Source organism: Cupressus sempervirens, chromosome 5 (genome assembly GCF_028749045.1).
Source record: "Cupressus sempervirens isolate cs-2001-9-10 chromosome 5, ASM2874904v1, whole genome shotgun sequence".
Taxonomy (NCBI): Eukaryota; Viridiplantae; Streptophyta; class Pinopsida; order Cupressales; family Cupressaceae; genus Cupressus; species Cupressus sempervirens.
This window is the reverse complement of record NC_143122.1, coordinates 840,418,586-840,490,674: the sequence shown is the minus strand read 5'-3', so window position 1 is coordinate 840,490,674 and position 72,089 is coordinate 840,418,586.

The following is a 72,089-nucleotide window of genomic DNA, read 5'->3' as shown; positions in this document are numbered from 1 at the left end:
TCAAATTCTAACAAATTTTCTTCTTTTGATGGCTCAAACAAGGGCCAAATAAGTTTAAACTCTAAAACTAAGTTTAGAAATGTGTTCTCCTTTTAATAAGCTTTCCAATGAATATATTTATAGCATATATTGTGTTTATTGTGATATTTTATTTTTTATTTTATTAAATATATATTTTTTATTTTATTAAATATAGGTTTTTTTAAATCATTTTAAAAATCTCCATTTGAAGCCTTGGGAAAAATATAAAAGTAAAGAATAATTTTTTTTAAAAATATGATCATCAAAACTATGTGTATTAGCTTTCTAGTAAGTCAAGAAAAATTACATTTCGATATACACAAATCAAGTTATATTGAACAAAAGCAACCTATGTCTAAATTATCATTAACGTCACTTTGACACTAAATAAAACCTATAACTTTTGATGAAATGGAACAAAACCAAAAAAATTGCTAGTTATTGATGTTACTATTCTATCCCAATAGGAATTTTATAATCATCCTATTTGTAAAAAAGTGTTATGTTGATCAAAACACCCATCACTTTTTGGAAATATCAATTTTCCTATAAAGCACTTCTTAGAGGAGATAAAAAAGGACTACAAATGAAATTATTAAAAACTAAAAAATATTGTTATAAACTAGATAGAAAATGTAAAAATCACTAGTTTACATCATCATCAAATTCTTTACGATTTTTTTGTAATATGCAATTGAAAATCAATTATTTGTTAAAAATATCTACTTTAGTGTCAAATTTGGCCAACAAGTGGGAACCATTACCATGGCCTCCTTCAGGGCTCATGACATGGCTTAACCCCCTCTCATGGATTTGGATAAGTTTAATGTTTGTGACATTTATTAATAGCTTGAGGTATTGGTGCAATGACAAACATACCAATAGAAACATATGTCATCTTTATACTTCTCTACAAGTGAGAGAGAAATTTTGAATCTCCTTTTCATATTTGACTAGAAACTATTCATCATCTTTATTATATCCTCAGTAATCCTTTCCTCTAGCTGTCTTTAGTAATGGTAAGTAATTGGGTTCATTGTGCACTTGTTTCCATTCCATTCATAGTCTGACGTACCTGGAAACTTTTTGATAACTTGAAAGAATAGGTGAGTTATTAGTGATTCAAATTTGAAAACTACATTTTTTTCCCTCTTTAACTTCTCAATATTGTCAAGCAATTGTTGCTTCACAATTTCACCCATATTGATTTTCTCCTTCTTTACTATCATCAAGTATTCTGCATCAATGAATCCAGAAGGTACAAAGTTTACTCTTGAACTATGGCTCACCTTGTAACCTATAATTTTGTTTATTATTCTTACATCATCCTCCTTTATCAAATCAATTATCGTGTTTCTCCCATATGACTTATTCTTCGAATTGGTTTCAACCATGTTTTTAATATTATTTTCATTCACTGGATTGCTCCCTTCATTACTTAATCCAATAAGCCTATGGATCATGTCATTTTCAATCATAATAGGAATGTCTCCTATCCAAAACACACCCTCATGGATTCTTCTCAAGATGATTCTGGTCCACTCATGGTTATCAAACTTTGTATAAAATATGTGTTTGATAATGTTCAATCCTTCTAGGTGCTAAAAGCCTTACTTCAAAGACAAATAATTATTACACCACACTACATCCAAGTCCTTATGAATTTTGTTCTCACCAATAGTCTCAAATTTGTAGCAAATGTAAATGCCCTTACATCCTCTACATGCAATATGTTCGATGGAACTTGTGAAAATTCTTCGAAAGGATCATCTTCCAAGGATACCAATGGGTGTTTCTTGAATTTGTATCATAGCCTCTCATTAAATTCACTCATAGTAGGGTTCACCATCACTTTAATTCAATAAGATTTCAAAAATTTCAACTGTAAATTTGAAGAATGCATGATTTGTGTGCTACTAGGGCTTTCTTTACTTTGCACTTGTAAATGCTTCAATTCACCTTCAACTCGCTTGTCAAATCGCTCTCAATTGATCATTAATTCTTCACACGATCGAATGGTAAATAGAATCTTATTTACATCCTTTAAATCTTTTCAAGGTGAACTTCATATTGATTGTACAACAACTCAGTCCACAAAATCTTGTTCTTGAATATCATTAAACTTAGTTTTATTTGTACATCTTCATGTGATCTCCAATTGACTTTCACTCTTAATTGAAGCTTCCTTATAGTATTTCCTTCCTTTTTCCAACTTCACAACTTCTAACTTGATCTCTAACCTACATTCTATCTATTTGGTACTCTGTCTCCAATAGGAAAGTGCTTGATTCAAATAAGATGAATCCCACACAATAGCTAACTTTAATCTCTGATCAAGTGCATCAAAATATTGTTCTTCTAATACCACATGTGAACTTTAGGGATCATTTTCCTTGAAAAATAGCTCATTGAATTCTTCCACATGTTCTTTGAGTGCTTCTTTTTCACTCCTATTGCTACTATCATTCCTTTTTTCATTTCTATTGTTGTTCCTTCTAAACTTTGGGTTCTAATTGATGTTCCTTGTTTCTATTCTACCAAATCTTGCAATGTGACCAAATTTATTGCATAAATGACATAAAAGTGTATTCCTTCTCTGATTAGGTCCATTTTGATTGACTAGTGCTCTACAATTTTAGCCATTTAAGAACCTTCCCACCATATCAAGTTTCACCATTTTCATCATTTACATTATAAGATATAATCCCTCCTTCTTCCAAATTTTGCCACACTTATTTCTCCTTCATCTATTTGTCATAGTTGTTAGGCTCCCTATTCCTCATTTTACTACCCATTTAACAATTTTTAAAGCTGGGATCTCTATGAATCTCACAAAAAATGAAGCTTAACATAGAATTAATTACACTAAAACTACCCATAAAATGTGTGAAGCAATAATTACTGCACCACTCAATGTCAAAAATTTCCCAAGATTATTATAATTCATTCCCCAAGAAACTTCCATCTTGAGAAAAAAGTAAATATAATGACTCCTCTTTTGCTAGATGTCTTGTCATAGTTAATAAGAACCTTAATTTTATAATTAACACTATCCTCCTAAATCCAAAATGAGGTGATACCTTAGTTACTGCCATGTTATAAAATGAGTTAAAGTGGAAAATATAAACTTCCATGAAATTAATTAGAAGACCTTTGGATTCCTTAATAATATCCTCCATTTATGATATTAAGATAATCCCATATTCCCTTAGTTTTAATATTGATCACTATTTTAATCCTGTGGGGAAGACTCGTGGGGAAGATCTATCACTTTTACCACATGATTCGATTGGGAACTTATCAAAATAGACATAGCTTTGAGAATATACCCTCCTCATCCCTAATAATGACACCACACCTAACACAGCCTAGAATTGGCTTTATTGCATTATCAAAGTTCATTTTGATCCAGCCCAAAGGAGGCTAGTCCCATCTTGTATTTTCACTTTTTTGTTTAACCTCATCTTCATTATCCTTCTTTCAATTTAAACCACCTTCTCCTTGTAAGTAACATTGCAATTTTCTATAATACTATTATTTAGGTGGTTATCTAGAAGGGGGAAGGGTTGGGTTTTATCCTCGAAGACCCTATTGTTCAGGTTTCCTTCTAGAGATACTATATGATGTGATGGAATACAAGCATCCAAAAAAAAAATTCAATGATTCCTTTGAAATCCTTCTACATCCTTGAAAGATCCAATATATTCCCTAGCATTATTTAGCTCAAGATGTAGGACTTGAAAATTTTCATCCAAGTATTCCATGCAAAAGGGAAAGTAATAAAAATGTGGTTTATAGATCAGCCCAGGCTGCACAAAATAACAACTAGATTAGGAAAATACATACCTCTTTTACTGAGGTTGTCTAAAGTCTAGATTTCATCTGGCAAGGCTATTTTCTGTAAAATTTTAAGTTTTGGTATAATTTTGTTATTCCATATTGAGGTCGAGATAAGAAGCATACTAACATCATTTGAACTGTCAATGAAACAATGGAGACCCTTTAGGGAACTCCATCCCAAATGAAAGAGTCAACAATTTTTGGTTGTAGAATAAAGGAAATATTATTGGCTTGAATAAAATTTAGATCAAGATATATATCTAAAACTCTCACCCACTGCCCACTTCTTTAGTAATTAGGCTCCCTCTAAATCACTATGATAAAAAACTCACCTACTAAATCTTCTAGCAAATCTATCTAATATAAAGGGATACCTTGATTCATCATAGCATGAGTGAAATGTTAGGCTCCCTCTTCATATAGATGGATAATCATAATCTCAATCTTATAAGATAGCTTGATCCAATAGTCCCTAGCATAGACAATAGATGACTAATGAAAACTTCTCTAGAGAGCTACTATCCTACACATTGTTTGGTAGCATGACTAGCATATCAATATTCTTTTCCTACAAGAACATCCTCAAAGAGTAAGGAAATTATCAAGGTAAAATAGTTCTTATACTATATATAAAAATAAAAATAAGAGAGAGAAAATAACAAGTAGATAAATAGTCAAGGATAATAAATACTTATCTGCACATCAACATCCTTGATACGAGTTTCTCTAATGAGATTCCATATGCAAAAAATCAAAAAACATCTCTATGTAAGAGTTTGTCAAACAATCAGAATGGAATATTAGTTATTATTGTCCCTCGCAATGTAAAATTCCAACTCTTGTATTGTGGAACAATTTTGCATCACATTAAATGTGAAAACTTTAATTTTCTTTAATAGATCTTAGAACCTTAGTCTACTTGACAATAAAAATTCTATCCAAAATAGACATCTAATAAAGTACAACTTCTCCTTGCAATAGTAATTACTCATGTGTTGAACATAATCCAGTCATTTTACTTATCAATTTTATTTGTGAGTTGCAAAAGATACTATCAACAAACCACATTCACCAAGTAAATTTACTCTCCTTGTGACTATATGATCATTTAGGTGCCCAAGTTGTCATAGATAAAAAAAATTTTTGCACAAACAAGAGTCCCACTAGAACCAAAACCACCTCACTCATCTTCTCCTTTACTTTAATTTGATGGTATTCCCCCATATAAAATTGTAGATTCAACTAATATTATTTTCTCTTAACATCAATACATAGATTATCCAACTTTATCAAGAGTTTGTTCAACTCTATCATCAATGTGTACTTATCACTGATGTGTACTTGTCAAAGAGTAAGGTGATGAGTTGTATTGGCTTGTATCTATTGATTCTAGCTGAAATGAGCCAATTTTATTTACTATAAACATTCCTCAAAATTATATGGATGAAGCAATTTCTAGCCTATTTGCCTCAATAAAAAATTCACAAGTTTCTAATAGTCTATTCATTTCTCAACAAAAATCCTTGTCCTTTCCACATGATTTGCAACCAAAAGTGGCATTGACTTGGCTTCAATTTGAATTTCTTATCCTTTTCATAAATGCATTAATATATTTAGAAGATTCATTTCCCATAGTTATAATTGGATCATGAGTTGTTCCCTACATCCTTCAAGAGATTTTGATGACACTGGGGTATAATATTTTTTTTTCAAGCATATTAAACATACTCATGCTCTTTGTTTGATCTTTGTTGAGATTGAGTACATGTATGAACTTTATGATATCATGCTTCATAACATCTAATCTCAATGATGACCAAAAATTTAATGTCCCTTGGAAGGACCCAAGGAAGAAATACAACTTCCTTTCATTAGTGTAGGAACTAATGCTCGAGTCATAGTTCCATCATCTTTAGTACAATTCATCATTGGTTTACATACACCAATTTTTCTTGACATTTAGTACTTAGACTATCATTTTGTACATGTAGAGAAATCAATGTGGAACTATTCCTCCACTCATAGTTCTACCATCAAGTTAATATGCCAATAAAATTTTGTATTTAAACTAAATTTATCTTCATGCATAGGAAGTTGCACATATAATGTCATGCATAGTTTTAGTACAATTCTTTGGAAAGTTAATAGTTATTAATCCATAGGCATTTTTTTAATCCTATACATAACTTGGAAGTGCTAATTAGAGTTTTCATGATTATGAGATGCATGTTGAATGCATGAGATGTAAACAAATAGAGTATTCTATTTTTATTAGATATGATCCCCATATAGTGACTCAATTTATTGAGTTTATTAAGTTATAGAATAGAAGTGTAATAAATTGCATTGTGTAAGGTCTCATAGTAGAGACAATCTACATTGAATGAAAAGAATAAAATATTAAATTTTTATTGTGTAAAATTTTGTGCTCTCTTTGTGTTATGTCCTACTCTATTTTTATCCCATGTTTTAGGTTGTTCTTGTTGGTGTTTCAGATTCTACAATATGTATCAGAGATGTATGAAATGATCTTTGGAAGGATATTATTAGAGGAGATGAAATTTTTTTGGGATTGGTTGAAGTCAAAAATAAGGTTGTATAAAAAGGATATTAGAATTTTTCATTTATCAATGGAAGATTGAAGATTTGTTGAGATGAAAGAAGATACATTTAGTGCGATCTAGCAATAGTGCCTATTATCAAGGTAATTAGTTTCCATATATATAGTTTTTTCAATGGGAAAAATAGGAAGAAAATGATAAAGAAAGAAAATGAAATTACGATTTGTGAAAAAGATATCTTGAATGGTGAATTGAAAAAATTAGAAAAGTGTAACTTAGAATTGGCAAAGAATTTGAAAAATTGTTGAAAGGAAAGAGATGAATATTTATGCGAAATTAAAAATCTTGAAAAAGAATTGAAAAAGGGGTAAAAAGGAAAATGAATAATTGAAAGAAAAATTAATATTGTTTGAGGAAATCAAGAAGGAAAATGAAGATTTGGATAAGAAGGTAAAGGTTTTGGAAACTGATAATGATATATTGAAATCAAAGCAATCATTTTGTGATGTTGCATGTGATACATGTGATTTTTTTTCATTTAATACAGATGATATAGACAAAGATTCTCTAAGTAAGGAAGTTCAAAATGAAGGTAAGAACCCTTTCCCAGGAATAGATGGAAATTGCTAAGATGATAACAATGGATGTTTTAAAAATAATATTAGCTTAAAGATTATGCAGAAAATAGGATTAAAAGGAAATGGATTATGAAAACATTCACAAGGCATTAAGAAGCTCATTTAGCCCATTTGGAGGCCAAAATTAGAAATCGTTGAATTTGGTAATCAAGATAGATTTGATGTTGCTAGTATGAAAAGTTCAAAGAAATTAGCTAAAAGAGTGCATTATTCTCATTGTCATAGGGAAGGACATCTAGCAAATAAATGTTGGGATCTTCACTCTTGTCAAATTTGAGGTGTGAAGAGTCACAATGAAAAGAAATGTTGGAATAGAGATTATGATGGCCAATCTACTAAAAATTGTATGCAAATTGACTATGGATGGATCGATGGATCCTCTTGGCAGAAAGCGACAAGGATGTTGAGAAGGTTCTAAAAACCTCAAAGTTTGCATATAAAAAGTAACGTTGGTGGATCAAGGTTCTAAAGTTTAAGTGAAGTAGTTGATGACTAATTGTTCTGATTGGCACATGGAAGTGTCATGTGTCTTCTCCATATTAGAGAAAGGAGGAGAAGATTGAGCTTTGTCATCTCTTATGAAAGAGATAAATTGATAAAGGGATGGTTGGCTTCTATTAGAAGTACCATGTGAGACTATAAGACTCCAGTGATGATAAGTTGCATGAATCATGTTTGAGTGCCTAGAGATCAAACCAAGTCTTGGTATCAAGGGGGGTATGTAGGAATTGATGCTTGAGTCACAATTCTACCACCTTTACTAGTTCACCATCGGTTTACATGGACTGATTTTGCTTATCATTCAACACTTAGACTATTAATTTGTAAATGTGGAGTAGTCAATGTTGAACTATTGCTCCACTCCTAGTTCTTCCATCAAGTTAATCTACTAGTTAACTATTGCATTTAAACTAAATTTATCTTCATGCATAGGAAGTTTCACATATAGTTCCATGCATAGTTTTAGTTCAATTCTTGGGAGAGTTAATAGTTATTAATCCTTAGGATTTTTCTTTTATTCTATGCATAATTTAGAAGATCTAATTATAGTTTGTGTGATTATGAGATGCATGTTGAATGCATTAGATGTAAACAAATAGATTCATCTATTTTTAGGTGATATAATCTCTATATAGTTATCTTAGTTTATTGAGTTTTTTAAGCTACAAAATAGAAGTGTAAAAGATTGCATTGTGTAAGACCTCATAGAAGAGGCAATCTATATTAAAGGAAATGAATAAAATATTCAAGTTTTAGTGTGTAAAATCATGTACTATGTTTGTGTTATTTGTTGGTCCATTTTTATCCCCTATTTTAGATTGTTGTTTGAGGTGTTTCAAATCCTACAATTGGTATCAGAGATGTATGAAATCATCTCAGGGAGGATATTATTATAGTAGTGAAAAAAATCTTGGGATTAGTTGAAGATAAAAATAAGGCTATAATGAAAAGGATATCAGAAATTTTTACTTGTTAATTTGGAAGATTGAAGATTTCTAGAGATGAAAGAAGATCCATTTAGTGAAGTCCAATAATAGTTCCCATCATCGAGGCAATTTAAATGCATAGAACTATTTATTTTTTCAATGAGAAAAATAGGGAAAAATGAAAAGGAAGAAAATAAAATTATAATTTGTGAAAAAGACATTTTGAATGGGGAATTGAGAAAATTAGAAAAGTGTGATTTAGAATTGATGGAGATTTTGAAAAAGTGTGGAAGGAGAGAGATGAATATTTATGTCAAATTCAAAATATTGAAGAAGAATTTAAAGTGGTAAAAATGAAATTGAAGAATTGAAAGAAAAAATAATACTGTTTGAGGAAACCAAGAAGGAAACTGAAGATTTGGTTAAGAAGGTAAAGCTTTTGGAAAGAGATAATGATATATATTGAAATCAAAGAAATTAGTTTGTGATGTTGCATGTAATACACTTGATTTTTTTTCATTTAACACATATGATATAGAAAAGGCTTCTCTAGGTAAGGATGTTGAAGATGAAGATAAGAACCCTTTCATAGGTATAGATAGAAGTTGTTATGATGATATCAATGGATTTTTTAAAAATAATATCATATTGAAGATTAAGTAGAAAATGGAATTCAAAGGAAATGGATTAGGAAAACATGGTCAAGTCATGAAAGATCCCATTTAGCCTATTTGGAGGCCAAGATTGGAAGGTCTTAAATTTGGTAAGTGAGATAGATCTGATGTTGCTCATATGAAAAGTTCAAAGAAATCAACTGAAATAGTGCATTTTTCCCATTATAATAGGGAAGGACATCTAGCAGATAAATGTTGGAATCTTCACCCTTGTCAAATTTTTAGGTTGAAGAATCAAAATGCAAAGACATGTTAGAATAGGGACTATGATAGACAATCCATGGAAAAATTTGTATACAGATGTATTATGGATGGATCAATGGATCTTGTTGGCAGAAAGTGACAAGGATATTGAAAAGGTTCTACAAACCTTCAAGTTTGCATGAAAAAAGTGATAATGCAGTGCCTCTCCCAATGGATTTATGTAAGTCATCCTAATGGATGCAACCCTAATGACCTTACTTTGTGATGTTTTATACAAAAGTGAGTGATGTAAATGGATTATTTTAGTATAATTAAGTAAATAGTTAAATTAAGTGATTTAATGCATTCATTTCCTCATCTATATTATTATGTACAATTGCACTTGATCTTGTTGTTTACTGTGCAGAATTTATGTCCCTAGTAGTGGCACATGCAGTTAATGATAAAACCTTTTATGTTGAGCCAATGTCATTCCTGTATGGTCGACATATCCTATTTAATTAATTAATTAAACCCTCTAGTTATTTAATAAATCTAGACACATTTGCATTATGTGATTAGACCCATGAGCATGTCTGTGCATTTAGAGGTTTCCATTTATTGTGAAAGTTGACAAGGAAATTCGGTGATTTCGGTTTAAGGGAATTTTGGGCTTTATGTTATATAATTTAATTTCCATCAATTTTTTTATAGTTGAATTCCAATTACTTGGAATACCTTATTTTCATTTTGGTTGATTTAGAGTTTAACTAGGTTCCCTGGTTATTTACCCTAATCCTTTATTCACTCAAAAAATGAATAAGTATCAAAAAAGGAATTTTATTTCTTGCTTCTCACTTTTTGAAATAGAAAATTGAGAGAAAATTCCATATCCTCTTCAAGAGGAAACATGGTTATGTTTTTCATGGGAGCTATGGGCATGGGATCATTGCAAGGTTGGTCTCATTGGAATCAACATGGGTAGACCTTCGATTGTCATCATTTTTGGTAGTTGCTATGGGGTTTATATTTTATTATTCAGGTTCCTGTATTTTCTCTTTTCGCTGCAAGGTAGAGCTCTCATATTTTATTGTTTCAGCTCTATTTCTACTTCATTTTTTTGTAGTCATTTTTTAGGAGGCTGAGAACTAGTATTCCGCTCTATTTTTGTATTCTAGCTCTACCTGGTTGGGTGGGATGAACATTTCCCTATTTTTTGGGATGGGGGTTTGGGGTTTTGCACCATTATGCTGGTCATTTTTTCATACGATATTCAAAACTAGTTTCTATTGGATTTATGTGGCTCATTTACCCAAGGATAGAATGGGTTTTATTTTCATTGATTTTTGTCAATGTTGGGTTTTTGGGGTTTTTTCCTTGATTTGCATGCAACTCAGTTTTCTTGGGTTTTCTTAGCATGGTGTTGGTTGTGGATTTAGAGTATCCATAGGATTTCAATCTGACCATAATTGCATCTTTTTGTTTTCATTGGGATGCATGCAAAATCCATACTCCTAGATTGAGGCTCATAGAGTGTGTGTTCTTCTTATGTGGCATTTTTGTGATTTGGGATTTGTGTAGAATTCGTACTCCTAGATATAGGCCATTTGAGTGATTTGTTCACTTGTATTCTCATCCAGCCTTTATTTTATGATCCGTGTGTTTTTGGTGTGCCCACACACGAGCATGTGCACATGTAATTTTTAGGTGCTTGCAAGGCCCAATCTCCTAGTTTTTATTGACAAATTTATGTTCATTGTGGTTGGGTTGGGAATATACATTTTCTATAGGAACTCATCATTTGATGAGCATGGGTATGTACAATAGCACCATGGAGGAGCTTCTCTCACAACCTTGGTGACTTTTTCCTAGGTTGGCATGAAGAAGTTCTAAACATGTGATAACTAAATAAATAAATAAATAATAAATCTTAATTCTAATAAGTGAATGCCTATACAATGTCTCTAAAGGCATGATGTGATGGTTTCTTGAGGGATTCATTTTGCACCTAATTTTAACATAGGCTTTCTAATGCCAAGTGATTTACCCTCAATTAAGTCCCTACTTAGTTGACCTATACAGTGTTTGACCAGGACCTATTGTACTTGCATTGTCTCATGATTTTGGTTTTAGTCATTTTTACTATCTAGCATAAGTGATAGTCATGTAGGTTTGTTTTATGTTTATGTGTGGTTGGATCATTATCTCCATCAGCATGGTGGGAGTGGGCCTACGTGTTCCACATGGCTTGGAGGAATAGCTACCTATACCACTGCTAGGGACCAATGTACAAACATGTTCTATTTCTAGTTGAGTCTGATGCTTGATGTAATTGGGTATTTCAGGTTTGTAGAGTATGTTCCTTGTGATTTGTGCTTTAATTGGAATGTATGGATATCATGTTTTGATGATGATAGTTTTTATTTGACACATTCATTTATTATGTTGTTGTAGCATATAGTTAGATGATATGATTCACTTCTATTTGAAGTATCTATGATTTAATAGGTTAGCATTTTAGAGCTTCTTGTTCTTATGATGTTATTTATGTTTGTAGTAGTAATACCCTCATAAGACAGCTCCAACTATCTAGTTGAAAATTTGGGATGTTACATGTGAGGGATGGCCACAGTCTTTGAGGTCTCATGATGCTATTATAATTGGGAGGAAGTGTGCATAAGTTTTATTTGTGTTGGTTCTTAGATGGTTATGCCTTCCTTCATATGATGTTTTCCTTATAAACCTTGGATGTACATTTTGATGTTGTTTTCCACATGTTCTTTCTTATGCTATTATGGTTTGGATGGATAGATGCTTTCTCCTTCTTGTTGCATGGTGTCTTGTATTTCATATGTTCAAGTGTCCAAGCCTTGATTATCGTGGATCCGATACTCCCCAGTGTGGAGGTTCTAACTCTTTTCCCCTTTTGATTGTTCATCGGGCTATTTCTTTTCAATCCTAGGCGATAGTGTTCCAGCATTAAGCAAGACAAGGGAAAAGTATCACATGGCTTAAGGAGAAAGATCATTTGATATTGGAAAGTATCACACAACAGTTATAAGTTGCATCATGTGACACTAGTAAAGTATCTCATGATAGTAGGAAACTATAACACAATCCTTGAAAGTGCTGCCCAATAATAGTAAGAAGTGTCATGCAATACTGGAAAAGTATTGTCTGGTAGCGCTATAATATGTCATACAACACTAGATAAGTGTCACCTGAATTCTTGCAAAAACCTACTTGGGAAAACAATAGGTGTCTCTAGACTTTTTAGTTGAGAGTTGAAGGATGTTTTGGGCACCCTTTAGGGATGCACACCTTCCTAGTTTGAATCAAATTTTCTATGGGGTATAAAATATATTATTTAAGTATAAGTTAGCATATATTTAATTCCTTATACATAAGATATATTATATGCAAAAGTTGATTTGAGATAGGTTCTAGACCTCTCCAAGTTAAGATAAATATTCTACAAAATTTTAGGGCTTCAAGATTTCAGACTTAGCCAAATTTCAAGATTCAACATTTATCTTTCAGCATGGTGTCTAGTAGATTAGTGGTTATAACTTTGAGCCCTCATCTTTTGCATGGCTATTGTTTGTCTCTACTTGTAATTCTTGATTATGTGATGGTTAGTTAGAAATGGGCTTGTATGTTTAACCATGCTAGGAACTTGTTCTCTAGGGCTTAAAAAGAACATCCCTCCTTATGTATTCTCATGATTTGTGTGATCTTTGGTTTGTTAGTTTTGGTTTAGTGCACTAGTAGATTTGCACTCAAATTTCAACAAAGATTATCGACCAAGCCCTAAATGGGCTTCTTCAATACTTTTAAAAAAAAATTGCCCGAGTTGGTCAAAATTTTGACCAACTTAGGCTTTCCCCATTTGGTCAAAAATTTTACCAAATTAGACCTATAAATTTTTTTTAAAAGATATGATTTGGGCATTATGTTTTTTGGTTTTTTTTTTAATTGGGTGTTGTGTATTTTTGGTGCCATTTTGTAGCAGCATGGGAGCCATTGAAACGTTAGTGCAAGATAATCCATCTACATTTCTTGTTTGAATTTTTTTTTTAAATCTGTAACTTTGAAACTTCATGTTTCCACATTTGAATTTCTTAAAACATTATAGGCAATTCTTCTTCTTTTCTCAATTGAATAGATTAACTATATTATTTCTTTTGAATTGACTTGTATTTATAGAGCTCACCACACATGACAAAATACCTAGAATCTAGCTGCCTCTCTCAAGTCTATAACAAACCCTTGCTTCAAAACAAAAAAATTATGTTCAAGTCGTAACCATCTGAATAAGTCTCAGTCTAGCTACCATTCGTGTTGCTTTCAAATAGAGGATTGGCTTGTCATTGTATGCATCTTTATTTTATCACTTCTCCTTGTCCATGGACTCATCTATCATATTCGATACTTTAAAAACAAAACACTGGAACTCAACATACATCTTGTTTGCACTAGATGGGTAAATAATAAATATAAATTTTTGATTTAAAAAAATTCTAAAACTCTATCTAATGCTTTTGATTACTACCAGAAATGCTATTTTGCATTACATGGATAGAGCTTGCCATATAAACATTTGAAGAAGCCTTAGCTCATCGTATCCTTCTTTATTTTATCAATCATAATAGAAGTGAGAATTAAAATTCAATATAGACCACATTGTTGTAGGAAAATCTAGAGAAGTCATTTTTCCCACAACTTACGCAAATTTGAAACATGTTTTTTTGGTGTTATAAAATACAAACACTAGTAGCCTTTCTGCAATCTAGTCAACTTTGATAATTATTGTCAGTTGTTCTAATTTGCATTTTTTGGTTAAATTCCATCATACAATTAAGTATAATGTTGGAGAGAACTAAAATATATTCTTTAATTTAAAATTTATATCAAATTAAAAGAAATGTGTACAAATCTATATAAGAAGAATAAGTCTATTATGGTTTGAATCATAAAAAATAAGACAAAACCCTAAGCAACCAGTACTTTGGCAATAACTCGCACACCTACACCAATTCAAATGCAATTTATGTTATCTGCAACTAATGATCTACCCCTTCACATTGGTTTTATGGGGAAGATAAAATCATAGACATATCTTCTTCTGAATTCTTACATGGTTTAATGTGAATTATATTTTTTTCCATTTGATTTATCCAACTAGATACTTGACATCAAACTTAATGCATATCCACCTTCAATATTAAGTTCTACCACCCAAAATTGTTGCTAGCCATGGGTTGGGGTTGCATAGAATTTGGATTAAGTTGGAATAGAACCATGCTAAGGTAGAAAATTTAGTGATGGAACTAACAATTTATTGAAAGAGTTTCTGAGGATAACTGATTAATTTGGATTAATTGGATTGTTTTGCAAAACCATGCTAAGGTTGCAAATTTAGTTATGAAACTAACAATTTATTGTTTGAGTTTGTGAGAATAGTTGTATTTATTGATGTTATAGATTCAAATATGGGTCATTCATTCCTTCTAATTTATATTTAACTTGATTGTGTCCCTTTTACTTCTAGGCATGTTTTCTTATTTTCCATCCAATTAATTCATTGCCTCGCCTAGAACCTACCCATTTAGTTTTAGCCTTTGTGATCTATTGTGACCTTGAAATGAGTTATCATCAAAATTCCCACTCTTAATATATCTCCTTGGTACCCAAATCAAATCTAGGCCCATTATTCTAGAGACATGTCACTATTGTTGATTGTACTAGGAGAATTAAACCCAATTTTGACCCAAAGTTTCATGCTAGGATTTGCGAAGGATATTGGGTCTCTTGGTCGACACAATAAAATTTGACTCCATGAAATGATTTGAGATGTATATAAACCCCCTACCTCTACTCATTCTGGATGGATTCATTATGTATTCTTCCATTCATCATTCATTGTGACACTAGTACATTTCCCCCTAATTTTTGACTTAAATTTTTGACCAAAGGCCATATTGGCCTATGAATTCTTGTTTTTGTTTTTTTTTTTGCCCAATTTGGTTTAAATTTTGACCAAATCAGGTTCAATAGGAAAAAAGGGAAAAAAAAAGACGACAATCACATTTGATGTGGAAGCTCTCAAGATTGTGTGGGTAGGCTTGCAACATACTTTTGAAGTCTTGGATGACATGGAAAAGATCGTTGCTGTAGACACCTAAATCTTTTAGAAAATAAAGTATTTTTATTTTTTGAAAAAGTCCCTGATGACATCATCATTTATTAATTATTTATTTATTTAATTTATTTATTTATTTTTATGTCATTAAATCCCTTAATCTTAATTAAAAATATTTAATTAAAGAATCCCTCCCAAAAAATTTTAAATCTTATTTAAACATTATTTTCTTATTTATTAATTATTTAATTAATAAATTGACCAAAATTCTCAAAATAAATAATTTATTTATTTTTTGTCCAAAACTTGGCCAATTTTCTTAAGACTACTAACCTCTTCCAAAATCTTCTAATCCTTCTGTAATTTCGATTAAAGGCTAATCCCATCATTTCCTACCCCTAATCCCAACTCAAAATATTTAATTAAGATTAAATAGTAATCCTCATGTTTATTAAAAAATACTTTAAAAAATATCTTCACAACCCAAATCTTGAAATAAATAAAACTTTATTTATTTCTTAAAAACTTTATTTATCCTCATCCTAGGAAGTTCTAGACTCTTCTAGAAAGACTTCATCCTCATCCAAAGCTTAGACTCTTCTAGAAGATGTCAATCCTTATCTTTGACCCTAATCCTAATCCCCCCTCTAACCTTGTCACATTCCTTAAACATGGGTTAAGACTTGCTAACCCAAGCCAAAGCCAACAAATATCTCCTCCTTCACCCACCCTCATTAAATGCCATCCACTTGCCCATCTCTAACAAGCCTAATCTAATCTTAACCCAAGCATAATCCAAGCCTTAATCATTTCCACATTTCTAAGTCAAGCTTAAGACTTTCTTAATCCAACCCAAGTCAAAATATCTCAACTCTCTCACAAATACCCCAACCATAAAATTTTATGATGCCCACAAAGTCATAAATGACTCAAGATACAAGCCCATTCATTGCTCTTACAAGCCATTATGAGGGTCTTTATGAGCTTTGAGCCTCCTTTGTTGACCCCTCAACCCTCTTGCTCTAACCAATGACCCTGTGACATGTGTCACTCCCTCATTGGCTATAAGGAAGCACAATCCATGTGCTCTCCTCTCATTTAATCTAAACCTTCCATAAGCTTTCTCCCATCCTTGCATCCTAGCCCTTGATCCCTCAAGCCCTTTGCCTATTTAAAGAATCCTCTCCCAAGCCATTTTAACACAATCACCCATAATAACAAAGTAATGCCATTTTGATCATGAAGTAAAGCCATAATGCCATTTTTGAGAAGCCATTTTACATCAAATCGATTCACCCAAGCCAAAATCCATCAAGAACACCATTGAAGCCTTTGGAGAATTGAGCATACATCATATTTAATTAGACACATCTATAAATCAAGAGAACAATCTCGTTGAGAGAGCCCCTTAATGGCTCATATTCTCATTTGAGGGGTTCTCTTTGTCTATCTTGAGGTTTATGTTGATTTAGTTAATTTTAATGTTTTTGTTTCATTAAGTTAAGTGTTTACTTTCATACTAAATTAGTGTAAGCATTTTGGCACACTCGGTGGGACCCCGCATGTGTCATTCTCATTAGTTTTATAGCCATTTTTATGTGTTTTTATGCTAATTTGGCTAATATCTTATATTTTGTGATTGGTAGGATTGTATAAATTGGTTTTGTAGGTCCACATAAGAATGTAGAAGACAAAGGAACTCATAGTCTATCTCATAGTGTTTTCATATTTTTCAAGCTTATAGGTGGATGGAGCACTTGGAATTCTTCTTCCTCTTCTTGTCTATATTCTTCTTCTATTCTGTCTACTTCTTCTTCTTCTTCTTGTGGGATCTTGGCCATTTTTTTTTTTTAAGGAAGCAAAATCATACACACCTTGTTTTAGTGCTTAAAATGAACCCCCATATCATACTTAAATCCATTAAAAAACTAAAAATTTGCAAAAAAAAAAAAAAAAAAAATCTTTTAACAATTGAAACTAAATCAATCCAATCATTTGCATCCTTGCAACATCAAGGTTTTAGATGCATTCATGCAAAGTTAAGAACACTTCATTTTTGGAAACTTAAAAAGAACTTCAAGTTTCCATTTCAAAAGGTTCAAAATCAACACTAAGTGCACACAAAAATCTAAATCAAACTAAAAGCATCAATCAGGGATAAAATGAACTTCATTTGCGAATATTTTAAAGTTCTTTTAAAATCTCATGAACACTAAGAGTCCTAAATGGTTGCCAAAATTGTCCTAAAAGCTTTGTTATTTGTTCCAAAAAAATGTCTTGTTGCAAAATCTTGAATGTTTCCTAGATTTTTCATGCATCAATACAATCTAGGAATATCATTTTTGGGCTTAAAACATGCAAACTAGAACACAAAATCTTGAATGAAAACCAAAGTCCAAAGAGTCATTTTTTTTGAGTCAAAAACAATCTTGAATGATCTAAATTGGAAAGAAAAGAATCCCTATTCATTCCTCTTTAAATTTCAGTTCAAACAAACTCAATCTTGAATTATCTAAGGTTAAAACAAAGCACTTAAAAGTTCTTAAAACAACACACAAAATCTCAATCTTGAATGCTCGAAGGAAAGAACTTGAATGTTTAAACACTTATCTTTGAATGCATGTTGCTAAAATCACTCTTGAGTGCCATGGATTAAAATCAAGTTTGTTTTTTTTCATTGGAATACATAAAAAATCCAATCTTGAATGCCACAAATCAAATAATCATTATCATACATCACACTTCATCTTTTGGGGCATAAAAAGAATCCACATTTTATAAACTTTCTAAGTTATAAAAACAAATAAAGACACTTTGAGTGAGTTTGTTGTTGGACTCACCCTCTTTAATCACCTATCATTCTAACCATTGGTTGCAATATCAGTGCCATATATGGAGATGGGTCTACCTAAGAAGGTGTTAAATGCTCCACAAAAATCAAACTCCACTCACTGGAGTTTTTATTGGTTTTTCTAAAATAGAAAATTTCTTGAATGCAGATTAGTCTCGCTAACACTTCATTTGGGCATAAAAATTGAACAAATCTTGATGTGGAGGGCCTTCAGGTGCATGCTTCAAATTGAGCTTTACACACATCTTTGTTTTGGCCTTAAAACAAACAAACACCAACTCTTGAATGCGTTAAAGGAAATTAATCGATACTTGACGCGGAGGGCCTCCGGGTGCATGGGTTTACTTTCTTGTTGACCCTAACTCTCCTTTGTGTATTCATTCTTTGATCACTTCTCTTTTGTTGGTGCATTTCGAATTGGAATTGAACTTTTACATCTTAATCATGTGTGTTTTGAAGAAGTCTAGATCAGAAAACTTAAGCGTCAGTTGGAAAAGAACTCTATCTTTTAGCCCAAGATCATCCAAGTCTTCTCTCCCCTTGTCATCTTTCAAGGCTATCTTAGGTGCATAAGATTAGGATCCAAAATCTTTTTTAAGTTTTAGGAGGCCTGCTCAGGGATTTTATCACCCCTTGGGATGACCTCAACTCCAGCATTCTGATGGAGTATAAAGATCGGGAGGTGAATCCAAAGACACCTCTCTTGGGATAAAAATTTTGTCACTCGGGCTAAGCCTCAAGGAACTTTATACCCTTGAGAAGTGAAAGAGGAGAAGTGGGTTACTGCTCCTCTTGGCTATGTGACATCTTTTTGGTTTCATCTACAGATTTGGGCTTCACGTACCTTGCGTATATCGAGGACTCCCTGGCTAAACCAAATTTCATCCTTGTAGAAAGCTTCCTAGGATGTTGTTGTGTTTGACGTGCTTGCTCCAAACTTTTTTCTGCTTCTTTGTTCATAGCTTTTGAATGAATGTTTGCCAACTTTGATCAAAATCCTAGAAAAGCAAAAATCAATTAAAGAGATCAAATTTCCACAATCCATAGAAAAAATAAACTGATATATTTCCACAATCCTAGCTCAAGGCATACTTAGCATAGTCATTGCCTCATCAGAAAATCATCCAAGCTCCCCCGCCACAACTGAATCTATCTAGTTCTTTGTTTTAGAACAATCCCAAATCCAAATTCCATCCAAATCATCCCCCTAGCCAGCTACCAACCCAATCCAAAATCACCCAAGCCTTTAAGGAATTGTTGTTACTCTGCCAGAGTTTGCTATCCAATCAATCTATCCAAATCCCTCAATCTCCCCAAGGTTATCCCTTTGATAGAGCTTTGTCTAGGGTAATTTAGCCTTGTCACTTGTCATCCCTCACCACCTTAAGCTAAAGGTTGGGATCCACAAGTGGTCAATCTCGTGTCATGCCCATAGGATCATTTGTCTATCTTTAAGTTAACACCAAAAGCCACCAATCCTGCACATAGGAAAGAAAAACTCTCACTTTTTGACAACATACCCTTGAAGTCTTCCATCCATAGGAAAGCCAAAAATCTCCAGCCAATCCTCCTTAGGTCTGTCATGCAACTTTGACTCTCCCTAGGAAATCTTTCATCAGCCAATCCAAAATCTGCACTTAATCCAAATCCAACCACGAGCTTCTGTGTTCATCCATATGCAACACCCCATCCCCATCCAACTTATCATCAAAACATGAAATCCCAACCCTATCATGATGAGTTTGGTTGCATTGTCATTTGTCCCACTACATCCTATTCCAATGATGATGAAAATATTGTTGACTATGATGGGTATCTTGAGAGCCTTAGATTCCTTCCATCAACCATCCCCCAAAATCCAAGCATTCCTCCAAACTATCTAGTCATGCCATCTCATATCCTAGCTTCTCCTCCATCACCCAATCAACCAAGCTTCCAATATTCCACCCCCATCACACCAACTATTCCTGTCAATCCACCACCTCCACCTCTGACACATGAGTCTCCCAGGAATCTTCTAGAAGAAATACAAGAAAAGCTGCCTCCAACAGTCGATAAGCCATGTCATCTAATCCAACCATGTGAAGTAGTCAGTGATGAAGCTTCCCCATCTATAATATCACCTCCATCTCCCATAGCTATCGTCTCCATACCATCCATCAAATTGCTTAAAATCCTTCCACTTCCTACAAGCAACAAAATCCCACCACCTATCAAATCCCTCCAAATCCTATCCACATCACCTCCAAGCATTTCCCAAATCTCCTGTAATGACCATTATGCATCCATCTTCTACTCACCCATCTCCACTACCAAATCTCCCATCTATCCATCCACTACCTTTGAAGAATCCATCCCTTCACCTCCTATCGCATCACCCACTCCAATCCAATCCTATCAAGATCCTACCCAAAAGCATGTTGACATCCCCCAAAGCATAAACGAAGATATCATCATACCATGTCTTCCATCCATAGTGCATTCACCATCCCCTCCATCTCCAAAACCTCAAGCCATACCTCCTCTATTGCAGGATATCTTTGCATCCCATCAGCTAAATCAAGATCCTATTCTACCATCTCCTCCGCTCCATTCTTCCATCTTACCACCTATCTAACCTATTCCACCATCTATAATCTACCCTCTTGGTTCACTTACATTCATCCATGGTGGCCCCCTCTCAGCAGAAGAATTAAGAACAGTATCTCCCCGTTGCAGTACATCTAATAAAGCACTTCTACCATTTTCTACAAGCAAAAATTTTCCTCAGCTCATTCAAATGCTCAATCGATGGCATTATCAAGGTCAAGGTTTAGGACCACAAGAGCAAGGAATCAGAATGCCTATTATTGCACAAAAGAATCTAGGATTTCATGGTCTTGGATATGTATCCAAAGGCTCACCATCTAAAAGTGTTGGTACACGCCATCCCCAAACCAAACCTATCTCCAGGCCCACCACGCCAGCCTCCCATCACTCCTTCAAGAAATCTTATGTCATCCCCCCTCTACCATCTTTGCAACCCAAAACAACCTACCATATCCCCCCTTCATCTGCTAAATCCATTTTTGGTTCCCATGTCCCAAAATCTACCATCCTCCATCCTCCTATTAGCCATCATCAAAATCCTAGTCCCTCCATTCCTACGGAAGATCAACAAAGGCACATATCAAGGCACGTCATCCATCATCATCCTCCTACACGCTCTTCCATATCCTCTCCATCTCACAAAGCTTCTCCTAACCATCTTCCCAAAGCTTACCACAGCAATGTGAATTCCAACTTCAAAATGCATAAAGCTAAAAATCCACATCCTAGGCAATCATATGGGTATGTGCAGGATCATGGTGTGCCAAAAAGTGGCAATGTGAAAAAAATAGAGTTTGAACACGTCTAAAAGCACTTCAAAATCTGCTCTGACTTTTTTTCACCTATCCAGGTACCAAACCTGGAAAGTAAGGCCCAAGCCTTATCAGATATCTAATTTGAGATCGGATATCCGATATGAGATCCGATATCCAATATCAGCTACATAAAAATTGGAGGGAAAAGGCAAAAAAAAAGAGGGAAAAACAAATTTGTAAGTGATATAACTAATTTGAGTTATGAAATATGTAAAGATATAATATATAATCTATAAATATATAATACAATAACATAACTATTATATATAAAATAATATATAATCTATATATTATATAATAATATTATTTATATATATATATAACATAATGTAAACATATAATATATAATTTATTAATATATAATAATATATTATGTTATTATTATTATTATCTATAAATATAATATATATTATTATAATATACTATTTTTATTTTTATTATATTTTTATTAAATATAATAATGTAATATATTATATATATGTTATTAATACATATTATTATTATTATTATATATAAATTATAATCTATAATATATTATTATTATTATTATTATATGTAAGTTATAACATATAATATATAATGTTATTATTATTATAATCTATAAATTATATATATATATATATATATGATTTTTATACTATATTATTATTATTTGTACTATATTATTTCTAGTGGAGTTTTTCATATGGGTCAAAAGGGCTCACAGGATGACCTATGACCCCTTTCGACACATTCCATAACGACATATGTCCCTAAGGGATCCTAGGACCCCTAAGGACATATTATAATAGTTTATATGGGTCGAAGGGGGTCACAGGATGACTTATGAACCCTTTCAACATATTACAAGATGACATTTGTCCCTAAGCATCCTAGGACTCTTAGAGACATATTAGAATCATTCATATGGGTCGAAGGGGGTCATAGGGTGACGAATGACCACTTTCGACACATTCCATGATGACATATGTCCTTAGGGGTCCTAAGACCCCTAGGGACATATTAGAAACATTCATATGGGTAAAAGGGAGTCATAGGTTGACCTATGAGCCCGTTTGACCCATTAAATAATGACATATATCCCTAGGGGTCCTAGGACCCCTAGGGACATATTAGAATCATTCTTATAGGTCAAAGGGGGTCATCGATTGACCTATGAAACCCTTCGACCTATTACATGATGATATATGTCCCTAGGGGTCCTAAGACCACTAGGGACATATTAAAATTGTTCTTATGGGTTAAAGGGGGTTATAGTGTGATGTATGACTCCATTTGACCCATTAAATGATGGCATATATCCCTAGGTGTCTTAGGACCCCTAGGGATATATTAGAATCATTCTTATGGGTCAAAGGGGGTCATAGGTTGACCTATGACCCCCTTCAACCCATTAAATGATGACATATATCCCTAGGGGTCTTAGGAACATATTAGAATCGTTCTTATGGGTCAAAAGGGGTCATAGGTTTATCTATGATCTCCTTCGACCCATTATATGACGACATATGTCCGTAGGGGTCCTAAGACCTCAAGGGACATATTAGAATCCTTTGAATAGGTCAAAAAGGGTCATAGGGTGACCTATGACCCTCTTCGACCCATTACGTAACAACATATGTCCATAGGGGTCCTAGGACCCCTAGGGACATATTAGAATGCTTCATATGGGTCAAAGACGATCATAGGTTGATCTATGAACTCTTTTGACCCATTATATGACAACATATCTCCCTAAGGGTCCTAGGACCCTTAGGGACATATTAGAATCATTCTTATGGCTCAAAAGGGGTCATATGTTAACTTATGACACGCTTCGACATATTACGTTATGACATATGTCCCTAGGGGTCTTAGGACACCTAGGAACATATTAGATTCATTCATATTGTTCAAAACCCCTTCGACCCATTACATGATGACATATGTTCCTACAGGTTCTAGGACACCTAGGGACATATTAGAATCATTCTTATAGGTCAAAAGAGGTCATGGGTTGACTTATGACCCACTTCAACACATTACATGACGACATATGTCCCTAGGGGTCCTAGGAAACCTAGGAACATATTAGAATGCTTCATACGGGTCAATGGGTGTCATAGGTTGACCTATGACCCGCATGGACCCATTAAATAATGACATATATAGCTAGGGGTCCTAGGACCCCTAGGGACATATTACTATTGTTCTTATGGGTCAAAGGGGGTCATAGGTTGACTTATAACCTTCTCTGACTCATTACATGATGACATATGTCCACCCCTAAGGACATATTAAAATGCTTCATATAGTCAAATGGGGTCATAGGTTGATCTATGACTTCTTTTGACCTATTAAATGATGGCATATCTCCCTAAGGGTCCTAGGACCCCTAGGGACATATTAGAATCGTTATTATGGCTCAAACGAGGTCATATGTTAACTTATGACACCCTTCTACATATTACATGATAACATATGTCCCTAGGGGTCCTAGGACCCCTAAGAACATATTAGATTCATTCATATGGGTCAAAGGGGGTCATAAGTTGACCTATGACCCCCTTCGACCCTTTACATGACGACATAGGACCCCTTGGGACATATTAGAATCATTCTTATGGGTCAAAAGAGGTCATAGGTTGACTTATGACCCACTTCGACACATTACATGATGACATATGTCCCTAGGGGTCCTAGGACACTTAAGGATATATTAGAATGCTTCATATGGGTCAAAAGGTGTCATAGGTTGACCTATGACCCCCTTCAACTTATTAAATGATGACATATATAGTTACGGGTCCTAAGACCCCTAGGGACATATTACAATTGTTCTTATAGGTCAAAGGGGGTCATAGGTTGACCTATAACCCCTTCTAACCCATTACATGACGACATATGACCCTAGGGGTCCTAGGACCCCTAGGGACATATTAGAATGCTTTATATGGGTCAAAGGGGGTCATAGGTTGACCTATGACCCCCTTCGACCCATTAAATGACAACATATATCCCCATGGGTCCTAGGACCCTTAGGGACATATTAGAATCTTCGACCCATTAGATGACGACATATGTCCCTAGGGGTTCTAGATCTTTCGAGACATATTAGAATAATTCATATGGGTTAAAAGGGGTCATAGGTTGACCTATGACCCCGTTCGACCCATTACATGATAACATATGTCCCCAAGGGTCTTAAGATCCCTAAGGACATATTAGAATCATATATATGAGTCAAAGGGGGTCCTAGGGATATTAGAATCATTCATATGGATCAAAGGGGGTCATAGTTTGACCTATGACCCCCTTGGACACATTACATGACGATATATGACATTAGGGGTCTTAAAACCCCTAGGGACATATTAGAATAGTTCTTATGGATCAAAGGGGCTAATAGGGTGACCTATGACCCCCTTCGACCCATTACATGATGACATATGTCTCTACAAGTCCTAAGACCCTTAAGAACATATTAGAATGCTTCATATGGGTCAAAAGTTTTCATAGGTTGACCTATGACCCCCTTCAACCCATTAAATGATGACATATGTACCTAGCGGTCCTAGGACCCCTAGGGACATAATAGAATTTTTTTTATGGGTCAAAGGGAGTCATAGGTTCTCCTATGACCCCCTTTGACCCTTTTAATGATGAAATATGTCCCTAGCGGTCCTAGGACCTCTAAAGACATATTAGAATCATTCTTATGGGTTCAAGGGGGTCATAGGTTGAACTATGACCCCTATGACCCCCTTCGACAGATTACGTAATGACATATGTCTCTATGTGTCCTAAGACCCCTCCAGACATATTAGAATTGTTTATATGGGTCAAATGGGCTCATAGTTTTACCTATGACCCCCTTTGACCCATTACATGACGACATATGTCTCTAGGGGTCCTAGGATCCCTAGAGACATATTAGAATCGTTCATATGAGTCAAAGTGGCTCATAGATTGATTTATGACCCCTTTCGACCCATAAGAACGATTTTAATATCTACCTAGGGGTCTTAGGACCTTTAAGAACATATGTCATCATTTAATAGGTCAAAGGGGATCATAGGTACCCTTATGCGCCCCTTTGACCCATAAGAATGATCCTAATATGTCCCTAGGGTTCCTAAGACCCTTTAGGGACATGTCATCATGTAATGGGTCGAAGGGGGTCATAGGTCAACCTATGACCCTCTTAGACCCATAAAAATGATTTTTATATGTCCCTATGGGTCCTAAGAACCCTAACAACATATGTTGTCATGTAATTGGTCGAAGGAGGTGATAGGTCAACCTATGACCCCTTTTGACCCATATGAATGATTCTAATATGTTCTTAGGGGTCCTAGGACCCCTAGCTATATATGTCATCATTTAAAGAGTTGTAGGGGGTCATAGGTCAACTTATGACACCTTTTGACCCATATGAAGCATTCTAATATGTCCCTAGGTGTCCTAGGACCCCTAAGGACATATGTCGTAATGTAATGTGTCAAAAAGGGTCGTAAGTGAACCTATGACCCCCTTTGACCCATAATAACAATTCTAATATGTCTCTAAGGGTCTTAGGACTCCTTGGGACATATGTCATCATCTAATGGGTCGAAAGAGGTTATAGGTCACCCTATGAGCCCCTTTGACCCATAAGAATGATTCTAATATCTCTCTAGGGGTCCTAGGACCCCTAGGGACATATGTGGTCATTTAATTGGTCCCATAAGAATGATTCGAATATGTTCCTAGGGGTCCTAGGACCCCTAGGTACATATGTCATCATTTAAAGAGTCGAAGGGCATCATAAGTAAACTTATGACACCCTTTGATCCATATGATGCATTCTTATATGTTCCTAGGGGTCCTAGAGGGACATATGTCATCATGTAATGTATCGAAGTGGGTCAATTGTCAACCTATGACCCCCTTTGACTCATAAAAATAATTCTAATATGTCCTTAGGGTTTTGAGAACTCCTAAGAACATATGTCATTATGTAATATGTCGAAGCGGGTCATAGGTCAACCTATGACCACCTTTGACCTATAAGAATGATTCTAATATGTCCCTAGGGGTCCTAGGACCTTTAGGGACATATGTCATTATGTAATGGGTCGAAGTGGATCATAAGTCAACCTATGACCCCCTTCAACTCATATGAATGATTCTAATATGTCCCCAGTGGTGCTAAGACCCTTAAAGACATATGTCGTCATGTAATAGATCGAAAAGGGTCATAAGTCAACCTATGATACCCTTTGACCCATATGAATGATTCTAATAGGTCCCTAGGGGTCTTAGGACCCCTAGGGACATATGTCATCATTTAATGGGTCGAAGGGGGTCATAGCTCAACCTATGACCCCCTTTTACGTATAAGAACAATTGTAATATGTCTCTAAGGGTCCTAGGACCCGTTTGGACATATGTTGTCATGTAATGTGTCAAAGAGGTCATAGGTCAACCTATCACCCCCTTTGACCCATAAGAAGCATTCTAATATGTCCCTAAGGGGTCGTATGACTCTTAGAGACATATGTCATCATGTAATGAGTCAAAGGAGGTCATAGGTCAACCTATGAACCTCTTAGACCTATAAGAACTATTCTAATATGTCCCTAGGGTTTTGAGGACCCTTAGGGACATATGTCATCATATAATGGGTCGAAGCAGGTCATAGGTCAACCTATGACCACTTTTGACACATAAGAATGATTTTAATATTTTCCTAAGGATTTCAGAACCCTTAGAGACATATGTCATCATGTAATGCGTCAAAGGGGGTCATAGGTCAACCTATGACCCCCTTTATCCCATAAAAATGATTCTCATATGTCCCTAAGGGTCGTAAGACCCCTAGGGACAAATGTTATCATTTAATAGATCGAAAGAGATCACAGGTCAACCTATGACCCCCTTCGACCTATATGAATGATTCTAATATGTTCTTAGGGGTTCTAGGACCCATAAGGACATATTTCACCATGTAATGTGTTGAAGGGGATCGTAGATCAACCTATGACACCCTTTGACCCATAAGAACAATTCTCATATGTCCCTAGGGGTCCTAGGGACATATGTCATCATGTAATGGGTCAAATGGGGTCATAGGTCAAACTATGACCTCTTTTGACCTATATTAACAATTCTAATATGTCCATAAGGGTCCTAGGACCCCTAGGGAGATATGTCATCATTTAATGTGTCGAAGGGGGTCATAGGTCAACCTATGACCTTCTTTGACCTAAATGAACAATTCTAATATGTCCCTAGGGGTCTTAAGAGCCCTAGTGACATATGTCATTATTTAATGGGTCGAAAGGGGTCATAGGTCAACCTATGACCCCCTTTTACCCATATGACCAATTCTAATATGTCTTTAGGTGTCTTATGACCCGTAGGAACATATGTCATCATATAATTGGTCAAAGAGGGTCATAGGTTGAGTTATGACCCCATTTGACCCATAAGAATAATTTTAATATGTCCCTAGGGGTCCTAGGACTCTTAGGGACATATATCGTCATGTAATGGGTTGAAAGGTATCATAGGTCACCCTATTACCCATTTTGACCCATAAGAACGATTCTAATATGTCCCTAGGGGTCTTAGGATCTCTAGGGACATATGTCATCATGTAAAAGGTCAAAGAGGGTCATAGGTCAACCTATGACTCCCTTTGACCCATAAGAATAATTCTAATATGTTCCTATGGTTCTTAGGACCCCTTTGGACATATGTCATTATGTAGTTTGTTGAAAGGGGTCATAGGTCAACTTATGACTCCCTTTGACCCATAAGAAGCATTTTAATATTTCTCTAGAGGTCCTAGGACCCCTAAGGACATATGTCATCATGTAATGGGTCAAAAGGGGTCATAAGTCAACCTATGACCCCATTTGACTGATATGAACAATTCTAATATGTCCTTAATTGTCTTATGACCCGTAAGGACATATGTCATCATGTAATGGGTCAAAAGTAATCATAGGTTGACCTATGACTCTACTTGACCCATAAGAATGATTCTAATATGTCCCTAGGGGTCCTAGGACCCTTAGAGACATATGTCATCATGTAATGGGTTGAAGGATGTCATAGGTCACCCTATGACCACCTTTGACCCATAAGAATGATTCTAATATTTTCCTAAGGGTCCTAGAATCCCTAAGGACATATGTCATCATGTAATGCATTGAAGGGGGTCATAAGTCAACCTATGATCCCTTTTGACTCATAAGAACAATTTTCATATGTCCTTTGGGGTCGTAGGGACATATGTCATCATGTAATGGGTAAAAGGGGGTCATAGGTCAACCTATGACCCCTTTTGACCCATATAAACAATTCTAATATGTCTCTAGCCGTCTTAGGACCCCTAGGGTCATATGTCATCATTTAATAGGTCGAAGGGGATCATAGGTCAGCCTATGACCCCCTTCGACCCATATGAATGATTCTAATATGTCCCTAAGAGACCTAGGACTCCTAAGGACATATGTCATCATATAACGTGTCGAAGGGGGTCATAGGTCAACCTATGACCCCCTTTAACCCATAACAATGATTCTCATATGTCTTTAGGGGTCCTTAGGACATATGTCATCATGTAATGGGTCAAAGGGGGCCATAAGTTCCATATGAATTATTCTAATATGTCCCTAGGCGTCTTAGGACCTCTAGGAACATATGTCATCATTTAATGGGTCGATGAGGGTCATAGGTCAACCTATGACCCCTTTTGATTCATATGAACAATTCTAATATGTCCCTAAGGGTCCTAAGACCCCTAGGGACATATGTCATCATTTAATAGGTCGAACGGGTTCATAGGTCAACCTATGATCTCCTTTGATCCATATGAATAATTCAAATATGTGTCTATGGGTCCTAGGACCCCTAGAGACATATGTCATCGTTTGATGGGTCAAAGGGGCTCCTACGTCACCATATGACCCCCTTTGACCCATATGAACAATTCTAATATGTCCTTAGGGGTCCTAGGACCCCTAGGGACAAATGTCTTCATGTAATGGGTCGAAGGGGGTCATAGGTCAACCTATGACCCATATGAATGATTCTAATATGTCCCTAGGGGTCCCAAGACCCCTATGGACATATGTCGTCATGTAATGTGTCAAAGGGACCTATGAGCCCCTTCGACTCATAAGAATGATTCTAATATGTCCCTAGGGGTCCTAGGACCTCTAGGGACATATGTCATTATGTAATGGCTCGAAGGGGATCATAAGTCAACCTATGAGCCCCTTCGACCCATATGAATGATTCTAATATGTCCGTAGGGGTGCTAGGACCCCTAGGGACATATGTCATTATGTAATAGGTCAAAAGAAGTCATAGGTCAACCTATAATGCCCTTCAACCCATATGGACGATTCTAATATGTCCCTAGGCCCTAGGGATATATGTCATCATTTAATGGGTTGAAAGGGGTCATAGGTCAACCTATGATGCCTTTTGACCCATAAGAACGATTCTAATATGTCCCTATGGATCCTAGACCCCTAGGGACATATGTCATCATTTAATGGGTTGAATGGGGTCATAGGTCAACATATGACCTCGTTTGACCCATAAGAACGATTCTAATATGTCTTTAGGGGTCTTAGGACCCCTAGGGACATATGTCATCATGTAATGCATCGAAGGGGGTCATAGGTCAACCTATGACCTCCTTCAACCCATAAGAACAATTCTAATATGTCACTAGAGGTCCTAGGACCCCTAGGGACATATGTTGTTATGCAATAGGTTGAAGGGGGTCATAGGTCAACCTATGACCCCCTTTGACTCATATATATTAATAATATACATATATATTAATAACATACATATTAATATAATAATATATATTAATAACATATATATATATATGGTTATTATATTTAATAAAAATATTATGTTATTATATATATATATGGTTATTATATTTAAGAAAAATATTACATTATTATATATATATATATTAATAACATACATATATATATTACGCTATTATATTTAGTAAAAATAATAATAATATAAATTATATTTATAGATTATAATGAGAATAACATAATATATTATATGTTATATCTTTACATTACGTTATTTTATATATATATATATATATATATATATATATATATATATATATATATATAATACATATTTACATAGTAATATAGCAAAAATAATTTATAAATCATAAGCTATAAGTCCTAAATTTGATTTTCCCTCCAAAATGAGTTGGGATTTCAAATTTCTCGCCAAAATTCACCTAGCCATATCGGATATCCGATTTCAAATCGAATATCCAATTTGAAATTCGATATCTGATTTCAAATCCGATATCCGATTTGAAATTCGATATCTGATTAGGCTTTGTATTTACCAAGCCTACCCGGTCAACCCAGAAGATGTGTTTCAAGAGGGTTTTAGTGATACTCAGACTTCGGGTAGTCGTCTGACAATGTTATTTTGATTGAAATTAAATGAAATGAAATGAGGTTTTTAATATTGTTCTCAAGATTCCATCAATATAATTTTTGTCAAATTCTGAGATTGATAAGTATTTATTAGTTAATTATCAATGAAGATTATTGTAAAGTGCTGATTGACATACTAATTGAAAAATAACTATAATTTTCAAACGGTATAACATTTTTTAAATATAAAAGTTGTGTCACATTATATGCTTTGCCTAGTATAAAAAAAAAATAAAATTAAATTAAATTTGGTAAAATTTTCTATTAGTTAAGGTGGTCAGACACGAAACTTTTTTTTCAAAAAAGTTTTGGTAGAAAATTCATATTTAATTATTTATATAAAATAAAAATATCAAAAAATGTGCATCACATCTAGGCATGAGTCTACTTTTCATATCTATAATTATATTTTAAAAATATTATCATTTGATTTTGATTAAGGTGGTCAGACATACTCCTACTTTTTATTTTTGCCCTGAAATTTTTGTAGTACTGCATTAAAATTCAAACTTTTGACCAATCAATTATTTTTTTCTCCTAATTAGGCCTAGTAGTTTAGAAACTACATTCAATTTTCTACAGATTATTTTCTTACAACTTTTTGATATAAAGTCCATAACCACTTTAAAATTATGTGTCAAGTTGACATAACCCTGATTTTCTAATTTTTCACTGCCACTTAAGGCCATAGTTTGGTACACCATGATCCTGCACGTACCCATATGTCTATTCTAAAACACATACTCCCAAAAGGAAAAATCCATTCAAAGAATGCTAAACAATGCAAAAGCCTATGAAAAGAAAATCCAAAACTATGTGGATCCTAAAGAAAAAAGTTGAAACCCAATGCATAATGGCATCGACCATTGCTAATCTCCAATCTAGTGACTTATGTCCCCCATCTCCTAACTCCATCTTGGGTGCCTATATCCCCAAGTGCACTTCCACAAATCCTCCATCAAGCCCGCATCTACCATCTATCCCCCATATGCTCTTTTCACACCCGTCCCAACATGTGCCAATGTTGATCCTACAAGCATCCCCATCTCAAGCTCCTTTCCAGCCTTTTCATCCCTTCATCTCCTACCATCAATCCCATCTAATCTGATCTATTGCATAAATCACACATCTAGTGTACCAACAGCTAGCAACAAAATTGAACATTTGAACAGCTAGTGAAAAATCCCAAAAAAGCCAAAAATAGCTGAAGAAAGCCAAAATCATTCCAGCTAAGTCCAAAGTCAAAAAAGTAAAAACAAATAAAGAAAAATAAAGCATCCACTAGTGAAAACTTGGCAATGCAAGTGCCTTGGAAAAGTACCATGATGAAAACTTGGCAAACAAGCGTCATGCATAATCCAGCCATCCCCAGCATTAGCCTATCATTCTCATGCTTTTGGTCACATTTTGCCATCCAGCTCCATCTTCCAATTTATCCACCTATCTTTCATCCTCCAACTTTTATCTATCACTATTCACTTATCTTTTGCAACTTCACCCCATCATCCCAGCTATCATCCATCTCCCTAGTGTCTTCAGCTTTTTCATCCTAGCTTCAATCCTATCACATCCATCGTAAGACCTCCTTCTGGATGTCATCTTCTGACTGGGGGCACTATATTCCTTGGAGATCTTGTCTTGCCCATCCTCCCTTATCATTGGTGTCTCGCTCTAGGCTATCCTCATGCAAATCCAACAGCATCCTCTCATTAGCCATTCACTCTAGCGCCATCTATCAACTCAGCTACCACCAACCTTAGCATTGACCCCATCCTTGGTCGCACATCTATCATCATCATTGGATGCATCCTGCCAAATCCATATCTTCCGCTATCACCTCATCCTTAGCTTCTACATCTTGCACCAACTTGAGCCATCCTACTATCTTGTCATTTGGACCTCCTGTACAGCTTGTAAATAATCTTGTATCCAATGCTTGTATCATACCTTGTATCATAGCTTGGATATCCAATTTTGATGATAGGAGATCTAGCTATTCCAATGCATCCTTTAGCTAGATCTCCTATCATCAAAGTGTTATACTTCTCAGTTCAGCTTGCCTAGTGCATCACTCATCCAAATCCACCAGCTTAGGTGCTCTTCGATAGATCTTTGTAGGATATAGCTTTCCTCATGTCTGATCTTGGTCTGTTAGTACCTTGTCCTACCTATCTCATTGGCAAATAGTTCTTTTTTAGATTTTCGCTTTCTTTTGATTTAGAATCTTCCCTTTTGGGTCTTGAAGTATCTTTTCCAAGCAATCTTTTTGTTCCCTCCTCAAGGTTGCCACGATCTTCCATATCATGGTATGCTGTGAATGGGGCACTCTGAGTGTACGATTTTGATCAAATCTTTCATTTGTTTCTTTTTTGCTTGTGGGTTACCCAATATCGGTTCCACATTGTTTCCTCCGAGTTTCATGTGTGATGCTAGGTAAATCCTTGTGTGTTTGCTTCAAGTCAGTCCATTAGTCCTTTGGACGGTTGGTGACACAACCTTGATGTTCTTGGTAACCTTGGCAATTAACCAATAGTCCTATAGAGAATCTAGTGCTCAACTACATGGTGGTACTTCTCTTTGAAGTATCTCCCTGCTCAAAAAGCTTCAATGGAATCCCTTCATCTCCATTATCCCCCATCCATATCCACCATCTATCTCTCCTACACCTTCTTATGCATCAATATCTCTTTGAATCAATCTTTACTTTTAGCTTTAGAGATCCACAATCCTAGTCTTAAGGATCCACCAAGCCTCATCTTTCAAGATCCACAATCCTTGTCCTAGGGATCTTTGAAACCCATCTTTCACCAATCTAACTCTTTGAAATCCTGTTGCATCAGCTTTATAATCCCCTCATCCCTTCCCTTATCCTGGATTCCTTTTTATGGCGCTCTGCTCCTTCATCCTCCATCTCCCCTAAAGTCTTAAGCTTGTTTACTCTTGTGCCTCTGATTCTCCCTTGCTCATTCTCCCATAGTGAGAGTTTGAGCTAATTTAGCCCCTTCTCTTTGCCAATCTGAGTCTCCTTGCTCATCCTAAATTCTTGTATTTTTCAACAAATTGTCGAGCCTCATTTTCTCTCCCCACCGCCTTCTTGAGGGGGCATCATGCAGTCCATTCTCTCTCTTCTACCCGAGACTGGGGCAATTGTGTTGCTCCATAAAGTCATCTCCATGTCGTTTATATCTAAACTTCTTTGAAATAGTGTTGTTTCAACACTATGTCAAAGAGGGGCAAAATGTAGACACCTAAATCCTTTAGAAAATAAAGTATTTTTATTTTCTGAAAAAGTCTCTGATGACATCATCATTTATTAATTAATTAATTATTTAATTAATTTATTTATTTTTATGCCATTAAATCCCTTTACCTTAATTAAAAATATTTAATTAAAGGATCCCTCCCAAAAATGTTTAAATCTTATTTAAACATTATTTCTTCATTTATTAATTATTTAATTAATAAATTAACCAAAACTTCCAAAATAAATAATTTATTTATTTTTTGCCCAAAACTTGGCCAATTTCTTTAAGACCACTAACCTCTTCCAAAATCTTCTAATCTTTTTTTAATTTCGATTAAAAGCTAATCCCATCATTTCCTACCCCTAATCCCAACTCAAAATATTTAATTAAGATTAAATATTAATCCTTGTGTTTATTAAAAATACTTTAATAAATATCTCCTCAACCCAAACTCTTAAAATAAATAAAATTTTATTTATTTCCTAAAAACCTTATTTATCCTCATCCTAGGAAGTTCTAGACTCTTCTAGAAAGTCTTCATCCTCATCCAAAGCTTAGACTCTTCTAGAAGATGTCAATCCTTATCTTTGACCCTAATCCTAATCCCCCCCTAACCTTGTCACATTCCTTAAATATGGGTTAAGACTCGCTAACCCAAGCCAAAGCCAACAAATATCTCCTCCTTCACCCACCCTCATTAAATGCCATCCACTTGCCCATTTCTAACAAGCCTAATCTAATCTTAACCCAAGCATAATCCAAGACTTAATCATTTGCACATTCCTAAGTCAAGCTTAAGACTTTCTTAATCCAACCCAAGTCAAAATATCTCAACTCTCTCACAAATATCCCAACCATAAAACTTTATGAAGCCCACAAAGCCATAAATGACTCTTACAATCCATTATGAGGGTCTTTATGAGCTTTGAGCCTCCTTTGTTGACCTCTCAAGCCCTCTTTCTCTAACCAATGACCCTGTGACATGTGTCACTCCTTGATTGGCTGTAAGGAAGCACAATCCATGTGCTCTCCTCTCATTCAATCTAAACCTTCCAGAAGCTTTCTCCCATCCTTGCATCCTAGCCCTTGATCGCTCAAGCCCTTTGCCTATTTAAGGAATCCTCTCCCAGGCCATTTTAACACAATCACCCATAGTAACAAAGTAATGCCATTTTGATCATGAAGTAAAGCCATAATGACATTTTTGAGAAGCCATTTTACATCAAATCCATTCACCCAAGCCAAAATTTATCAAGAACACCATTGAAGCCTTTGGAGAATCAAGCATACATCCTATCTAATTAGACAAAGCTACTCAACAAGAGAGTTTCTCATTGAGAGAGCCCATTAATGGCTCATATTCTCAATTTAGAGCTCATCTTAGTCTATCTTGAAGTTACGTTTATTTAATTTTGTGAATATTTTTGATTTGATATTTAGTGTTCTTTGCATTACTAATCCTCGTATACAGTTGTCACTAATTCTGTAATGAATTCTCTTTTGTTTTATCTCTTATTTCAGATTTGGATTGCAATTATTTTTAATAGGGGTTCCTTAAGTAGAGATGAACTTCTAGCACCTAATGGATAATTAGCTTGGATACTATTTTTCCTAGCTTTAATACAATAATTCAACAAAAAGATTGACATGCTCATCCAATATAGGATATAGATTATATAGCATAGGAATATTGGAAGGCTATGAATAGGGTCAGTAGAATAGTGGAGAATCTTCCTCCATCAATTATTCTCTCATTTATGTTGGCTGCCTCCATAATCTATGATAGCAAGGAGTTGGGAATTATGAAATGAACCTATATGTAGGGAGGACTAGGGGTAGGTGATTCAATAGGGGAGTGTCAACTAAAGATTTCAGTCCATCTTGTTTCCCATATTTTGTTTGGGGATAGGCATAAGTGAAAGGTTCAATTATGCACTAATCACTTCACCTAATTTCCTAAATTGTAATGGCCTAGGTATTCATCAATATATACTCATGATTTATATGGTTGAATGAAACATTAATTTATTAATCACTACCCACCTAGGGCTGTAGGCTTTGATGCTTCCTCTCTATTTGTCCCATCCTTCTTTTGTTCCAATTTAGAGGTATAAGAAGTTGTTCTTGAGCATTGAGTGTTGCTACCATTCCATTTTTTATGTAATGCCCTACCATCCTTCCTAGTTTAGTCAGTTAACGATGGGCCACTCCATTTCTAAATACCTAAGAAAATGATGAAGAATCATTTATGAAATATATTAAATGCTTGTACTACAAGATATTTCTATTGGCATTGCCACAAATGGAAAATGATGACTTCTACAATGACCCCTTATTCTGAAAACTACAACCTCTATAGCTTTTTTCATTGTATTTTACATATATTTTTGCGATTGTTGTATTAGGGAGGGAAGACAATATTAAGATGGAAAAAATGGACTATGTAGATTTTTTTGGGTGTCTGAATGCTTCCCATTTATTTTGAATACTCAGAATTTATTTTTGACAAAGAGGAGAGTGAATGTGAACAAGGGTCATAAAAGAGAGCTCAATTGAAGCTTAAGTTGTCCTAGCTAAGTTTTAATCTTTAATAGGCTTTTGGATAAAGAGGAACAAGAATGAGAGCTTGTATGATAATGAAGATCTAAAAAAACTTAGAGTGTTCTATCCAAGTTAAAATCTTTGGTAGAATTTCAGAACATGCAATCTAAAAAAGTCACAAACTAGCATATTGTTTGAGCCAAAAAAATTAATAGATCTTCCAAAGACTAAATCCTAAACACAGTAATGTCTCTACCATTAATGACCATACATTTCTTTTGTACTATAAAATTGGTACTTGAGTTGACACAAAAACTTCTAATTGGTAAAGCTCTAGTAGAATAGCAAGATGCCTGAGTATTTACTTGAGCCATTCCCATTGACAAAATAACAAAGAAATATTTCTAGTTGATTTTGTCTTATTGGTTTTTAATTTGTACATCTCTTTTTTAAATCTACAGTAGTGTAAAGTTATATATATATATATATATATATATATATATATATATATATATATATATATATATATATATATATATATATATATATATATATATATATATATATATATATATATATATATATATATATATATATATATATATATATATATATATATATATATATATATATATTAGTTTAAACAGAGATCTTTAATGTACACTTTAGATGAAGTTTGTATCCCATTTGAAGATGTTGCTTGTTGTTTTCATATAGTTTTTCTTCATTATGGTGTAACACAACAATCCTCTACTAGGAGCATAAAAATGGTGCAAGTTATGCTTAAAAGCATTTTGCCGGGATCTTATATAATTTTAATATATGATAATACTAAAAAAATTGAAATATTAATGTTTTTGATTAAGTAAAATAGGTTTTACAGGGATCCTGAAACCTGAAAGTAATACAAAAAATAAAAAATAGAAGTATTCAGTAAAGTCCAACATAAACAAAGTAGCTTAACAAAAGCCAACCGTAAAATCAGCCTGCAACCAAGTACAAAAAAACCAGTAAAACTAGATAAAAAAGAACTAGCTACACTAGGAAAGAACAACAACCTAACTATCAATTCTCTTTATCAAGAACCTATAGGGATTTTGCAACTTCTATGGTTTTCCTATTGTCTATGTCCTCCTGGTCCTAGTTCTGAGCATCCACCTGGTCCCTGGACTCTTTTGAATAATCCTTAGCCTGCCCATTATCTAGGTTGGCCTTCTCTAGAATTTCCCCACCAAATCTAGCACTAATCAGTGATTCATCCAGGCTATTAATATTTTCATTTAGGGTATTCAACGTGGCGATCACCTGATTCACCAAGTTCTAGTGGAAGAACTCCATCCTTTGGACTCTTTTTTCAACCTTTGTGATTCTGTCCTCCTAGTTAGCCCTATAATCCTAGACATTGGTATGTGTTTGGCTTCCCTCTTGGCTTCTATCCTCTTCATTGTTCCCCTAGTCGCTGCCTATGTTTTGGTCACCTTCCTAACTTTATCTCCCCTTGAGTTCTTCAATATCATGGAACAACCACTTGATAGATTGGAAATTGTCTATCATGTTGTTCCTAGCATTGTTCAAAAGGTTAAGCCCAATTTCCCTAGCATTATTTGAAATCACAACCAGACCAAGATCAATGAGATCATCATAATGGGTTTTTCCATCAATGTCCTCCATCACTTGAATATTCAAAGGCTCACTGACAATCCCCAGTTTGGCTTTATTCGAATTGAAATTCCTCCAAGACCACCTCCTATTTTTCATTATCACCTCCCCACTATCTTTTCCCAAAATGTCTACAGTCATGGAAGAAGTGGGGCTAGGGCCAGGAATCTCAAGAATCTGGTCTTTAGTGTCAAAGGCCTCTTTTGCTTTCTTTTTCTTAGGATTCCCCGACAAGTCAAAAAAATCCTCCTCATCCTTTTCACTATCCCTCCCCTTCTTCTCCTCCTTCTCATCACCCTCTTCCTTCTCCTCTTCCTCCAAATCAGTGTCCTCTTCATCCTCCCTATCCTCCTCCACCTCTTGAGGCTCAAGCTTAGGGGGAATGAGGGGTAAACCTCTTCGGCTCTTTTTGTAGGGGATACCGGCAAAGGGTTTCCTTTCTTCTTTGGATTTGGACTCCTCCTCCTCTAATTTTATGCTCTACACTTCCTCAGAGTCCAAGAACCTAGTTTCCTTAGAAGCACACCCAGCATCACCACGAGATTTTCCCCTAGTTTGAGCCTTTCGATACTCATAAACCAGGAGGAGTAATCCCTCATGAAGCGCTAGATTAGCGGTGGGTTGTCTCTTGAAACCCTTGATACCCTTGCTCATGAGGTGAAAAGGTAGAAAGGAAAGAAATTTTGATTTTATGCCTAAAGTGATTAAGAAAGACAAAATGATGCATTCTTATCCTATCATATCTAGGGTCCAGGGAAATATACTCAATGATCATCCTAAGAACATACCTCCATAGCTTTTTGATTGACTCCATCTAGTAGTACGTCTCCACCTTGACAAGCTTATTCAATCCCTTTTCATCCTTTGCAAAAAATTTAACAACATTTTTTGACATTTTCTTATCTCTAAAAAAATCAGTCCCTTCCAGAGGGATTTCAAAAACCCCGGCTATCAATTCCACATTGACTTGGTGGGAGACCCTATCAATTTTGACTCTCCCAATTTTCCAAGAATCCACCATAACCTTGGTTATCCCTACATCAAAACCATGGAGCTTCTCTAGGAATCAAGAAATCTCACCCTTTTACATTTTTTGCCAAACCTTTAGTTTCTCCTTCCAATTCCCTGCCTCTCCCAATGGCTCCCTCCTATTTCTCTCTCCCACCATGGTTTCCTCTAATACTGAAAGCCCCCACTTGCTCATAGATTTCTTACAGACCTTGGCCTTCTTCAGATTGCAAAACTCTAAAATATTTTTGAAAATACCAATATTAATGGTATTATTCAAAACAACCCATAAAATGTGTCATACATACATGCTATTATGATAAAATAGTTTCACGTGATTTTTAATAACTCTCCCTACTATGTGTAATCTTGCAAATCTTTCCATTATTTATTTTGGATATTTCTAGTACTTCCCTAAATGCGATCTTGCAATAGGAAATTATTTATTTCCACTAAAAAGATGTTGTCGACATGCCACGTCATCTCCACATTATTGGTGACCACTTCATTGGCAAACCAGTTAGTAGTCGAATTAGCCTTCTTGTACACGTGACTAATATAGGTCTTGTTGAACTTGCTTAGGTCAGACTTTGATTCCTCTATTATATTTGCAATGGTCCACAAGGGCTTAGCATGACCATTGAGACAATTAATGATGTTTAATGAGTCCCCCTCCAACCATTGGTTCTCAATCCCAGAAGCCAGGACTAGCTTGACAATGTGACTAGCAACACTGGCTTTAGCAAAATGATTCATCTGATGTCTGAGCGGGTAGGAAAAAGCCACAAATCCTCCCCCATGGTTGTTCCTAATGATGCCTCCACTGCCCACAGGTCCTAGGTTCCCATTAGCAACCCCATCAAAATTGGCTTTGAACCAATTTTCGGGGGGAAAAGACCACCTAGCCTCCTATCTTTTCCTATCCCTTTCCATTTTCCTCTATTTGTTATTCCCTCCTTCCTCAATGTTACCTTCCTTGGTGGTGGTGAAGTTGTGCTTCATTAGACCTTCAATTTTCTTGGCAATGACAAACTTAGGGGCTTCCCTATCTCTAAAGATTCAATTATTTTGCTCTTTCCAAATACCCCAACAGAAATGTGGAAGGGACCAGGAGCCAATTAAATGAGAGATTAAGCCATTATGTAAACTCCTCCATTAGTTGAAGAAATCTTGAATGTTGGCCAAAGGACACTAGCTGATCCCAAAGTCCCTGGTAAGGAGGTTCCAAACATTAGAGGAATAGGGATAATAGATAAATAAATGATTGACCATTTCCAAAGCCTACTTGCATAAACTACATCTGTTGGGTATAATCTGACCATGTTTAGCAAAATTGTCTCGAGTAAGGATCTTGTCTTGGAGCAAAACCCAAAAAAATAGATTTATTTTAGGGGTAAAACCAAGGATCCAAGATTTTTCCCAAATGGGTTTCTCCATTCTATCCCACAAAGAAAATAATCCTAAGGTGATAGAGTAATGACCATTCAAGTTACCTCCCCAAATGACTTCATCCTTCTTATTATTTATTGCAATAGAATTCAAAGTAATCATTAGGGAATTAAGACCCAAGGATATCAAAGAAAATTCCTACCATCCATTACCTATTTTGTAATCACTGAATTTTACACCATATCTTCTTATGCATTGCTCTACCAATCTACCATAATTAGGGTGGTCAACGAGAGGTCCCTAGCTAGTCCAGTCATCCTGCTAAAACAAGATTTTCTTGCCTTTTCCAACTTTCCATTTCACCTTGGACTTAGCCAATGTCATAGCCTTTAGTATCCCATTTCATATGTAAGATCCTTGAGGGATATCAGCCTCATGAAGCAAAAGGCTAAGCGAGTACCTTCTCATATACTTTTTAGTCATGATTTCCTTCCATTCTCTTGTACTCTGAAAGATGCACTAGATTTGTTTGACTAGAAGGGCATTGTTAAGATGTCTAATTTTTCTAATACCAAGGCCTCCATAACATTTGGGAAGGAAAACATGGTCCTGGGAAACTAAATGATATCTTTTATGCTCTTCAACCCCCATCCAGAGAAAGTCCCTCAGAATCTTATTGAAATATTTATGTTTTGCATGTTCTTACTGATAATTTTTTAGTAATTACCATTGTACATTTAAGTAGTAATTGGAAAATAAATAGAAATTGTGGCATTACTATAGTCATAGTAGGAAGAGTGGGTGATAAAGTTACAAAATTTTCCCTAATTAGTTCTATTTATCCGAAAGGAGCTATAAGAGAGCAACATATTTTTTTGAATTTTCTACCTTATATAATAGCACTTTTGAAGCAACCACTACTTGGATGGCACCTTACTTTCCATAACTCTAAGGTTAAAAAAAAACAAAAATCATTCAAATTCAATCCTTTATACACAATATATAGTTGTCATTCAATGTAATTGGTTATGATAAATTCTTTTTCATGTAGCCAAAAAATATATTGTGGAGATTGTACTTTCGATAATACCAAGCATTAATATTTAACCCTTATAGAGTGCCTACCTTTGAGTCATGAGAAGAGAACATTTGTGTCAAAAATTTCTCACTGGAGGATACTACAAATGTGAATCATGACATGGAGGTTTGTGTTAGATTTTCAGCATGAGTTTATTTCTCAATGGTGGTGGGTTTTGTTTTCTCTTTTTCTATATGTAGAGCATGTGTGGTTTAGTCTAGTGATTCAACCTATTTTATTTTAATCTTACATATTGGTAAGTTGGGGTTCAGAAAGGTATAGCTCATAAGCAATCCCTCTTGAAGAGAATCAAATTCAGAATCTATGGAAAGAAAAATCCACAACTCAAACCAACTCATCTACACTTACGAACTATGGCTTCTTTAGTGACACCAGATGCTCTCTAAATGCCATTTTATTTCCTACTACTTTTTTTTTTCTTATGTAATCTAAAATTTTTGAGGAATTATGCCCACATAATGGTTGCAAGTTTAATTCATACTTTGATGATAAAATTTGAATTTTTCCACAAGATTGTGAGCTCCACTAAGAATATTGACCAAGAACACATAGTGATTGGTTTTCAGCAAAATGCAATAGGAGTTACTCATGATATTGAAGTATGTATAGCCCTCATCCACTAGACCTGGATGGCTACATGCAAACAAAATAGGTGTGAAGTTGACATGGTCAGGATATGTTCTAGAGTGCTTCATTTTTCAAAGAGTTTGGGAGCATTATTGCAAAACCTACTTTTTCCATTTCCTATAACCATGGCACTGCATGATATGACATCTTTGTGAGGTATTTTTACTCAAATAGTTCATATGCCCTATGTATGTTTCCACATTTTGCATACATCCCTACCAAGGCATTAGTAAATACAACATTTTTAAGTAAATTTTTTTTAATGAATTGATTTTTATCCATGCTTGAAAGATCCTATTTTTAGATGGCTAGTAAGATTTTGGTGAAGGTTTTGAAGCTTGTGTTAGCATCTATAAACAATATTTTCTAAAACCCATTTTGTGCATATCCTATAACAATGGAATTCCATGAGATGGCATCTCTTTAAGGAATTTTTTCAAACATTTTACTTGCTTTGAGTTTGATGGCATCTCTTTAAGTATGTTAAACATTTCATGTGCTTTGGTTTTTTTTCCACTTTTTGCATACATGTCTATTACGAAATTTATAGTTACAACATTTGACAAAAATACACTTTTGATTGTGCTTTGATGGAGGTTCATAATTAGTTTTAAAGCTTCCAATTTGCGCAGGTTGTTAGGATTCTCACAAAGGTTGTAAAGTATACAATTAGATCCACCAATAGCATTCAATGAAAGACTTCTATATCCTTTTCAATGAATCCATTCCATACATATCGTGCAATCATTGAATTCCATAAAACCACATCCCTCTAGAATTTTTTTAAAAATATTTCACATGACTTGTGTATCATTCCACATTTTGCATACATGTCTATTAAGGTTTTGCAAAATGTGACATCTTACAAAAATCTTCTTACAAACATGTCACGATGGAGGTTTATTCCTTTTTCTAGAGCTTCCAATCCAACATAATTGGGAGTAGGTTGGAATTTTCTTAAAAGTTTCCAATGAATTTTGAAAAAATGAAATTTGTGCATTTTTTCATTTGTCAAAGTCCACAAGAGTACATTTTATTGAAGAATTTCATCAAATAATCCACATGCTTTGTGCATGATTCTACATTTTAAGCTCACTTCCCACTATGATATTTGAATATATTCCATATTTAATTATGTTTTGATGGATGAATGCATCATTTTCTTAAGCTTTGATTTGAACATAGGTTGGGAGAATGCTTGCATAGGTTGAGGAGTTTGGCTTTGCTCCAACTAGTTGCATTTGATTAAAACCATGTAAAGCCTTTTCAAAAAACCCACTTTGTGTGTATCTTAAAAAAAGGAATGAACATTAAGAAGAGCATTTTTCACCCAAAAAGAAAACAAGAAACTACATACTTCCCCATAGCAATCTCCATCTTATTAATGCTCATCATCAATTTTTATTCACTTCTTCCCTCATCTTGTATCTGATCCATTATCCTCCAATAGATGTCCTTCCCATGCATCCCATGCTTTGGTTCACTCCAAAGCTACCTTCAATGAGTCCATCTTAATGAGTACAACAATAAATGGAACAAACTATTGCACAAAAGGTTTGGCATATCATACAAAAATCTATTGACGAATGTGATTTCTCAAATTACTACAATGGTATATCTCAGAGCCTATGCCAACTTTATTTTCTCACATCACTTAGTACATAGAAAAACTAGCTGCTATCATTCCTCCCTATTAGGAAATTTCTATTATATTTACTAATTTGATTTTCCTTATAACAAACTTGGTGGGATGATTCTACCCTTTTCTTGTTCACTCAAATACCTTACATTCTTCAATTTGTAGGTACCTTTTAATTTCTATATCATTCATCAATCTCCTCTCTAGATGATCTTATTTCAACCTACCTATTTCTACATTCAAATTTGATAGAAGAAGATAACTTATGGCATTATCAGATCCATCTCAAAATGAATACTTTCTATAAATAATCGCAACTATATATTCTTATGTAATCTTCACATTGATGAAACATGTCCATTGGCATTTTGATGATAAAGTTTAGAGTTTCCTTAAGATATTCATCTTGGCTAAGGAGGTCAAACATTATAGTGCTTGGTTTTAGGCATAATGCAATAAGAGTCACTCATGCTATTGAAGTATTTAAAGCCTTCATCCACTAAACCTATGTAATTGCATGTAAACAAAACCCATGTGAAGCTTGCATGGTAAGAGTATGTTCCTCAATGTTTCATTTTTTCATAGAGTTTGAAAGTATCATATAAAAATCCATTTTGTGCATATCTTGTAAAAATGACATTCCATCTACTAACATATTTTTGAAGCATTTTGTCAAGCCATTCACATGCCCTATCTATGTATCTATATTTTTCACACATGTCTAGAAAGGCATTAGTAACAAAAACATCATAGGAGAATCCAATTTTTATGATTTGATGTATTTATATACTCTATTATAAAGCTTCTAATTTTGCATAGGTTGGTAGGATACTGGAAAAGGTTGAAAATTCAGACTTTACATTTTCCAATAGCATTTGCTTAAAGATATACAATGCTTTTTCAAGAGATCCATTTTGTGTGTATCCTACAACCCTAGTATTCTATGAGATGGCACCTTTATTTGGAAGTCTATCAAAAACTTCATGATTTAAGCATGTTTCCACAATTTCCATACAAGACAATTAGGGATTTTATAGTTATAAAATCTAACAATTTCCACAATGTTGGTAGGATGTTGGCAAAAGTTGTAGAGTTAAACTTTACATTTTCCAATAGCATTTTTTTAAAGGTATTCAATGCCTTTTCAAGAGATCCATTTTGTGCATATCCTACAACCCTAGTGTTCTATGAGATGGCATTTTTTTTTGGTAGTCTATCAAATGCTTCATGCTTTGATCATGTGTCCACAATTTCCATACAAGTCAATTAGGGATTTTATAGTTATTGAATCTAAGAAATACCCGCATTTGGTTATACTTTGATGGAAATCCATGTCCAATCCTAAGGCATTCATTTTTTCATATTCCATTAGGATGATAGAGAGGGTTTGAAATATGGCATTAATTATACCAATAGCATTTGATTAAAGGTTTCTAATTTTACATACCCTTTTTAACAAACCCATATTATGCATATCCTACAATCATTGAATTCCATGAGACCACATCCCTTTCAAGTATTTTTTCAAACAATTTAGATGACCTCTATGTCCTTCCATATTTTACATACATGTCTATCAAAAATTTGGTAACTATGATGTCTAACCAAAAGCTTTTTTCAAAAAGTTTGATGGCAGTTCATGCGTGTTCTAAAGGCCCTATTTTGGCATAGGTTGGGAGGAGGCTAGAAAATCTTATGGAGTCCTACTTTACCCCCTACCAACTGCATATACTTATAAGTTTATAAGGCTTTTTTAATAAATCTATTCTATGCATATCCTGCAATCATCTCAATTGATGATACTACATATAATTGAGGCATTTTTCAAATAGTTCACATGCCTTGCACATGCTTCTCCATTTTACCAACATGTTTACCAGTGCACTTCCAACTAGAATATCTAAATGAATTTAACTATTATTTATGTTTTGATGAAAAACCATGACTAGTTCCAAAGAAATAATTTGAGTACAGGTTGGGAGAATATTGGCAAAGGTTGAGGAGGTTTGTATATGTTAGGATTAACCTCACATAGAAATGACAATTACATGCAAATATAATCAATATTAGAAAATAATAGATCGCACATAAGAGAACATAAGACACCAAGATTTAATGTGATTCACACAATCCCTAGGCTATGTCCACCAACAACAAGTCCAATATTATTATGATTGATTACACCTTGATTACAACTCGTAATCCCTTACAACTCAATACTGCTACAAGCACCAAATTTCACATCACACCTTATGAAAATCCCTAATCCTAGCTTTTTATGCAAGATTTTTGCCGATTACAAAATTAGGGCTAGAATAATACAAAATAGTAGTTGACACATTTTATAATATAAGGTCATTTTTGGCTTTGGGGGCACTACAAAAGGGAGCACACCTAGGGCACTACCCTAGGACCCCGTAAGGGTGCTGCCTCCAAACCCCCATAGAAATAATTTGGAGGGAAATCATGTTGAATAAACCTTTGAGTCTGATTAGGCTCCACATTACAACAATCTCTCACTTGGAGACAAATCAAACTCCGTAATAATAACCTCCCATTTGGAGACTGATCATAGAACTACTAAACCTATAGGTCTCACTAGAATGTTAAACCACCCTGGAGACCAACCAAAATCAAAGAGGAGTTTAACCTTTGTAAACATGTATGTTTTATTGTCATTTGTATATATCTTCTCTAGCTTTAACTGTTCATCATCCAAAATTGACTGAATGAAATGGTACCACAACTGTATGTGTTTTATCTTTGAATGCAGAGCTGAATTATTTGCAAGATGAATGGCACTCTAGCTATCTGTGAACAAATAACCATCCCTTTGTGAGTGTCTCATTTCTTCCATGAAAAACTAAACCCATATCATCGCCTTGGTTGCCTTTGTAGTAGCAACATACTCTACCTCTATAGTGGATAAAGTATTAACCTATTGTAATCGAGAAACTAAACTCACTGCTACCCCACCAACAGTAGATTCATAACCTATAGTACTCCACCTAGTATCAATATCTCCTACCAAATCTAAGTCAACATATCCCTATAAATCAGTAGTAGAGCCCCTAAAGTGTAAAGACTTACTAGATGTTCCTCTCAAATATCTAAGAATCCATTTAACTACATTCCAATGCTCAATTCATGGATGAGTCATATACCTGCTAACAACTCCCATTATAAGTGCAATATCTAGCCTAGTACATACCATAGCATACATTAAGCTTCCTACAACTGAAGCATAGGGTACCTTAGACATGTTGTCCTCCTCTTCTTGTGTCTTGGGATACATCTCCTTAATTAACTTCAATTGACCAAGTAAAGGTGTGTTAATAGCTTTAGCATTCTCCATAGAGAAATATTGCAAAACCTTCTCAATATAATCAGCTTGAGATAATGTCAATTTTTTGTTCTTCCTATCTTTGCAAATCTTCATAACAAGAATCTATTTTTCTACCTCCAAATCTTTCATACCAAATGCATGTGCTAACTAGCATTTCAGCCCCTTAATATGATCCATGTTAGACCCAGCTATAAGCATATCATCAACATATAAACATAAAATAATATAGCTGTCATCATCCAACCTCTTAAAATAAACACAACAATCTAAATGACACATGTTATATCCATGCTTATGCATAAACTTGTCAAATTTCAAATACCATTGCTGAGGTGCTTACTTCAAGCCATATAAACTTTTCTTCAATCTGTACACTAAGTTCTCCTTACCTTTGACCTCAAATACTTGTGGCTGTGCCATATATATCTCTTCAGAAAAATCACCATGAAGGAAGGTTGTTTTAATTTTAAGCTACTCTAAATGCAAATCTTCAGTAGCCACAATACATAAAATAGTGTGAATAGAAGTAATTTTAACAACAGGAGAGAATATCCCATCAAAATCAATTCCCTTTTTCAATGAAAATCCTTTTACAACTAACCTGGGTTTAAATCATTTCTTACCTCTATTCTCTTCTTTTAACCCATAAACCCATTTATTCTGCAAAGCCTTTTTACCCGTAAGAAACTAGCATAAATCCCATGTCTTATTTTTCAGCAAAGAGTCCATTTCATCTTTCATTGCAGACTCCCACTGAATCTTAGTATCCAACTATATAGCTTCATCATAACATTCAGGTTCATTAGCATCAGTAAGAAAAGCAGAGTACAAGGAAGGAGAAAATCTTTATGGAGGTCTTCTTATCCTTATTAACTGTCTAACATTCACTGCGGTGTGTGCTATCTATTGTTGCAATTGTTGCACATCATGAGAAATTTCTAGAACATCATCTTTTGGAGTATCATCCAACACTACATAATCATCTTCTTTATTCTCATGTTTATGAAATAGATCTTTGTACAACACTGTCTCATTGATTATGACATCCATGCTTCTTAAAATTTTATAATTTTCAAAATCCCAAAGCCTATAACCAAATTCATTAATGCCATATCCACAAATAGACATTTCTTTGACTTAGCTTCTAGCTTGGCTGTACTTTCAAAATCTATATGAGAAAATGCTTCACAACTAAAAGTTTTGAGAAAAGAATAACTCACCTTCTTACCAATCCATGTTTCCTCTAGAATACCACAACCCAAAGGAGCAGAGGGACCTCTATTAATCATATATATAGTAGTATTGATATCCTCCACCCACATGTTTAAAGGAAACCCTACATGCAACCTCATACTCCTTGCACACTCCATTATATTCATGTTCATGTGTTCAACCACTCCATTTTCCTACAGAGTCCGTGGAATGGTTTTCTATCTACAAATACCATTAGTGAAGCAATAATCTTAAAATTCATGACTACAATACTCACCACCATTATCAGATTTGAGACATTTTAATTTCTTTCCAGTCTCATTTTCAACCAAGCATTTCCATTTCTTAAAAGTTTGAAATACATCAAATTTCTATCTAAGGAAATAAACCCATACTTTTCTAGTTGCATCATCAATAAATGTAACATAGTAATGAGAGCCACTAAGGGAAGATACCTGAGCTGGTCCTCATACATCTATATGCACAAGCTCTAATCTCTCACTTCTCTTTTCGTTTCTAGTCTTCACAAAACTCACTCTCTTTTGTTTTCCATACTAACAACTTTCACAGAGATCTATATTGACACATTTCAAACCTGGTAAAACTTTTTTTGAATGAAGTACTTTCATACCTTTCTCACTCATGTGCCCAAGTATGTTGTGCTACAAGGTTGTACTAGAATCTATAGCAGCTATTTGTTCTCCCTTCTCAACTACAACACCTATTCTTGAACATTCATTTTTCTCTAAAAAAATCAAAGTAGAAGGAACAATATAACTTGTACAAAGATATAAGGTGCCTACTTTCACACCTTTTGCAATTAAAAGGGAACCTTTTGAAACCTTCCAATTTTTATCATTAAAAGTAACTGCAAAACCCTCATCATTGAGTTGCCCTACTAAAATTAAATTCTTACTTAGCCTTGGAACATGTCTTACATCATGTATTAGACAATGATTTCCATTTTACAACTTAATCTTAACTTTTCCTTTTCCAACAATCTAATAGGGTTCATTATCCCCCAAATAAACAAGCCCAAAATCTCCTTGGACATAATCAATAAAATAACCTCTATGAGGTGTAGCATGAAATGAAGCACCAGAATCTAAAACCCATGAATCAACACTTTCTAAAGACAGAAGCAAAGCATCCTCTTCGAATTTGTTACTTACCACATTTTCTTCCTTGTTCCCTTCTAGTTTATCTCCTTCATTGTTCTTTTGAGTCCAACAATCTTTCTTCTTATGCCCTATTTTAACACAGTTCCAGCAATCTCTCAATCCTCTAGATTGAGACCTCTTCCTCTTTGACTTTCCTCTTGATTTCGCATGATTTCCAAAATTTATTCCTCTCTCAGTCATTCTAGCTCTGCTTTGTGCATTCGAAGTACTTCCTGATGTAGATCCACCTGAGGATTTTCTATGAGTTTCCTCACTCAAAATAACACCAATCAAATCATCAAATTTTAGGGTATTAGATCCACAAACAGAATTACACACAACTATTACCAAGCCATTCTAGCTTTCAAGCAAAGAACACAAAATCAAGAGAGCCCTAATTTCTTCATCAAAATTAATACCTAGAGAAGATAACTAACTAGTAATAATATTAAAATCATTTAAATGATCAGCAATAGATCCACCTTCTACCATTTTCATATTAAATAAACACTTCATGAGAAATACCTTATTTGAAGCAGAGGGCTTTTCAGACAATTTCACTATGGTTTCCATCAACTCTTTCATCATCATTGATTTTGTAATGTTAAAGTTTAATGATGGTACCAAGCATAATCAAATTCTTCCAAGCTCCTTTCTGTCTAAAATCTCTGAGTCCTCATCTAGCATAGTTCCTTGTTTCTTGGCTTTTCCTTCCAGTGGCTTCCATAAATCCTTCTGATAAAGATAGTCTTCCATTTGCATCTTCCATAACTGAAAGTTCTGCTCATTAAACTTCTCCATGTTTAGCTTACCCTCATCTTCCATAGCTCCCACTCAACCATGAGACTCCCACTCAATTGTGAGACCTTCCTATAGAGGATCACTAAAAAAAATGATGACCAACCTCACTTTAATACCACTTTTTAGGATTAACCTTGGACAAAAATAACAATTACATGCAAATATAATCAATATCAAAAAATAATAGATTGCACATAAGAGAACATAAGACACCAAGATTTAACATGTTTCACCCAATCCCTAGGCTACATCCACCAACAACAAGTCCAATATTATTATGATTGATTACAATCCATAATCCCTTACAACCCAATACTACTACAACCACCAATTTTTGCATCACACCTTATAAAAACCGTAACCCTAAGCCTTTTTATAAAATATTTTTTTCGCATAAAAAATTAGGGATAGAATAATACAAAAATAGTAGCTAACACCTTTTACAATACAAGGTCATTTTTTGCTTCAAGGATGTTGCCCCCAAAAACCCCTGCAGTGGCATTGCCCCTTGACCTTACTCTGTACTTTGCTAGGGAGTGCACCTAGGGCACTACCTCTTGACCCCATCTTGGGGGCACTACCCCCAAACCCTCATAGAAATAATCTTGAGGGGAATTGTGCCAAATAAACCTCTAAGTGTGATTAGGCTCCACATCACAATAGTATAAAATCTTGTAAGGCTTTTTTAGAAAATCCATTTTGTGAAAATCCTACAATCATTGCAATCTATTAGAGTAAAATTGATGCTTGAATGGTGCCTTCACATCTTATCTTTGGAGTTGTGGTTGTAAATGTTTTTTAAAGTTCCCTTACATATGACATTGATGTGAGTATCTTTATCATTGTTGAATGTTTGCTTGATATCACAAGTTATGAGAATACTTTGTTGTATTCATTTCTTAGATAGTAAAATCTACATGCTCAGGTATTTGATTACAATAGTATGTTATTCCTTACTATTTCATGTTTTTGATGATTATTAAACTTCTTTATGAAAGTTACTAAAGCTATGGCAACATTTATATATAACTAACATCACTGTTATGGAAAAGTAATCTATGTTCACAGATTGCACCAAGTTACATGTGTTTTTTGGAATAGATAAGTGCATATTATCATTATAGAACATTGGGAAGATTGAAAGGTTCTTTTTGGTTGTTTGGTTTACCTTCTTATGAGCTCAAACACAATATCTTGGTGTCTTGTAATGGAGATGCCATGAATTAACAATTCCTACTATTACAAATAATAACACAATGAATCAGCAATTTATGGATGTTGCAAAGGTAAGTGAAGGAGCTACACGAATGCTTAAGGGTTTCTTTAAATCAAAAGATACTAAAGAACCATTTGGGAGAATAGGAAAGGTGGTCTATTGGAGTGTAGGAACCAGTCATGGTGGTCAACAATGAAACTGTCAACAATACAAGGGTTTAATAGTTTAAAAATCTCCTCAATCATTGGAAACCTGAACACCAACTATTTGAAAGATCTTAATAAGTTAATGAAGTATTCATGTTCATTTGGTAGAGTTATTTGGAATTTTTTAGAGTTGTAGCTTGAGTGAGGGTTGTATGCCAAATAGTATAAAGTAGGATCTTTGCATGATATTCCTTGAGGAACTAGTTACAACCTAAGGTTTTGGAATTTGAAACAATTCAATAATGGATATCTTTTTTTTTTATAGTATTGATAGATGTTTTAAGTGTTTGAGTTCTTACTCTAGACATTCCAAGGTAGGTTATAAGGGAGAGTCTCATAGTAAGAGTTTGTATTGACGTTTTGAAGCCCACCATAGTATGTAGAACCTATTAAGGTTTGAAATCACTTAGTTGGCTTAGAGTTAAGTCTTTTGGAAGCTTATGGGGATATGGTGTCAATAAAGATCCTGAAGGGTGTAAGGTGATGGATGTGTTGATAGATGTTTTAAAGAGTTTGAGTTCTTACCCTAAATTATACATTTTCTATTAGCACAGGAACATAAGTGTGACCCATGATCAAAGGGTGGTGTTGTCCTATTTTTGTCCACCATTGAAACAATGATGGTGATCCATGTATCTTTAGGAAAAACTAACTTTTGATCTCTACTAAGTGGTGCAAGGGCCTTAGGTCCTGAATAAGGTGGTCAAATACCAAGGAGGAGAATATTGAAGGTCAATAAGTTTTCAAGATGACACAAGATAGGTTAGGCATTCTTGTTATGCATATAGACAAGTTGATTTCATGTTATAGCAAGGCCTATGGTACAACTTGAGTCTCTACCTTGGAGAGCATGTTAATTTTTAGTAAGTTTGCGAGTTGGCACTTCTTATCATCCTTTTACTTTAGTTACATCATGATGGTTAATTTTGGATTTTGAAGCCTTCATGTAGCTTTTCAAAGCTGAAATAGAGTATTTAAATTATGCTTAAATTTTTATCTAAGTTGTCAATTTGGGTTCTAGTTTTGGTACATGGGTTCAATAATTTTTTCCCCTTTGGTAGAGGTTTGAGTTCATTCATACATACACATATTGCAAATATATATAGACATGTAGAGGGAAAGGGTTGAATTTTGGGCATAGGCCAGTAGTGTTACCTCAGTGGTATAAGAGTTGGTTATCATGCTTTCTTATATTTCTTTTGAGTGGAAGAGAGTGGAGATATTTGCATAAATAGAGAAAGTGGTAGTCCCCAAAAGTTCCAGAAGGGAAAACAATTTCTAGAGTACTTGGTTCGCATCAGTATCCATTTTCAAAGATTTAATCCTTTAGCAATCATAGAATAGAGAGAAGTGAATATGGGTGATAGAAATAGGAGAAGATCCTATAATGAACATTATAAATATGTTGTTTAGGGGACAGCATAAAAAAATCAATGCATGCTTGAAACAAATCAATGCATTGCGCAATTGGTGGATATGGTGGCTCATTGGGGGACTAGAAATAGTAGTAATAACAATAATAGTGCTAGCAATAATGGCCAAGGGGACCAATTTACTAAATAAAAGCACTGCAAATCAACATGCTATAATAACTAATAATAGACCTCTCATGCTTATATTTCTCCTAGAGTCCAACCACAAGCTGAAAATAAACCTACATAAAATGGTTTGCAAGATCACTTCATGCAAGACTGAAACAAAATAGTCAAGTGTAGGTCCAACCTGAGACATCTTTAAGAGATTATGAGGACCTCTTATTGATTCATAGAGTTGAAGACCATATGAAAATGACTAGTAAAAAAAGGTTCATGAATTGATCCTCTTCTACTATGATGTGTCTAGCAAGACAATCACAAGAACATGGGCTCTAAAAATATATTCCTATTTCTATTTTATCCCCATGCTAGAAGATGAGGCCATTTAAATATGTTACTATTCACTTGGTTGTTATTGCTCATGATTGGTAGCACCACAAAATGATCATAGTAGGACATGATCAGAGTACCTCTTATAAAGAGTTCTCTAAGAGGCTTATTGACAAATTTGACCCTAAATACCATTTTAAGAAGTTGGATTAGTTTGAACAATGTTTCTTAGTGGACACCTAGATTGTTGATTTTCAAAGTTATCAATATTGGCCACTTATATAACATAGAGGAGTTCGATGGTGCTATTTATGGATGGATAAAAGCTCTTAGTCCTAACTCTCTAGAGACATCCATTAAGAAGGCTAAAGACATGGATTCAATAATTGCCAAGAATAAACTTCAGTCCAAAAGATCTATGTCACAAACTAAATCATGTAGAGGGAAAGGGTTGAATTATTATGTGAGCAACAATCCATCAAAACATATAATAGAAATTTTACAATTTTTGGACAATTATGAATAAACTAGGACTTTCATAGAACAATTCAACTCTTGATGACACCAATTTTTTCTTTCAAAACCATATGTGTAGATATAAACATTATGTACAACATGTCCAATTTTTTTGCAAATATATACATTAGTTACACCAAATATTTCTTTCAAAACCATATGTGCAAATACAAACATTAAGTACATCATGTCCAATTTTTTGTAGATATACACATTGGTTCCACCAAATATTTCTTTCAAAACCATATGTGCAAATATAAACATTAAGTACAACATGTCAAATTTTTTTGTAGATATACACATTAGTTACACAAAATTTTTCTTTTGAAACCATATGTGCAGATATAAACATTAAGTACAATATGTCTAATATTTTTGCAAATACACACATTAGTTACATCAATTTTTTTTTTCAAAACCATATGTGTAGATATAAACATTAAGTACGACATGTCAAATACTTTCATTTCACTATTGATTGCTAAGAATTACTAATCTTTTTCACATGGTGACATGGATAGACCACCATACACAAGCGAGGATGCACCATCTTACACACCTTCTTCAACAGAGGTGAACCTTAATTGTTTTAATTGTTCAAATTATATAGAAACAAATATTGTATTATTATGTTCTTTTCTTTATGGCTTTGGAGTTATTTTGATGGAATGTTACTGATAATGAATTTTGTAGATATATACATTAGTTACATCAAATTTTTCTTTGAAAATAATATGTGCAGATATAAACATTAAGTAAAACAAGTCAAATACTTTCATTTCACTATTGTTTGCTAAGAATTACTAATATTTTTCATGGGTTGACATGGGTAGACCACCACGCACAGGTGAGGAGGCACCATCTCACACAACTTCTTTAGTGGAGGTATACCTTAATTATTATAATTGTTAAAATCATATAGAAACAAATGTCATATTATTATGTTCTTTTCATTAAGGCTTTGGAGTTATTTTGATGGAACATTACTAATATTGATGTAACAAATGATAGAAAAAAGCTAAAATGATAGCAGATCAAATGCGATCTGAAATACAGGCATCATTTCTAAATGGCATCATGCTTAGTGCTAACCCTATGTTCATTGACCAACAACTCAAATAAAGATACAGTGATGAAATTGTTAACATTATCATCTATTGGAAATATAATTGAAAAGATCATTGATGAAGAAGATTGATTCAAAGAGGGAGATTTTTGTTAAAAGAATATTTTCAATCATTTTTTTGTCATTGATGTCAAACTTGTTATGTGTAGGAATGACACTTTCTTATAAGATCCAAGTACTATCACTTAGTTGATTGATGAAGAGGATTTGATCAAAAAGATGTAACAAGAGCACCTAAGAGAAAGGTTGAGTTATGATGTTGTAATGAAGTGCAAGGATCAGTTAAGACAATGGTAAAATGATATATTGATAAGATGCTCAAAGATATAGAGGTTGGCTATACTTAGAAACACTAGATGAATAAGTTGTAACGAGGTTGACTACAAATCTTAAACTAAGTTCATTAGTGGGTGCTAAGCAAGCTAGTTGAAGCCAAGAAAATTTTCATATGGAGCCAAGAAAATGAAAAATCTAGTGTGTACTAGGTGAATATTAGGTGCTGAGTGAAGTTTAAGTGCCAAGAAAAGCAATAGGTGCCAAGCATCAAAAAATCTTAGTAGGTACCAAGTGAACTTCAGGTGCCAAGCATCAGTAAAATGTAGTTGGTGTTGAGTAACACAGTATGTGCCAAGCACCAATATTTCAATAGTGCTGAGCTGTTGCATTATTGGAAATGTCAAAGATTCACCAAATCTGAGCTAACATAGTTGTTATCTTGAATTTTGTGAACCAATTGGAGGATAAGGATGATAAGATGGTGGCACAGAATTCTATATAAACCATTTTTGAATGAATTAAGAAGGATTCTTCATGATTTTTCTAGAAGGAACAAAATATGGGTTAGATACAATGAATCCTACCTAATCCATTTGAACAAAAATTAAAGGATGGAAGAATCAAGCAGGAAAGGAACTCCAAGACTTCTATTTAAGGAGTCACAAACCAAGAAGTAAGAGCTACTAGTGTGCCAAATTGAAAAGTGGTTAGAAGGGGGTTAAGAAGAAGACATCTAGGAGAAGGAAGAATAGAGCACAAAGACTCTACTTCGACAAGTGGTCAAAGAGAGATGATTGTATTGGTACATTGAGCATGGAGACTCAAGGAGACTAAGCTTGAAAGGAGGGAAAGCTATTAAGATTTGCAAAGATTGAAAGCCAAGCAAGTGTTATAAGTTGAAGAGTGATCTAAGATCTGCAAGTTAAGTTGTATGTTGTAACTAGGTCAGAGACTTTCTAATACTCTATAGCAATTGTATTAGATATGAAAATCCTATGGACTTAGGTTGGCTTAACAACCATTTATAAATCCTTTAATAGGGTGAAATTTCAAGTCAATGTTCTAAAGTCCTCTAACTAGGCCCACTTCTAATAGGGTGATTAAATCCTCTAACAAGGTCACATTTAACAATATGTTGTAGCCTTTAATAGGGTAGGCCTTTCACAGGACATCACTTCTGAAGAGTGGGAATTGAGTAGCATTTTACTGGTGGTATTTCCAAATTGGGTTTCCACATAAATCACTATGATATGTGTTGATTTTTTAATGCGTTATGCTTGCATGTTGATTTACAGTAACTTGTTGAATAGGAAAGTTAAAGTTTGGATGAATGAATGGTTGAATGGGCTCACTACACTTAGTGAAAAAGTTTGAATTGGAAATTTGGACCTTGAATAACTAATTCATACCCCCCTCCCCCCCACCTCTTAGTTATTCTAAAGCATTTCTAACAATTGGTATCAAAGCCATCTGCTGATTTAGTTTCAAGGTACTAGAAATAGGAATATCAAGATGTCCAAGAGAGAAGTTCTCAAGCTCAAAAAAGACAACTTCATTGCATGGTAGAGTCTGATGAAATTACACCTTGGATCAATAGGTGATTATGCAAAAACTTCAATTAGAATAGAACATGTAGACCCAGTTGGACCTCTTACTAAAGATGATTTCAACAAAATGAAGGAGCACAATCAAGCAATGTTGGAGATTGCCTCTGCACTTAGCTATGCTAAATATGATGACATCAAAGGATGTGATACTAAATTCAATATGTGGAAATCCATAATAGATATCTATGGAGGAGATCAGAATGTTTAGAGAGTAAAGAGAGAAAGCCTTAGAGGAAAGTTTGATGACATGAAAATGGAGGAAGGAGAGAATATTGCTCAATATGGATCCAGAATGAAGGAAGTGGTAAGTGCAATAAGAAGTCTAGGTGGTCAATTGGAAGAAGAGACTATCAATAGCAACTACTTGAGAACCCTACTCCTTATCTATGCTATTAGAGTTTTAGCCATCCAAGAGTTAAGGTGTCTACCAGGAAATGCATTGACCTTTGAAAGAATAGTGGGAAGACTTACTGCATTTGAATTTTCAAACTTTGATAACTACAGACCTAAGAACCTTGAATCTACTTTCAAGGCTAAATTGACAATGAAAGACATAGAGGAGGTGACATCAAAAAAGAAGAGTAGAAAAGGAAAACATGCATCTAGTGATAGCAGCACAAATGAGGAAGATGTGAAATAATTGGAAGCACTATTACCTAGGAGATTCCATAGAGGAAAAGGTAAATTCAAAGTTAAGCTCCCTATTATTATTTTTAAATGCAATGAAGTAGGTCATATTGTTTCAAGATGTACACACAAGAAGAACTACAAACAAGGAAACAAGTACAAGAACAAAAGAGAAGATAATAGCAGGGATTACAAGGATAAAGGCAAAAGATGTTACATTGTTGAAGAAGATTCTAATGAGAATGATGATGAAGTAGTCTATGTGGCCATGAAGGATGAATCAGATAAAGATGAAGATGAAACAACAAAAATAGTAACCTATGTGAACAACAATGACAAGTGGATCATAGATAGTGGATGCTCACATCACATGACATGAGATAAAAGTAAGGTCATTTCCTTTACTCAATATGATGGAAATAGTTTTAGACTTGGAAATGATGCTCCATGTCAAATCAAAGGAAAAGGTTCCATTAAACTTACTAAAAAGATTTCATGTGATAATGCATACTATATTGAAGGATTGAACTACAACTTGTTGAGTGTATCATAGTTAGGCAATGTAGGTTGCAAATTAGAATTTGGAAACAAATCTACCAAGATCTATGACATTGATAGAAATCTAATAGGATAAGGTGAACAAACAGGGAGTGATCTATTTTACCTAGATATGGAAGATGCAACTTGTCTTGTTGTTAGACTTGATGATGTGTGGTTGTGGCATAGAAGATTGTGTCATGTTAACTTTGATAATCTGATAAGTATCAGCAAAAAGAAGAAGGTTAGAGGGTTACCTAAATGGAAGAAACCTGAAAACACAATGTGTAAACAATGTCAACTAGGAAAGATGACTAAATCTAGCTTCAAAAGAAAAACATATACTTCCAAAGAAGTACCAGAGTTAGTCCATACAGACTTATGTGGTCCAATAGAAGTGCAAAGTTACCTAGGAGATAAATACATAATGTTATTTGTAGATGACTATTCAAGGAAGATGATTGCATGTTTTTGAAGAAAAAATTTGATGCATTTCAAATGTTTAAGTGGTATTTGGCCAGAGTTGAGAAGGAAATAGGAAAGAGTCTAAAATACCTAAGGTCAGACAGAGGAGGAGAGTTTACATCAAAAGAATTTGAGATATTCTACAATGACAAAGGTATCAAAAGGAAAACACAAGCACCAAGGACTCCACCTCTAAATGGAATTGCTAAAAGAAGAAAGGGATTAGTGATAGACTGTGCAAGAGCCTTGATAATGGAGAAAAATGTTGCTCTAAAGTACTGGAGAGAAGCTATAAGCACTATTGTTTACATCCTAAATAGAGTCCAATTCAAGAAAGGTACAAATGCAACACCTTTTGAACTATGGTATGGTCGCTCACCTAATATAAAACATTTCAAAGTATTTGGTTGTAAATGTTACATTCTTAAAGATACTAGAAATGACAAGTTTGATGCAAAAAGTGATAAAGAAATATTCTTTTGATACTCCACTAGAAGTAAGGCATATAAGTGTTTGAATACTAACACTAACAAGATTGTGGAGAGTGCAAATGTAAATTTTGATGAGCATGTAGAAGTCCAAGTTGATGAGTCCAAGCAACCAGAAGATTACAAATCTTTTGTATACTTCTATGAAGGAATGACTATTGAAGACAATGCTACCAATCAAGTTGGAAATCAACAAAAAAATTTAGTATCAACTGAGTCACACCCAGTGAATGTCGAGTTACATTTAGAAGCCAAGTTGTAGAATGTAGGAAATGCACATTCTAATTTTGAAAATAGTATACATGAAGGAGATGATGAAATACCAGATGGAGAAGAACTAAATGCCTCTAAAGCTGAAGGATCAAACATGGAAAGAAGGACAAAGCCAAGGTTAACCAAGTATGTGAGAAGACATCACCTTGCAAATCAAATCATTGGTGATAAGGACGCAAGACCAATGACAAGGAATAGACTAAGGAATGAGTCATGCCTATTGAGCAAGGTTGAGCCCAAAATAGTGAAAGATGCACTACAAGATGATGACTGATATAAAGCTATGGAAGAAGAGATAGATCAGATTGAGAAAAAAAAAAAAAAAAAACCTGGACCCTAGTTCCTAGACTAACTAACAAGAATGTAATTGGCACCAAATGGGTGTTTAGGAACAAACTTGATGAGAATGGTGAGATAACTACAAAAAAAGCTAGAATAGTTTGCAAAGGCTATGCACAAGAAGAAGGACTCGATTATGGGGAAACATTTGCCCCTGTTGCAAGAATGGAAGAAGTAAGAACACTACTTTTATATGCTACTTACAAAGGTTTCAAAGTCTACCAAATGGATTTCAAGTCTACTTTTCTAAATGGTATACTAGAAGAGGAAGTCTATATAGAACAACCTGAGGGATTTGTTGATGACAACAATAAAGATATGGTCTACAAACTACATAAGGCACTTTATGGTTTGAAGTAAGCACCGAGAGCATAGTATGAGAGACTACACAAATATCTTCTAAAAATAGGATTTGAGAGAACAAATGACAACAACAACTTGTATATCAAAACTAAAAAAGGTAAAGACATTTTGATATCTAAAATCTTTGTTGATGATATAATATTTGGAGGAAAATATGTTCTTTGCAAAGATTTTTTTGATCAAATGAAACAAGAGTTTGAGATGTTAATGTTTGGAGAAATCAAGTTCTTTGTTGGTTTGCAAGTACATCAATTGAAGCATGGCATATTTGTGACCCAATCAAAATACATCAAGGAGATACTCAAGACATTTGGATTATAAGATTCAAAATTAGTTAGTACACCAATGGAAATAGGACATAAGTTATCCAAGAATGATGAGTCTACTGAAGTGAATCAGACAATGTATAGATCAATGATTGGAAAGTTGTAGTATGTTGTACATAGTAGACCAGACATTGCATTAGCTATTGGAATAATGTCAAGATTTTCTGCAGATCCAAGAGAAAATCACCTGATGGCAGTAAAGAGAATACCGAGGTACTTAAAAGGAAATGATGACTTTGATTTGTACTACAAGAGGAGTGAAAAGTTTGAACTAAGAGCCTACACTGATGTAGATTAGGGAGGCAATATTGATGACAAAAAAAGTACCAGTGGGAGAGCACTTTTCTTGGGAAAAAGATTGATTACATGGACCAGTAAAAGGAAAAGTTGTACCTCACAGTCAACTACAAAAGCTAAATATGTTGCAGCTGCTATCAATTGCACCAATATTGTATGGATAAAACATCTATTGAAAGATATGAAGAAAGAGGTAAATGAGCCTGTGATACTCTATTGTGATAATACAAGTGTTATCAACATATCAAAGAATCATGTAATGCATGCTAAAACCAAGCATATTGCAATTAAGTATTACTATGTAAGAGAATTGGTGGAAGACAAACAAGTGAAGATGGAATATGTAAGCTCAAAGGAACAAATTGCTGACATCTTAGCAAAAGCACTACCTAAAGATGCTTTTGAGTATCTTAGAGGTAAGTAAGGGGTGATACCCCTAGCCAAGGCTACTTAAGAAAATACAAGACTCCCCTGCATCAAATAAATTGATTGTTGAAATATTACACATTGATGCAGAGGATACCTACTTTAGGACTCATGCCTAAATTAATTAAAGTGTTGAAGTTCCAAATCAGTCACAAGAAAGATGATAGAGGGAGAAAGTGAAAGAACCTACAAAAGCTATACTTGCATATTAAGATGCTGAAACATTATGTCTTTGGCATTGTTGTCAAAGAAGGAGAAGTAAAGAAGATATTGATCAACAACAAATGATCAAAAGTATGAGAGATAAAGTGCAAAAATTGATTAGAATAGAGTAGCAAAAGATGAGCAATGCATACAGAGGGAGAAACTATAAGAAGGAAGAAAGGAAAGAAAAAGAATATAACAGCTAAGAGGGAGAAGTTAGCATAAAGAGGGAGATGTGAAAATTGATGGTAACACAATTACGTTTTGGCATTTGACTTACTATTCTAACCTTGTTAGCATGTTGGTAACTTGATTAAATAGTTTAGTTTGATGGTTGATTAGTTTGGTTTTCCATCAATGCCAAAGAGGGAGATTGTTGGAAATATGATTGAAAAGATCATTGATGAAGAAGATTGATTCAAAGAGGGAGATTTTTGTTAAAAGAATATTTTCAATCATTGTTTTGACATTGATGTCAAAATTTTTATGTATAGGAATGACTCTTGCTTATAAGATCCAAGTACTATCACTTAGTTGATTGATGAAGAGGATTTGATCAACAAAATGTAACAAGAGCACCTAAGGGAAAGGTTGAGTTATGATGTTGTAATGAAGTGCAAAGATCAGCTAAGACAATAGTGAGATGATGTATTGATAATATACTCAAAGATATAGAGGTTGGTTGTACTTAGAAACACTAGAGGAATAAGTTGTAACAAGGTTGAATACAAAGCTTAAACTAAGCTCATTAGTGGGTGCCAAGAAAGCTAGTTGAAGATGAGAAAATTTTCAATTGGAGTTGAGCAAATGAAAAATCTAGTTTATGTCGAGTGAATATCAGGTGCTGAGTCAAGTTCAAGTGCTGAGCAAAGCAACAGGTGTCTAGTATTAGAAAATCTTAGTAGGTGTTGAGCATTAGTAAAATGTAGTTGGTGCTAAGTAACACAGTATGTGCTGAGCACCAATATTTCAATAGTTTCAAGCTATTGCATTATTGGAAATGTCAAAGATTTGTTGAATCTAAGTTGACATAGTTGTTATCTTGAATTTTGTGAATCAGTTGAAGGATAAGGATGATGAGTTGGTGGCACAAAATTCTATGTAAACCATTTTTGGGTGAATTCAAAAGGATTCTTCATGATGTTTCTAGAAGGAACAAAATATGGGTTAGATAAAATGAATCCTACCTAATCCATTCGAAAAAAAATTAAAGGATAGAAGAATCAAGTGGGAAAGGAACTCCAAGACTTCTATTTAAGGAGTCATAAACCAAGAAGTAAGAGCTACTGGTGTGCCAAATTATGAAGTGGTTAGAAGGGTGTCAAGAAGAAGACATCTAGGAGAAGGAAGAATAGAGCACAAAGACTTTGCTTCAACAAGTGGTCAGAGAGAGATGATTGTACTGGTACATTGAGCATGAAGACTCAAGGAGACTAAGCTTGAAAGGGGGGCAAGTTGTTAAGAGTTGCAAAGATTGAAATCCAGGCAAGTGTTATGAGCTAAAGAGTGATTTGAGATCTACAAGTTAAGTTGTATGTTGTAATTAGGTCAAAGACTTTCTAATACTCTTTAGCAATTGTATTAGATATGAAAATACTCTGGACTTAGGTTGGTTTAATAGCCATTTGTAAATCCTTTAACAAGGTGACATTCCAAGTGAATGTTCTATAGTCCTCTAACCAGGCCCACTTCTAACAGGGTGGTTAAATCCTCTAACAAGGTCACATTTAATAGTGTGTTGTAGCCTTTAACAGGTCAGACCTTTCACAGGGCATCACTTCATAAGAGTGAGAATTGAGTAGCATGTCATTGGTGGTTTTTTTGAAATTGAGTTTTCACATAAATCACTGTGTTATGTGTTGATATTTTTATGTGTTATGCTTGCATGTTGATTTACAGTAACGTGCTGAATAGGAAAGTTAAAGTTTGGATGAATGAATGGTTGAATGGGCTCACTAAAATTAGTGAAAAAGTTTGAATTGGACATTTGGACCTTGAATAATTGATTCAACCACCCCACCCCCCCCAACTCTCAGTTATTCTAAAGAATTTCTAGCATCATCAAGTGTGACACAAATGAAGAGAAAGAGGAACTGAAAAAAGAATTGTGTCCTAGGGTTGATTCTTTGAAGGTATGCAGTAATTAATCTAAAGCAATAATAGGAGTTCAATAGATGTTTATATTTTATAGTATCTTATGGATCATGATGTAAAATATTATGTGTTCCTCTATAGAAATATGTAACAGCTATGACATCACATGGTGAATATGGTGAGGGTTGTAGGGCACAACCTTCATGTAAGTAACACTTTTTTTTTTACAAAATTACTTATAATTATAGTATTATTACACCATTGAGTTTATTTAGGGTAATTACTAAGTGTTGAAATAGGACATCTAATGTTGAAAGTGAAACTGGTACACCATTGTTTGTTTTCATCAACATTATAACACTTGATTTTTATTTTTGGATGTTTCTAGCTAGTATCCCATTTGATCTTTATCCATTACAAATGTCTTTGCTAAAAAAATTGTATTCAAGTCAGCTCATTATGAAGTACAGATGTGTCCTCTAGTTGGTGGTCTAATATTGTCGAGTGCATTGTCGGCAACATGGAGCATGCAAACATCCTCGTCTATGCCCACTACAACTGGTAAAACCTTATTTTTCTATATTTTTTAATGTACTAATCATGCATTATTTTTTTTGTTGGGAATATTTTATACTCATGTACCTATTTTGTGCACTAATATATAGACCTTCAATTGATAGAGCAACAAAGACTAGTACTACTGAAGCTAATCCATTTCTTGAAGTAGTGCATGTGACTAGTACTGGTTCATTTGTAGGGACATTGTTGTTGAATAAGAAAACTATGTTTCCATTAAATTTATGAAAGCTTCTAGGTTCTCTAAAATTGTTATTATGTAAAGTTTAATCTTAGTTTACTTATACATAACTCATTTTGGACTGATAATCCCTTTATGTTTTTTGTAGGAAATAATATTTTCTCTGATCATCTTTTTGATATGACATTGAGGCTATTTGGACCCACCATACATAGAAGATACATAGTTTCATATCATTGCTACAATATTTTTCTTTTATTCCATTTATTGTACTATACTGAAGTTATTGATCTAACATTTTTTTTTAAAGGTGGAATGAATAGGGTTCTGAATTTAAAAAATAGTTGATTACATCTTTTGAGGACCTATGTAGAAAAAACATTTTTTACACTGCCCTACTTTTGAAAAGAGCATCAAGACATATAAAGACTATGAGTGATCAATATAGAAGGGGTCTAAAGGAGAACCCAAAGTACGATTTTTCTCCTATGATTCCACTGATGGAGTGGAATGAAATAATAGAAGATACAAAGGAGAAAAGGCTACATATAATAAAGGAAATGAACCAACACAAGGAAAAAGAATGTATGTCATGATAGTATTAACTAGAATGTAATCATGCACTAATTAGTGATCTTTATAAATATATAATCTAACATGTTTCAAACTATTCATAGACTACAGGACACATCAATGGCTACAAAAGCAAGACTAGAAAAGGTTGGCCAACACAAACTTGGCTCTGGTGGCTATATGAATCTTAAGTCTCAACTTGTAAGCAGTGGTAATAGAATTTCATATAATTTTTTTATATAATGTTGCAAAAAAAATTATTTAATCAAACCATACATACAAAAATAATGATATTAAGAAAAAAATAGGGCACAAAATTCAATGTGGAGCTCATGGATGAAGATATAAAAATTGCCTTGAAGGAGGGTTATAAAGTCATGCCTATGCCAAGAATTTGAAAGCCATAACCAAGAATATGGTGCACCAAATGAGACACATGTAAATTGGTCAGATGAAAAGTAAATCAAATTGAATTGTTGAGAAATTTATTTTTTGGTGTTAGTTTTGAACATAAATTGACTACATAACAATGCACATAACATTTCACTGCAGCCTTCATATCCTATCACAGAACCTACTCGTGATGAAGGCCATGATGTGCATTATAGTGGTGGAGGTATTAATTTTCTATTGGAAATTAATTATGAATACAATTTAACACCTTCAATTGGAATTTGACATATAACCTTTTAAAAAATATTTTAGAGCACGTTGAACATCATGGTGAAGTAGTGGAGCATGTTCCAAGTGTTTAGCATGAGTGGAATAAGATAATAGAAGATGCAAAGGAGAAAAGGTTATGTGATAATAAAGGAAATGAACCAGTATAGGGAAAAAGAAGGTAAGTCATGATAGTATTAAGTAGAATGTAATCATGCACTAATTAGTGATATTTGTAAATACATAATCTAACATGTTTCAAATGGTTCATAGACTGTAGGACATGTTCATAGCTACAAAAGCCAGACTAGAAAAGGTTGGCTAACACAAACTTGGCTCTAGTGGCTATATGAATCTTAAGTCTCAACTTGTAAGTAGCAACAATGGAATTTCATATAAAAAAATAATAATATAATATTGCAAAAAAATTTGTTTAATCAAACCATACATGCAAAACTAACAATATTAAGCAAAAAATATTGGGCACAAAATTCAATGTGGAGCTCATGGATGAAGATAAAAAAATTTCCTTGAAGGAAGGTTATAAAGACATAGCTATACACCTATGCCAGGAATTTGAAAGCCATACCCAAGAATCTGGTGCACCAAATGAGACACTTGTAAATTGGTCAGATGAAAAGTAAATCAAATTGAATAGTTGAGAAATTTCATTTTTGGTGTTAGTTTTGAACATAAATTGACTACATAATAGTGCACATAACATTTCACTGCAGCATTTATATCCTATCACAGAACCTGCTCATGATGAAGGCCATGATATACATTATAGTGGTGGAGGTATTAATTCTCTATTGGAAATTAGTTATGCAATTATGAGTACAATTAAACATCTTCAATTGTAATTTGGCATGTAACTTTTTTTAAAATATTTTAGAGCATGTTGAACATCATGGTGAAGAAATGGAGCATGTTCCAAGTGTTTAACATGAGTGGAATGAAATAATAGAAGATGCAAAGGAGAAAAGGCTACATGATAATAAAGGAAATGAACCAACACAGGGAAAAAGAAGGTATGTCATGATAGTATTAAGTAGAATGTAATCATGCACTAATTAGTGATATTTGTAAATATATAATCTAACATATTTCAAACTATTCATTGACTACATGATACATCAGTGGCTACAAAAGTGAGATTAGAAAAGGTTAGTCAACACAAACTTGGCTATGGTAGCTATATGAATCTTATATCTCAACTTGTAAGTGGTAGCAATGGAATTTCATATAATTTTTTAAATATAATGTTGCAAAAAAAATTGTTTAATCAAACCATATATAAAAAACTGACAATATTAAGCAAAAAATGCAGCGCACAAAATTCAATGTGGATCTCAGGGATGAAGATTAAAAGATTGCCTTGAAGGAAGGTTATAAAGTCATGGTTGCATGCCTGTGCCAAGAATCTGAAATCCATACCCAAGAATCTAGTGCACAAAATGAGACATGGGTAAATTGGTCAAATGAAAAGTAAATCAAATTGAATAGTTGAGAAATTTCTTTTTCGATGTTAATTTTGAACATAAATTGACTGCATAACAATGCATATAACATTTCACTACAACCTTCATATCCTATCACAGAACTTGCTCATGATGAGGGCCATGATGTGCATTATAGTGGTGGAGGTGTTAATTTGCTATTGGAAATTAATTATGCAATTATGAAAATAATTTAATATCTTCAATTTTAATTTGATGTGTAACCATTTTAAAAATATTTTAGAGCATGTTGAACATCATGGTGAAGGAGTTGAGCATCTTCCAAGTGTTTATCATGTTGACATGGTAGCAGATCAAAATGTTAATGTACATGATGTGGCATTGTCAGGTAAGAAAAATGCATGTTATGTTGTACTATTTAATTAATTACTTATAATAGTTAAAAAAATAAAAAGAGAATGCCAATTTAATCCATTTACTTGTTCTTGCAACAAAGCCCCCTTTAGTGCAATAGCCTCCTACTCCTCCAAATAGGAGGAGGCATCATAATATGATGTTACATGTGCCACAAGAGGAGGAGAATGAGGAAGATATTAATGCTTCTATTAGCCTTTTTCTTAATAGAGCTAAGAAAAAATAAATGAAGAAATAATTTTTTTTAAACGATCTTTGATAAACTTTTTTGGATAAACAAAAGAACTTTGTTTTAAGTAATTATCTATGAATGTTGCATATTTATATTGATTTTTATTTCATGTTAATGAATATTGTTATGTGTTAATGAAGTCTTTATAATTTATTTGTATTAATGAATTTTAAATCATATTAATGCATGGTATGTGATTGTATTGATTGAATGTTAGAGTTCATAAATGGATGAATGAATGAATGAAGTATGTAATTAGATGATAATGGGTAATTTAGATTGATGTCAGGGGGAGGGAGGTGAGGCCAGATGAGCTTCCACTTTTGCGTGGTTTGCCTTGTTAAGTAGAGAATATTAAAGTATTCTTGAAACCAAGTGAAGCTCAGACTAACATACCAAGGAATATTAAACCTAATCCATCTACCTCTCATCTTCTCATCCCAGTAAGTCATCTTTTCTATCACTTTTTTGCATATTCAATATTCTATTATTCACAGTCTTGATAGTGGTAGCCTCCATCTTGTCAATGAGTTGTTCCTATCATATCCTCTCTCTTTTTAAATGCATCTATTTCTCTCCTATCATAACTCTCATATGACAATAGATGGTGTTGCAGTCCACAAGCCACCATACACATAGTCCTTATTTTGAATAGGACAAGCTTCAACCATGCTTAGGATTGACCTTGGTATTTTTGAGTTCCATCCAAGTTGTTATGTAACTAGCTTCAACATTGGTGAGAGTATTTGTAGGTTCATAATATGCACCTTCTTTGTAAGAATTTTCCTTAGAGAAAAATTCACCCAAGAACTAAGAACTCAAACACAAACACAATTGTAGACCAAAAAGAGTATGATCAAATCAATATGTATTCGATTCAATATCAATGAAAGTACACTAGGAGTGCCTATATATAAAGGCCTTTGAGATGCATCTAGAATGCCTAGAATTTAGCATCATGATAAATCATACAGCCAAGCACATGTCCACCAGATATGGGTTATCCTCCATTGAGCATAGGAGTAATTGCGATGATGAGAGGATAAGCATACAATGGTGTAGCACAAAAATTTATGTTGTAGACACCATGTGGTAAATTAGGAGTGTGAATAACTATGTTGTCTAGATGAAAACTTAGTGAATGATGCAAACTCCAGTGTTGTAGACACCATGTGTTGAATTAGAGTTGTGTACTTTTATGTTGTTAACATGACAACTCATAAAGGTAAACAAACTCCTAAGTGTCCCACAAAATGAATAGTAAAATAATGCAATGTAATAAAATAATGCATTAACCTAAGTAAACTTAAGTGTAAATAGTAAATACTTATTTACACCAAAACCCCCCCTTAAGTGAAACTTAGGGGAATGCACTTAAGCTCATGAAAACTAGGATGAAATGCATAATGGGTCTTGGCTACTAGGCCATTTTAGGTACCCATGTACATAATGAAAATGAAATCTCTCATAAAGTAGAGAAAGAGGGAAAACCTCATGGGAAAAGCGCTCCCCCAAAAAGAAAGATGAAAAAATTAGATGTATGGATGGATGGAGTAATCAAGACCCCCCCATTACAACATACATCAAGTATATACAAAAGAGAAGTATAAGAAGGACAAAACCCCATAAGAGGAAAAAGTACCCCCTAAAAAGGAGAAGAAGAAGGAGACATGGTAGTCCTCCCCACCTAAAAGTAGTATGATGATCTCTCCAATGTAGAAGTTGATCCATGTTCACTAAATGATGTTCCTCCCATTTGAAAGAAACAATGGAAGTGGTACTGGTGAGATGCTTCCCCTATGTGCAGAAGGAATCTCGATGATGAAAGGTGTCTTTGAAACTTATTCAAGTGTCCCTATGTCAATACTGATGGTGGCTTCTTCAAAAAATACTAAGAAGAAGTGCAAATCGAGCAAGGATGCATGTAGAACCTATCTCAAGAAACAAACAGTCTTCTCAAATGACAAAGAGACCTCCTATAACTAATGTATATAAGGATCCACAATCACGTTAGCTTGTAAAGATTGATCATTTAGAGAGTGGACATGAGGTCCAGAGTGAGCCCTCGCAACAACTGTAGAAGGATCATGTTCATTAAAGAGAAGATGCAAACCATCAAGGCTATCTCCCAAATCTGTGGTGTGTGACTCCATGAACAAACTGCCAATGTCTTCCATGTAGTCATCCCCTGTTGTTAGAGCTGGAAGACAATGTGTACCTTGTTGTGTTGGACCTATCACTATGGAAATGTATGCATGTGGACTATACCAATGTTGTGACCTCTCACTGCAACTATCAATAGAACCCCACATGTCTGAATCTATTGAAGCACCATCACTGGTGTCACTATCAGTTTCCATAGTATATGAAGTGTGGAGAGGAGTAGAGGACAAGCTGGGTGAACCTTCCTCAAAGTGAACATCCTTCTCCATAAAGATCTCATGAGTCTCTAGATCCATAAGTCTGTATGCCTTAGCACTATCTTCATAACTGATGAAAGTACAAGGCCTAGGTGTTGGTGCCTTGCATCCCCTAGAAGATAGGTTTTCCCATGCTGGATAACCAAAGACTCTGAAGTGACTTACAACTGATTTTTTTCCATACCATGCCTCAAAAGGATTTTTTCCTTCTAAGGCATTATGAGGAGACTTGTTAAGTATGTGAGTGGCATTGCTAATGGCTTCGACTTCAAGTGTTGGGTCAAGAGACTTGGCTTGAATCATGCAACTTGCCATGGACTTAAGAGTTCTAATCATCATAGTTGTGACATTTGTCTTGTGCGGACTGAATGCTGGTGAGTTTTGAAGATCAATTCCCTCAAGTTTACAAAAGTCTTTAAGTCTTTTGTCCACATATCTGCTTTCATTGTCCATCTATAGAACCTTGATGGTTTTCCTTGATTTCTATTCAACATGACTGTTGAAGACTTGAAGCTATTAAACAATAAACAAAACCCACCAGAGTTGTGAGTTAGAACCACCAAGTGGTTGCCAGAAAGAGTTATGTTGCCGACCAATGTATAACAAAGGTTGCTAGAAATGTATTGCAGTCAGAATTTGAGCAATATCGCCGGTAACTATGTGGATAGACTGCTGCTCCTTAAAGGAATATTCTATAGAATATTCTCTATGTAGGGTCAAGATGTGATTACCTGGTACTTGTGCAAAAAATATTTCTCTGCTACCCAAAGGGCAAATTCTTTTTTGAAAATTTGCAATAATACTATGACAAAAATAGAAAGAAATAATCAGATTTGAAAAATGACCATACCTAAGTTACGAATTGAGGCCTCTAGGTGTCAATTTGCAAAAAAAATTTGCCTCACGATCAAATTTGGGCTAAGGTAGCTGAATTTATAGCTGATCTTCATCGAATTGATGGTCCAAATGCATTGGCAAGGTCAGTTTTGGCTCTAGATGCTCCCAATTTCTGCGGTACTCTAGATTTGAGCCAAGGTGCTAAAGAAAGAATGGTCTCAAATGGCTATGTGGAGAGAGATTCTCCAAGAGCTCTGATACTATGTATGAATTTTCCTTAGGAAAAAATTCACCCAAGAACTAAGAACTCAAACACAAGCACAATTGTAGGCCAGAAAGAGTATGGTCATAATGTCGACATGTATTCGATTCAATATCAATGAAAGTACACTAGGAGGTGCACCTATATGTAAAGGCCTTTGAGATGCATCTATAATGCCTATAATTCAATATAATGATAAGTCACACAACCAAGTACATGTCCACCAGATATGGGTTATCCTCCATTAAGCACAGAAGTAAGTGTGATGATGAGAGGATAAGCCTAC